Source organism: Coregonus clupeaformis, unplaced genomic scaffold (genome assembly GCF_020615455.1).
Source record: "Coregonus clupeaformis isolate EN_2021a unplaced genomic scaffold, ASM2061545v1 scaf2197, whole genome shotgun sequence".
Classification (NCBI taxonomy): Eukaryota; Metazoa; Chordata; class Actinopteri; order Salmoniformes; family Salmonidae; genus Coregonus; species Coregonus clupeaformis.
In genome coordinates, this window is record NW_025535651.1 from 20,555 (window position 1) to 87,231 (window position 66,677).

The window sequence follows — 66,677 nt, forward strand, 5'->3', positions numbered from 1 at the left end:
CAGTTTGTCGTTGAAGTGGATGCGTCTGATGTGGCGCCATCCTGTCCCAGCGATGCTCCACTGACGGTAAACTCCATCCCTGCGCCTACTACTCTTGTCGTCTACGGAGAGGAACTACGATGTGGGTAACCGGGAGCTTCTCGCGGTGAAACTTGCCTTGGAGGAGTGGCGCCACTGGTTGGAGGGGGCGGAGCAACCATTTGTTGTCTGGACTGACCACAAGAATCTTGCTTACGTGCAATCGGCTAAACGTCTCAACTCCCGTCAGGCCAGGTGGTCGTTGTTTTTTGGACGCTTTAATTTTTTCCTTGACGTTCCGACCGGGGTCTAAGAACGGCAGAAGGCGGACGCCTGTCCCAGATGTTCTCCAAGACGGAGGAGAGTGGGGCCAAGACTGAGACGATTCTTCCCCAGAACCTTGTCGTGGAGCCGTTATGTGGAGGATTGAGGAGGAGGTTATGGCGGCCCTTCGGACGCAGCCCGGCCCCGGTAACGGTCCACCCGGTCGGTTGTTTGTGCCTGAGTCGGTTCGTTCGGCTGTCCTCCAATGGTCCCACGCCAGCAAGATGGCTTGTCACCCTGGCGTGGCTCGGACGATGGCGCTTCTACGCAGACGATTTTGGTGGCCTGCCATGGGAGAAGATACTCGGAGGTTTGTTGCTGCCTGTCCAGTTTGTGCGCAGAACAAGAGTGCCAATCGGCCCAGCTCTGGACTTCTTCACCCCCCTACCGATCCCCGCGACCATGGTCGCATCTGGCTCTGGACTTTGTCACTGGGTTGCCCTCTTCTGAGGGGAACACGGTCATTCTGACTATTGTGGACCGATTCAGCAAGTTCGCCCACTTTGTGCCCATCTCCAAGCTTCCCTCTGCCTCTGAGACGTCCAAGATCCTGGTTAGGGAGGTTTTCAGGGTCCACGGATTTCCCAGTGACATAGTTTCCGACCGTGGCCCTCAGTTCACCTCTGCTGTCTGGAAATCCTTCTGTTTGGCCATTGGAGCTACAGTCAGTCTTACATCTGGATTTCACCCCCAATCTAATGGACAGGCGGAGAGAGCCAACCAGAAGATGGAATCCACGCTGCGCTGCCTTGTTTCCTCCAACCCCACCTCTTGGGCCTCTCAGTTGCCTTGGGTTGAGTATGCTCACAATACTCTCCCTACTTCTGCCACTGGGATGTCTCCCTTCCAGTGCCTATACGGCTACCAACCCCCCTTGTTTCCTTCTCAGGAGAAAGATCTCTCGGTTCCCTCTGTCCAGGCCCACATTCGTCGTTGCCACCGGACCTGGCATCGGGCCAGAAAGGCCCTCCTTAGAGTTTCTGACCGGTATCAGCTCCAGGCGAATCGTCGCCGTATTCCAGCCCCCGCTTATGCAATCGGAGATGGGGTCTGGTTGGCTACACGGGACCTTCCTCTGCGGACTGAGTCAAGGAAACTGTCGCCGAGGTTCATTGGTCCGTTTGTGGTGGAGAGAGTGATTAATCCTGTTGTGGTTCGACTCAAGTTGCCTAGTACGCTCAGAGTCCATCCCACCTTCCATGTCTCCTGCCTCAAGCCTGTTCTCCTCAGCCCTCTGTTGCCCCCTCCTCCTCCTCGGATGATCGGAGGAGGTCCTGTCTACACGGTGCGCCGCATCATGGATTCCAGACGGCGGGGCCGGGGTTTCCAGTATCTCGTGGACTGGGAGGGGTATGGTCCTGAGGAGAGGAGTTGGATTCCTCGGCGTCAGATCCTTGATGCTGACCTCCTTCGTGACTTCTACCGCCTCCATCCTGGCGCTCCGGGTAGTCCGCCCGGTGGCGTTCGTCAGAGGGGGGGTACTGTCATGAACCCTGCGTCCTGAGTCTGTTCCTGCCTGTGTTGCCGTTTTTTCTGCTCTGTATCTCCTGTTTCCCGAAGGTGCCTGAACGCACCCTGTCCGGTTGCCGGGCGACGTTGCTAGGCGGATGACTCTCGATTACCCGCACCTGCTTCTCATCAGCTTCGGCACACCTGGTCCTGATCATCACCCCTTCATAAGCTCTGACCTGACATCCATTCCCTGCCGGATCGTTAGCCATAAACAGTATGTTTTGCCAGCGTATCAGCCTCTGAGTACTAGCGTTAGTTTTGTTGTTTTTTGCACCTTGTTGACCTGCCTTGTACTTACCTCTGTTTTTTTCTGTCTACAGTCATTCTCCCGGAACCTTCACCCAACCCCTGCCGTGCCATCAGTTCATCTGCCACTTCACCACCACCTACTCATCTCCGCCACCCGCTCCGTCTCCTGGACTATTCTGCATCTTTTATCTGTAAATAAACACTCACATTCGTTCAACTCACCTTGTCCTGGTCTGCTTCTGGGTTCGGTCTTAGAGAACCGTGACACTCTCTTAAGAAAACGTTTACTGAATCTGATCTGAGGGGCTCCACCTCTTATATATTTATGAACCCAAAGAATGTCAGCCATGCCAGTCACACACTTGGTGCCAATGGAGGGCTGTGGTCTCTTTGGTGCCTGCTGTTTTGGTAAGGAACTCATTATGGGGATAGTGTAATAGTGTAAAGAAGAATAGTGGGAAAGGGACATATGACTCACCCTGGATCAGGAGATGCCCTGTTTTAGTTGCACCGTGCCACCGCTGCTGTCTGCTTTAGTGATGATCGGTCTCCCATCCTTTCGACGCCAGGTAACTGTAGGCGACGGGGAAACCACGGGCGACACAGGGCAGCGTGACATTCTCCCCCACATCCACTGTCATGTCATCTGGGGGTTCTGAGAATAGAGGGGCCGCTGTGGGAGAAAGAGTGGGAGATCAGCATGAAGTTCTCTATAATCAAATACAGTGTTTAAAAAGGACATAGATCTACTCTGTTCAAAATATATAAATAGTCTATTACACCTACATGGTTTAGATAAAGGATGCAATGCCTTACCATTATTACTGGTTATCTGAAAGTGGCATTAATTCAGTAAGGCTAAAATGGCTGCCCTCACCTCCGACCTCCAGAATAACAGTAGCAGACGAGGTTCCAGCAGGGTTACTGGCCACACAGCTGTACTCCCCAGCATCCATCTCCTGCACCCCTCGGATCTGCAGCGTCCCACGATGCACGTCCTGCTCAGCAAAAGGAACTGAGCCCACCTGTAGATCACCTGAGAAATTACAAGAAAATGACACACAGACACAGTGATTCTTTGTTTAATGCAAATATCAACCTAATGAATGTCATTTATCATAACAGATTACACAAGTGATTAGACATAATCCTATCTAGTGTACTATTGACAACGTATCACACAAGTGATCAGTGTTTTACCTTTGGACCATTTGACCAGAGGTAGAGGAATGCCTGTGGCTCGGCACTCCAGAGTTGCATCACCTCCAACTGCCACCATCACAACCGGTTTCACCACCCAGATACTGGGTTCCTCTGTATGGAGGAAGGGTGAACCAAGATAAAACTTAAATAATAAACATGATCAAAACATTTGTATTATCTACCAAATCAGCAGACATGCTCACAATGCTATATGTGATCAGAATAGCAAATTAATGTGAATTTAATTCAGTCAATTGACTGGGCAGTGGCCCAGACAGGAGATAAAAATAGAAGTATCGCTGCCTGTCATTTCACACGCCTTGTACGTCTGCAGAGACGTGACAGAGACAGGCGCTACAGGAGCCGAGAGAAAGAGACAGTTGAAAGGATGAGATGATGCATCCTGCCAGAGCCAGGTTGATGGTGTCTTGACAGATCAGTGTTGTTAAAAATGACACTCCCAGACAGTGAGTATAATACAAGCACACCCCCGGGAGAAGCTGCCATGGTCCATCAGTGCTGTACCCTCTGTCAAGCACTCAATGACAGCAAGGCTAAAAATACATCCTGAGGACTGTCAACCCTGCCAACACAGGGAAGCTATAACCCAGATATATGCCACTGTCAATCTAAACTCTCCTCACAGCTAGACAACATAGCCCAAACACGATGGATCAGGGAGACATTCATTCATAACAGCACTCAACAAAGTTTTCTCACAGAAACCATAAAAAAGTGACCCTACTCTGAACTCTGAAAATGTATGCCTGGGGTAAAAGTGGTAAAGAACTAGTCTTTAAATGGAAAGCCCACATCATAGCCTTTATAGCGCTGTCTCACTCAACCTAGAATAGGACTGGGACTGATAGACATCTCTACCCACCTGCATAATTGAGAGACACAGTCTGAGTGGCGGTTCCAGCCTCGTTGGTCGCCAGGCACGAGTAGTTCCCAGCATCCTCGGGGAGGGCATCTCTGATTGTTAGGCCTCCATGGTTGGATATAGTCATCCTGTATTATGTAAGACAGACATCAGTCATGGGAATTCATGTTTGTTGATTTAGATGATTACAAATAAAGATGTCTTCGTGAAATTCATCACTAGATGTCCAAGGAACATTTTGGATCGCTTGAGGCATATCTCTTTTGAAAATGTATTTATTGGCAGCCATATAATGTAAATGTACCAAAAATCTGGAATAATATAGTTTTGTGGTTAGCTGTAACTGTAAAATGAAGCAAACGAGATGTGACATTTATATATTCATAGTAGGCTGTTAAAATAGAATCAAACAACTCTCTGTTGCTGCTGCCGTGTAGGTGTTGAGTGGGCTGAGAGTTCCTTTACCTTGGCCGATTAGTGAGGAACATGTTTCCATGACTCCAGAAGAGCTGGGGAGGGGGGGAGCCGGACGCTGTGCAGACGAGGCGGACCTCAGACCCCCTGGAGAAGGCTTGGCTCTGGGGGCTGACTACCACAGAAGGGGCCTCTGCAGAGAGACAGAGAGGGTCCATAGGAAAGATCTGATGACTCATGTCCAAGTCATGGCTGTATGAGTAATAATTTATTACATGCAGAGCTGATCATGGCTAAGCAGTGGTAACCTCTGCTAGTCTGGGGGCAGAGCATGATTAACCGGGAGGGCCTGACGTCATGATCACAGTGGATCACAGTCAGAGACATGTTTCAAATTTGTTCATCGTTTTCAAACACATTATAAGCCTCTGAGCCCATGTCCATCATAGAAGCCACAATTTTCAACTTGCATCAATTGGGCTGATTTGAAACATGTTGTGACTGGGAGCGTTTCTGGAGAAGTGGATAAGTCATGCTACTAAGGCAGTAATGGAAAGCAGATGCCAGAGGCCTGGAAAAGCTATGGAGGAGGCCCTTGTGTGTTAAGTGTTTAAACAGATGATCGGTACGGTGTGGTTGGGGTGCGGTGAGCTACAGTACCTGGGACGAGCAGCCACACTGTGACTCGGCTGTCTCCGTTGGCATTGGTGGCCACACACTGGTACTGGCCAGCGTCCTGGGGCTGCACCCCACTGATCTCCAGGAAGGAGTTGGGCAGGACCCTGACCCTCCCGGAGGCGGCCAGGATAGTGAGGCCTGCCCGCTGCCAGGTCAGGTTGTGGCGCATGGAGCCCTCCAACTGGCAGGCCAGCACAGCCACAGCACCCACAGTAGAGCTCACGTTCACTGGGGCCTTCAGCACCGGAGGAGGCTCTGTCTCATGGGAAACACAGAGTCAACACAGTGTGACAAACAACACATTATCAGCAGGCACTAAACAGTTCAGTTTACAGTCAATGTAAACATTTGGAATTACATGTTTTGTATCAAAGTGGTATTTATATCAGCAATATATAAATAAGATAAGTATTTTGGAAAGCTTTGACAACATTAGCTAAGTGATCTGTGTGTGTGCGGGTGTGTGTGTGTTCTGACATACCTCTCACGGTCAGCTGTGTGAATGCTCTTCCCAGTCCTGCGCTGCTCTGAGCGATGCACTCATACGGACCCTCATCCTTACCTGAGGCATGTGGAATTTCCCATGATGCTTTGCCAGAGAACCTGAGACACATGAACAGATAGCTGACAGGTGAGTGATGATGGGAACAGGATACTGTCTTACACCACTGACAAATTAGCCTCTCTGGCACAGAGACACAGTGAATACCTCTCGTCAGAGGTCGGCATTATTTCATGTATGTAATTCAAAACAGAGTGTCAGAACAGTATAGTCCCGTGTAGCTCAGTTGGTAGAGCATGGCGTTTGCAACGCCAGGGTTGTGGGTTTGTTTCATGTATGTAATTCAAAACAGAGTGTCAGAACAGTATAGTCCCGTGTAGCTCAGTTGGTAGAGCATGGCGTTTGCAACGCCAGGGTTGTGGGTTTGTTTCCCACGGGGGACCAGTATATATAATGTATGCACTCACTAACTGTAAGTCGCTCTGGATAAGAGTGTCTGCTAAATGACAAAAAAAAAAAACAGTGAGAGATTTTTTTTTGCTTTGTTCATTTTCCAAGATGGCACAATCGAATGCGTAATGTACACAAAATCTACTGTGTATACCCGTCTCCTGATTGATGCACCAATAAAAGGCAACAGAGTCTAACGGCACTAATGTCTTGCAGAGCTGGTAACTGCAAACAGTGCACTTTGTCATACCCCATGACCTAATTAGCTGTTTTACAGCGGGTATTGAGTGCATATGGCTATTTCATCCAAAAGGAGGGCAAGTCAAGTGTTATAGTGTGTTCAACAAACAGAACAGACGAAGACTCACTGGAACAACTTCTCCTCCCCAATAGCCACTCCACTCCTGGTGAACCTCAGCCTATAGGGAACGTCGCTCTCTACCGAACAGCCAATCATAGCGGGTTGCATATAAAAGCCGTTCACCACCTTGGGCATGCTCACCGCTGGGGGATCTTTGTCATGACAAAAAAGAGAGGAGGGAAGAGGTCACACAAAGGACTAGGTATGTCTGTGAGACATTATGGTGGAGACTGAGGAGAGGGATCTCTTACCTGGGATGATGTTTGTGTAGGAGACACTGGACAACCTCTGGAAGCGGTATCCTTCCTTATCCTTCCCTGTCACCTTGAGGAAGAAGCTTTGGGAAGGAGTGCGAAATTCTGGGACATTCCAGAGTCCTAAGCTGCCCCTGTCAGAGGGCAGAGGCACGGGGAGGGTGCGTAAGGAGCGTCCTGAACCTGAAACTAACTCCATGTGACTCAGCTGACCTGGGGGCTTCAGTCCTGTACACTTCAGCAGCACATGGGCTGGAACTCCTTTGGAAGGGGAGGGGAGCCCAACGTTATTCAATGCAATCACGTATACATACAAAGATATAAAATTGCATGTACACTTTACCTTTGATGGGTCTCTCCCTGGTATGGTTGAACTCAGACACTGGTATACTGGAGAACCCAGCCCGAAAGTCCAGATTGCTGACCCCTGTAACTCTCAGAGTGTGACGACCACCGCAGCCCACCTGGACATAGACAGGACATTCAGTTGTTGTATTGTGCATCAGAGGTGACTAAAGCAGTTATCTCATTCTCAATGCAGGATGATCACGTCAGGAGGATCTACTGTAGAGTACCTTCAGAGTCCAGGCTCCAGGTCGGGGGAACTTCAGGTTGACAACACGGGCAGAATTTGGAATATTCAACAGCTCTGTGAGGCCCTGCTCCACTCTAACAATGTGACCTAAGCAATTGACACATAACAATATAATTTCAAAATGTTAAATAACATCAATGTTCAGCCAAATGGATATCACAGGAGGTTGGTGGCACCTTAATCGGGGAAAACACTCTTGGTAATGGCTGGAGCGGAATGAGTGGAATTTTATCAAATACATCAAACACATGGTTTCCATGTGTTTGATGCCATTCCATTCAATCCATTCCAGCCATTATTATGAACCATCCTCCCTTCAGCAGCCTCCACTGATGAATATATAGTATTATTCTCAAGTAGTGACAAAGTTATTTGATATCTATACAACGAGAATACATAATGAAAGCATGGTGTACCAAGGGGATCCCTGAGCTCGATCTGAGGGGCTGGCCCACTAAGTGACACAGTGACCTCCTTCAGGCTGGGGTCAAAGGGCACCTCCCACTGGTTCTCCTGAGCACTGTCATGATTGGAGGAGAGCAGGTGAACCTTCAGGGCCTGCACTGTCTCCTCCACCCACTTCAAGACCTGGCAGGAGAGAAGACTTCATCTCAGCAAGACAGCAGCACACCCCACACAGCTAGAGGACAGATTAGACAGGGGTGGTCTGGGACTTGTCACAATAGACTAGACTATATAGATAGACTTTCTAGCAAAGACCTCTACTAGAAACCCAATGAGAGGGAAAAGGAAAGGAAGGATGTGCATGTGACCTCATGACCTCTCTCTGATTCTGAAACTGTCTGCTTTAACACTGCAAGCTGGTCTTTGTCTTTGAACCATCTTCCATCGCCAAAGTATGTCTCAAAGGGATCTTCCATAAACAAAAGGAAAGTGAAACAGCTCAACTGTCAAAAAGATAACATACAGTTTTCTGCACTCTTAAGCATGAATTCCCCAAAGGAGTTTCTCTCACAGTGGAAGGTAGCACACTTTCTGACAGAAAGGGCCATGCTTCTGCACACCGCCTTTAATGAATCATGGCATTGGTTCCCCTGTCCTGGCTTTACAAAAATATGGGAGAGATCTATTCCAGATTATTAACAGGTCCAATGTACAGGATCAATTTAGGCTAGAAATGGCTTACTCTGTGTTATCTGTCAAATTGGCAGGGTTGGGTACATTTACATTTTAGTCATTTAGCAGATGCTCTTATCCAGAGCGACTTACAGTTAGTGAGTGCATACATTATTTTTTTATTTTTCATACTGGCCCCCCGTGGGAATCGAACCTACAACCGCCATGCTCTACCAACTGAGCTACATCCTTTCTGAATGTAATCCATTACAGTTACTAGTTACCTGTCCAAAAAATTTTTAGCAGTAACGTAATTTTTGGATTACCAAACTCAGTCATACAATCTGATTACTTTCAGTTACTTTTAGATTACTTTCCCCTTAAGAGGCGCAGGTTAGTAGCTGACACAGCCACAAAGTCATAAAATCTGATTTTAACCCTAACCACACTGCTAACCCTAATGCCTAACCCTAACCGTAAATAACCCTAACCTCAACCACACTGCTAACCCTAATGCCTAAGCCTAACCTTAAATTATGGCCAAAAAACACAATTTTGTTTTCATACATTTTTACAATATTGCAAATTTGTACTTTGCAGCTGGCCCTGAAATCACTCAGTTCTGCCTCAAGGACAAGACTCATCCCAATAAACGTCAACCTGCTTAAGAGGCATTAGAAGAAGACAAAAATGTATATTACCAATTCTACATCTATTGCAGTATAAATCAATGTTAGAGTTTACATAGCTGGCCATAAATGGATGTTGTATTTTACTTAATGGGTTGGTTATGTAGGCTTCACTGCCTTCTACTACAGATAATAATATGATTAGGCTATATCTTACCATAAAAAAAAAAAGTATGTCATATTTTCAGTCATTCCAATTAATTTAATACCCCTTGTCTTCAAAAATAGGACTTGGAAATATGGAAATATAGATTAGCCAAATTGTTTTACCTGAGTATAACCCAAAAACGAAGGACTAATTAGCCTACTCCGTTGTTTATGATGGACTGATAGGGCTCGTTGCTTCAAGTTGAAATATAAATGCTGCTCTCGGAATGGCATGCTTTGGGCACTACCGAAAGTGGTATTTGCATGTGAAAAATGTATTCCATAGGCGTATTGTTTACGTTTATGATGGTGACACTTTGATATATCGACTTCGACATTGCTCTTCCTAATATTTATATTTTTCTTAATTCCATTCTTTTACTTTTAGATTTGTGTGTATTGTTAGACATTACTGCACTGTCGGAGCTAGGAGCAAAAGCATTTAGCTACACCCGCAATAACATCTGCTAAATATGTGTATGTGACCAATACAATTTGATTTGATAATTTGCAGCCGATTCTTTTGCAAAACGTTTCTTAAATGGAAGCAAACGGGGAGGGACCTACCTGAATTTGTCCAATTTAAACTCTCGTTTTGCTCTGTTTGCAGTCGCACAATTGGAAGACATAGCTTGTACTGTAGTTTACAAAATCCTATTCCTGCTCTTTTCCTGCGATCCATCAAATGCATTATGTGTCATCATAGTGGTCTCTGATTTGTGGTCACACTCGCTCAGGCAGAACAATCTTAAACCTGGCATTTTATCAATGCTGATTTGAACGTCATTGAGAAAACATAAAGGTGCTAGAGGTAAGCATCTACTTTTTCAAAAGTATCTGTAATCTGATTACAATATATTTGCTGGTAATGTAACAGATTACAGTTACAGTTTTTTTTTGTAATCCATTAGGCTACATGTAGTCTGTTACTCCCCAACCCTGCAAATTGGTTGGGCTTTAAATAGCGGATGTTACCTGAGAGGACTGGTCTGGTCTGGGGTTGATGGAATTGTGGAGGCTTCACTCTGAAATGATGGTCATTATCTGGTTCTCAGAGAACAGATTAACCAATGCCTGGCTTCCGCTGAGTCTGAAATAAGCCTGGGTGGCTTTATTACATTCAATTCCAGGAGTAATCATCACTGAGTATACTTTTTTCCCTCGACTATTACTGTAGAATATTGGACAGGTCGAATTTCAATGTTTGATTATATACTCAACCCTCTAGGTGAAATCATGCTGGTGGTTAGGATTCAGAAGAAAAAACAATGTGTCCTTTCCCCTTTACAGGAAAAGAAGAGAAGAACCCGTTGTATAACTGAGTCTCATTTCACTGACCGGACCATCCTTTTTCCATCTTTCAAGTGCTTAACAAGCAACTGTGGTCTTGTATTTGTTTTGACCCCATAATCCTGAGTGCAGACATTATGGTTGCATTGTGTCCATAATAAAACAAACTGAAAACATTGCTTCAGTGGCCCCTCTGAGAAATGGGGCTTATTCAACAAATCTTAATATATTTAGTAATAATGGAGAAGATTGAAGTGAGCAAAGCCAGCCCACTGGGTGCTGACAGCAGCTGGTTCCTCTCTGAGTTTACAGCTGGAAACAGCTGTAATTTCTGCCACATGTGCAGCCATCCCCAGCAGAGCAGGACACTGATATAGAGTGACCTACATCTGCCTCAAACCGCTGTCTATTTCATCTCAACCACCTAGTGAGACTCAGAGACATCCATCTCCCCACAGCCTTACACACTTAAACATTAGGGTTACTCAAGGGTTCTTTGGGAAGGGTGATGGTTCTATGTGGAACCCTAATGACTCAAATAATCATTTGAGCACATCAATTGTTCTTTACAGCTCTTTTAGCGATAATTAAAATGTATGGGAGGTGGCTCAGTATAATATTCTGGGGTGTGGTTTGCGCACAGCTCTTTTTGTGCAACCATGAGTGAGAGTGTCATTACAGTTCATCTAATGTGTTGTGTTATGCCATTACATATTATATATGACTATGTCCAGTGATTGTGTCTTGTGAAAAACCCATGCATAGCCTTCAGTCAATTGAGAACAGTTGACTAAATCAGTCAGTGGTTCTCAATTCTCTTCTCAGGGGACCCCCAGATGTTCCAGAGGTAGCTCACTTGTCTCAACTTGTCAATTAACACAATAATAACACCTATGGAATTCTATCAATATAATTTGGCTGACCAGAATAAAAAACCCTGTATGGTTTTTCAAAAGGATCTACAAAGAACCTTTCAGATTGAGAAATGTTATATAAAACCTTTTTTAATGGTTGTTTATAGAACCTTAGGAAAGGGTTCTTTGCAGCACCATACATGTTCCATTTAGAACCTTATGAGCATGGTTCTTTATTGAACCTTCAAAAAAGCATTCTATATAGCACCAAAAAGGGTTCCGCTGTAGTTACAAGCCAAAGAACCCCTATTTGGTACTATTTAGAACCATTATTTTAGTGTGTAGACAAAGGGACAGGGGGGACAGGGGAGACACAGAGATAGAGCTGATGCTGTCTGGTCTGGCCAAGGTGTGTCTCGAGGAACATGCTGTGTTCTGCTGCTGGTGCTACAGCCACTCCCTGCTAGAGCCATGGGGAATCCAGAGGATCTACGGGTCTTTGAAACCTCATCTGCTGTGTCTCGGCTGAACAGGCACATGGCGTTGTGTCAGGAAGAAGCACCTCCGCTATTCTAGGAATAGAGAAAGGAGGGTGGGCAGAGGAAGGTCAGCTAAGCCTAAGGAGATACACTGTTCTTTTCATCCTCCAGCTAGGTTGTTTTCTACAGGGGTTCCTCCTCCTCATGGCCATTTGAAACCCCCCAGCAGACCGCCTGAATGTTTCTCCCATTGCTGTTGGGGAACCTATAGACCACAGCCCTCCTTGCAGAAAGGGGTCTCCCAACTCCGGCTCTGGGGTTAAGACGCTACCACCATCACTGTGAGAGAGGAGACAGGGTGCCAGGAACCAGGCTATTAGGCCAAATCAGTCCCAAATGGACCCCCGTTCTCCTATTGGATGGGATCCTCAAAACACCTACCTTTCCCCCAGACAACAGGCAAGAGTCTAGCACATCTGTCTTCCTGTCTCTGAGAACAGGTCTATACTACAGAGACTGGCTTTATTCACTAACCTCAGGAACACAACAGAGGATACGGGTTAACTGGATTTAATTTATATTTTTAAAAACACTCCTGTCCCTTTAACTCACTACTGGGCCCACATGATGAGGAAACCATTGGGCCAATGTTACGAGTGGTTATTTTATGGAAGGAAGTCCAGCCACTTCAGTGAGGAGTGCGTGTGGAGTTGAAACACAGAGACACGAACATGCATTAGCCAAGCTGCTGACAAGGTGATCATAGTCTAGAGTAGTTTATAGATGGACAGCAATAACCCATGAGCTCATGGCCGGCTCACGTAATAGAAGAGACATCATCCATGTACACGGATTAGTGCATGGATGAAACCTCACAGAGCCCAGAAAGATTTCTCTTGGCCAGGTTCTCAGCCCTCTCACATCCCTCACACACTGAGAATTGAGGATGGCCTCCATGACCATTAGGACCAGAATCCAAGTTTAAACAGCGCATTAGTGTTATTTTTCTGCCCGAGGGCTTGTTGGCAGATTGCTCCAGTGATTAGAACAAGTTAAGTATTAAGAGTTTAAGGAGTGTCACACACAAGGTTTCACAATGAGCTGTTGTGTGTGGATTTGGAGCCAGCCAAGAGGGCAGCTGTGTTGGAGAGGAAGAGGGAAGCCTTGACAGATCATATCCTGGGATTAGAGAGTAAAATAAGCAGTCTGTTTTCCCTCCACATCTCCGCCTAAGACCACAAAAGATTGTGTATATTTGATTTGGCCGCAGTTTATTAAACTGATATTAAGAGGGAAGATTTTAGTTCAATTTGAGGTATGTGGTTTCTAAGGATTAAAGGATTTACATTAATTCAGTAATACCATGCCACCCAGGAGTTACAATCCTACTGGGTGTAAATACAGTACATCTGAAATACAATTGTAGTTCTGTTGATCCATGCTAAATGAGTGGAGAGCTTGCAATTAGCATAACATTTGAAAGGTGAGAGGGGTCACTTTAAAACATGTAAAGGCAATCCAACCTGGTCTAGCACTATCCACACTCTGGCCAGCTGGGGCTCACAATGAGTGGACTGGTTTCTGTTGGTGGTGTGAATGTGGTCCCTCAGCACTTCACTATTTACCATTACACTCAAAAAACTGTGGAGGTTATGAAGTGTTAATAGAACCCGATCCAACACACATACACACACGCACCATATATACAGTACATACACATGAATACATAAAGACTGACATGATTTGAAAGAAAGCAGAAACATATAAAAACACACATAGAGAGCTTGGTTCAAGGGTTCAGTGAGCCACATCCCAGTGAACAGTCATACTTGGCTCCAGTGTAGAGCTGCCCCTTTCCTCAGCCCAGCCATCTCCTGTGATGACATGCAGGATACCAGTGTCTCTCCCAAAGGAAACTCTGGCTTCTTTTAAGTTTGACTGGGAGTTATTGAGCCCCGTTGATTTAGGTTTCCAAGATTTGGGGTTCAGTTACATGCTGAGATAAAGGAATCACTCACCCCTAGTTCCTGGTACATTTAATATGCACTTCAAAAATATTTTATGTGTGTCAATAAAATATACTATGACTACATGTATGGGTGATATCAGGTTCATATCGCTATTCTTTCGACTGCTTTTACATATAAAATATTCTCCATTCACCATGTGTTCCTTTGAACCCGCCTGCATTTTTTTTACCCATGTCCTGAAGAGTCTATAAACCTATCATTTTTACAGAAAAATCACACTATGGTTGACCATTGACTCAGCACAACCTCATGAGTGTGCTTGAAAAAATATATATACATTAGTTTGATGACTCTCCTCTTCTGATTCTCACCTCATTGACCTGCTGCTTGTCCAGGTGGAAGATCTGTCCAGAACTGGTGGCAGCGATCTCCTCATAGGCTCTGTACCCAGGCTGAGAGCGGTCTCCACAGTCCCCAGTTAGCACAAACACAACCTGGGTGCACACAGAGGACAGCAGTGGATGGTTATTACTACTGAACTTTCATGAGATTACTGTAATCATACATTACAATCACACTCTAATTTGGGTTTTTTGGTAACCCAGTGCTGGGTAAATATTGGAAGGAACACATGCTGGGTTATTTTGACCGAGCCAGTTGGACTGCGTGATTACCCAAACATGGGTTAATTTAACCATCATTTGGGTATTTATTACTTTCATGCTGGATTGACCTAGCAGCTTGTAATCCTTAGGTAATTTTCAGGAGGCTTAGCTTACTGTGGGTGTGGCTTTCTGATATATCTTATTGGCCACCCATGATAGTAAATGCAATTCCTGTTCATCATGTTAATGTTATATACTGCAAATGTATTTTAAAAAATTGGGCGTTTTTCACATTCTACTACAATATTATCATAAGGTATGCCACCTTATTGCACCCCAACAATGGGATTTACATAGGCTTTTATGGAACTCATACACTTCTGTAAGAGACTGTATGTTATTTATTCTATTTTATTCCATGATATTGTTGTTACAAAATAGATTTGTTTGACTGTGATTAAGGCATGGGAAAATAAGAACATCTGCTAGGCTAAATTAACAAACTAGGCATGCATAGCTCACCGCATGATCCTCAAACCAAAGCCTGGCCAAACTCATGTATCTAAAAGTGAATTCAAAGGCACTGTACTTCTAAGTAATTCGTTTTATTTTATACAGCCGTAATGCAACATTTATAGGCATGTTGTTGAAGTGCTGTTGTTGATGTGTTGTTGAAATGCTGAGTGTTCCTGCCAGCCTGTAGCGTGTCACAAATGTTTCACCATTTATTTCTTAAATGGCAGGCTATAGCCTTGAAATAATAATAATAATATAGCCTAAATAATTAATTTTAGTTCCTTCTTAAGCTACCTGGCTTGTTCCTGACTGATTTAGAGTTAGTATGTTGTTTAATAGCCTGTTGAAATGTTGAATGTCAATTGATAGTGACAAAGTCACACATTACTTCCCAAGTAAAGTACATTTTTTGTCTCCTTGGCTATATAATCATAGAGGCTAACCAAATATATCCCATATGCATTGGAGTCTTGTCTTTCCCTGGCATTTTACAGCTTGTTTCTAGCATAAAGCATTAAGGACTAAAACTTTATTATAGATCACTTTATATAATCAGGTCCATTACATTTTGTTTTTCAACATCTTAAGCTAACAAGGTTTAGGCCTATGCTTTTAGCCATTTTCTTTAACAAAGGCCACAATACCCTCACATTCTCCCTCAATTTGAGCCCTGGTTTTAACTTAACACACCAATCTCTTCACTGACACTGAGCTATTTAAGGAGTGCATGGTGACTGAAGGAATTGGCTGACAAAATCTATGGATAGTAGACTATAATTTCATCTGTCAAACAGGTAGGCATACCTCTTATTTATTGAATAGGAAGAAATAGCCTCCAGCCCTCTTGTTGTTAGTAGCCTAAAGTCAAATTAAAATGAAGACTGTTTAAATGAATTAGGCCTTCTCAAATTAGCCTACTTTCAGCACCCATTCGCTGTCTATCTCCACAGTTGCCGCTTCATAGTAATGCAAGTTATATAAATTACTTGAATATGGCTTATTGTGAGGTCAATAACTGATAAATAGCTTCATTATGGGAAACGAAACATCAATAAAATCAATTATAGCAGTAGCAAGCTTACATCCAGTCCTCCTTCTCATCTTCGCGCTCTCCTTTTTAAACTGAACAGGAAATCAGTAGGCCTAGTGCTCACGCACAGAATAGATATAGCATTTTTTGGAAAAGAAAAAAATATTTTCTGAAGAAGCCTTTGACTCACCTCCTGAAGTGCCACCTTACACAGCACAGTCATTGGTTGGGCAGCACAAAATAGTTTACATCAGCAAGAGCAGGGCAGGCCAGGGCTCAGGAATGGGAACACCTATCCATTGCAGTGTGTAATGCAGTGTAGCCTAGCTTTATATACACCATCCCAGCAGCGCAAAAACTCGGGAAGGAAGTACATTTTCTTAGAAATATAACTTTGCCCTGTGCTTCTCTGAGCATGCTCTTCGTACAGGCCTATAGCCTATAGTATAAGCTATGGATCATTTTATTGTGACCACACTATGCACACTTGATATTGCACGCCGAGCAGAGAATGAGGGATAAGGGGTATCATCGGGCACACATGAGATACTATAATAAGCAACTAATTCTCAAACCCTGACCAATATGACATTTGATCGATTACAAATGACATGACCCTCCCCTGGACTAAACAAAAAAATACTAAATCCTTCCCCTGACTGAAATGTAAAAAGCATGACCCTCCCCCATTTTCATAACTGTGTACATTTCGACAGCTCCCTAAGCCTCATAGAAGCTATACATGTGTCAACGTTCAACCTTAACATATGATAATTATACAACAGAACACATGAACAGGAATTACATTTACTCTCACAGGTGACTGAAAATAACTATCTGAAAGCCACACCCCTACTAAACTACACCTCCAGTCTTCTGATCTGACCTGCTGGGTCATATCTCAATAACCCAGCACCAATAACCCAGCACCAATAACCCAGCACCAATAACCCAGCATCAACAACCAAACCTTGCTCTTATTAATCCTTAAGAGTCTATTAATGCACCAGTGCATCAATCTAAGTAACATAATAAAAAAATCCCCATCAAAATACGTCAGTTTAAGCTAGCATCTGCAGTGGAAGGTGGAAGGTGGCCGAGCTACAGCGGTGTTTGTCAGACTACGAGACATCCCCAAAAACTCTATGGAAAGACGAACACGAACACGATGGTGTCCCGGGACTCGTCTGATGGTAACTCATAAAAATGAATGGAATTATGGAGGTAGTTTTGTGGCAACAAAAATAAGGGGTTAAATATGTGTACAAAAAACAAAAATATTTCCTGAGCTTTCTTGTATCTCCCAGATATACAGTACCAGTCAAAGGGTTGGACACACCTACTCATTCCAGGGTTTTTCTTTATTTGTTCTATTTTCTACATTGTAGAATAATAGTGAAGACATCAAAACTATGAAATAACACATATGGAATCATGTAGTAACCAAAAAAGTTATAAACAAATCAAAATATATTTTATATTTGAGATATAGCCACCCTTTGCCTTGATGACAGCTTTGCACACTCTTGGCATTCTCTCAATCAGCTTCACCTGGAATGCTTTTCCAACAGTCCTCTGTAGCTCAGCTGGTAGAGCACGGCGCTTGTAACGCCAAGGTAGTGGGTTCGATCCCCGGGACCACCCATACACAAAAATGTATGCACGCACGACTGTAAGTTCCCACATATGCTGAGCACTTGTTGGCTGCTTTTCCTTCACTCTGCGGTCCAACTCATCCCAAACCATCTCAATTGGGTTGAGGTCGGATGATTGTGGAGGCCAGGTCATCTGATGCAGTACTCCATCACTCTCCTTCTTGGTCAAATAGCCCTTACACAGCCTGGAGGTGTGTTGGGTCATTGTCCTGTTGGAAAACAAATGATAGTCCCACTAAGCGCAAACCAGATGGGATGGCGTATCGCTGTAGAATAATGTGGTAGCCATGCTGGTTAAGTGTGCCTTGAATTCTAAATAAATCACAGACAGTGTCACAAGCAAAGCACCCCCACACCTCCTCCTCCATGCTTAACGGTGGGAACCACACATGCGGAGATCATCCGTTCACCTACTCTGTGTCTCACAAAGACACGGCGGTTGGAACCAAAAATCTCAAATCTGGACTCATCAGACCAAAGGACAGATTTCCACCGGTCTAATGTCCATTGCTCGTGTTTCTTGGCCCAAGCAAGTCTCTTCTTCTTATTGGTGTCCTTTAGTAGTGGTTTCTTTGCAGCAATTTGACCATGAAGGCCTGATTCATGCAGTCTCCTCTGAACAGTTGATGTTGAGATGTGTCTGTTACTTGAACTCTGTGAAACATTTATTTGGGCTGCAATTTCTGAGGCTGGAAACTCTAATGAACTTATCCTCTGCAACAGAGGTAACTCTGGGTCTTCCTTTCCTGTGGCGGTCCTCATGAGAGCCAGTTTCATCATAGCGCTTGATGGTTTTTGCGACAGCACTTAAAGAAATGTTAAAAGTTCTTGAAATTTTCCGGATTGATTGACCTTCATGTCTTAAAGTAATGATGGACTGTTGTTTCTCTTTGCTTATTTGAGCTGTTCTTGCCATAATATGGACTTGGTCTTTTACCAAATAGGGCTATCTTCTGTATACCAATCCTACCTTGTCACAACACAACTGATTGGCTCAAACGCATTAAGAAGGAAAGAAATTCCACAAATTAACTTTTAAAAAGGCACACCTGTTAATTGAAATACATTCCAGGTGACTACCTCATGAAGCTGGTTGAGAGAATGCCAAGAGTGTGCGAAGCTGTCATCAAGGCAAAGGGTGACTACTTTGAAGAATATCAAATATGAAATATATTTTGATTTGTTTAACACTTTTTTGGTTACTACATGATTCCATGTGTGTTATATCATAGTTCTGATTTCTTCACTATTATTCTACAATGTAGAAAATAGTAAAAAATTAAGAAAAAACATGGAATTAGTGGGTGTGTCCAAACTTTTGACTGGTACTGTAGGACAGACACTTCAAAACCTTATTCCTTATGATAAAATGTTTTACTGTCTTTTCAGCCATTTCTTAATGTGTTATTGAATGCGTTTCTATGGACTAGACTTTTAAAGGTTAAAGAAAACAACCCAACTAAGTGACCCAACGCCTACAACCCAGCAGTTGGGTCAACCAAACAACCCAGCATTTTCTTGACTGCAATCATTACCTGTGACTGTCGGAGCTGCACCAGCTGCAGCACGTCCCGTTTGAGGCGGTAGTCTTTGGCCCTGGCGTCAGTGAACACGTAGATGAAGGAGCCTGGTAGGGACACCTCCAGGGCCTTCTTTATGGCTCCTATACTCATCTCTGGACAGTCTCCACCTCCCTGAGAGAAGACAACACACAGACATTGATCCAACGCCATCAGTGAGGGCCTCTATAAGAACAGGAAATGCATCACTATGCATAGTCTAAAGACCTGTGCTGTATAGCCTAACCATAATCCTATTTAGTGTAGAAACCTATACTATACTGTATTGACTGTACGTAGAGACTATGAGTGTCATTTTTAAGTAGTCTGCATATCTACACTACCAGCCAAAGGTTTGGACACACCTACTCATTCAAGGGTTTTTCTTTATTTTTTACAATTTTCTACATTATAGAATAATAGTGAAGACATCAAAACTATGAAATAACACATATGGAATCATGTAGTAACCAAAAAAGTGTTAAACAAATCAAAATATATTTTATATTTAAGATTCTTCGAAGTAGCCACCCTTTGCCTTGATGACAGCTGTGCACACTTGGCATTCTCTCAACCAGCTTCATGAGGTAGTCACCTAGAAATATTTTCCAACAGTTTTGAAGGAGTTCCCACATATGCTGAGCACTTGTTGGCTGCTTTTCCTTCACTCTGCGGACCAACTCATCCCAAACCATCTCAATTGGGTTGAGGTCATATGATTGTGGAGGCCAGGTCATCTGATGCAGCACTCCATCACTCTCCTTCTTGGACAAATAGCCCTTACACAGCCCACTAAGCGCAAACCAGATGGCATGGCATATCGCTGCAGAATGCTGTGTTAGCCATGCTGGTTAAGTGTGCCTTGAATTCTAAATAAATCACTGACAGTGTCACCAGCAAAGCAACCCCATACCATCACACCTCCTCCTCCATGCTTCATGGTGGGAACCACACATGCGGAGATCATCCGTTCACCTACTCTGCGTCTCACAAAGACACGGGGGTTGGAACCAAAAATCTCAAATTTGGACTCATCAGACCAAAGGACAGATTTCCACCGGTCTAATGTCCATTGCTTGTATTTCTTGGCCCAAGCAAGTCTCTTCTTATCATTGGTGTCCTTTAGGAGTGGTTTCTTTGCAGCAATTTGACCATGATGGCCTGATTCACGCAGTCTCCTCTGAACAGTTGATGTTGAGATGTGTCTGTTACTTGAACTCTGTGAAGCATTTATTTGGGCTGCAATCTGAGGTGCAGTTAATTGCCGATTTCTGAGGCTGGTAACTCGAATGAACTTATCCTCTGCAGCAGAGGTAACTCTGGGTCTTCTTTTCCTGTGGTGGTCCTTATGAGAGCCAGTTTCATCATAGCGCTTGATGGTTTTTGCGACTGCACTTGAAGAAACTTTCAAAGTTCTTGAAATGTTCCGTATTAACTGACCTCGTTTCTCTTTGCTTATTTGAGCTGTTCTTGCCAGAATATGAACTTAGTATTTTACCAAATAGGGCTATCTTCTGTATACCAACCCTACCTTGTCACAACACAACTGATTGGCTCAAACGCATTAAGAAGGAAAGAAGGCAAAAGGTGGCAACTTTGAAGAATCTCAAATATACAATATATTTTGATTTGTTCAACACTTTTCTGGTTACTACATGATTCCATATGTGTTATTCCATAGTAAAAATAAAGAAAAACCCTTGAATGAGGAGGTGTGTCCAAACTTTTGACTGGTACTGTACATATCCTGTATAGCCTATATCCATCCTGGTCTACAGATTGATATAAAGTACAGTATGTACAGCCTATCATATGGAGTCTGGCGGATGTTCTGGCAGAGATGGTACACACTTGGACAAACAGCTCCTGCAGATCCTGCTGGAACTTCTTTGGGTCAGTGGTGATGGACACAGGGCCAATGTCTAGAAGAAAACATACTGTGGATGTTATTAACATTATACATGACGAATGGCTGGATAATCAAAGTACAATCAATCAATACTGAATATGAAAGGAAAAAAGGTAAGTCAGTTGCACTGAAAAATGATAGGGTGCTTGATTATCTACTATGAAAACTGCAGGTCTTTCCTATTTAGTTTTTTAGCTCTTGGGACATAATCAAAATGAACATATTGGGAAAAGGACGTTGTAGTTGCCACATACAGTAATTCAAGTCCTCAGTCATCCATGATTTCTGGAGTTAATAGCAAAATGGAGGCACTACACTCCAAATTTTAACAGCAGTTCATGCTGCTCAAATAAAATAAAATAAAAACTGTATTTGTCACATGCGCCGAATACAACTGGTGTAGACGTTACCGTGAAAGGCTTGCTTACAAGCCCTTCCCAACAATGCAGAGTTTATAAATAAAAATTAAATACTAACACAAGAGGAATAAAATAAAACACACAAGAATGGAGCTATATACAGGGAGTACCATTTATGGGCGCCGAGTGGCGCAGTGGTCTAAGGCACTGCATCGCAGTGCTAGCTGTGCCACTAGAGATCCTGGTTCAAATCCAGGCTCTGTCGTAGCCGGCCGCGACCGGGAGACCCATGGGGCGGCGCACAATTGGCCCAGGGTAGGAGAGGGAATGGCCAGCAGGGATGTAGCTCAATTGGTAGAGCATGGCGTTTGCAACGCCAGGGTTGTGGGTTTGATTCCCACGGGGGGCCAGTATGAAAAAAATAATGTATGCATTCACTAACTGTAAGTCGCTCTGGATAAGAGCGTCTGCTAAATGACTAAAATGTAAATGTACCAGTACCATGTCAATGTGCAGAGATTTGAGGTAGGAATTGTACATGAAGGCAGGGTAAAGTAACTAGGCATCAGGATAGATAATAATAAGAGTCAAATAAAGAACAGAGTAGCAGCAGCAAATGATGATTGTGATTGTGAGTGTATACAGTGTAGGGTCAGTGCAAGATAGAATCATTGCAGATAGTTCGGGTACCATTAATTGATTATTTAGCAGTTTTATGGCTTGGGGGTAGAAGCTGTCTTGGTCTGAGAGCCGATGCTCCGGTACCATTTGCCGGTTGTGTCGTGCTTAAGAACAGCCCGTAGCCATGGAATATTGGCCATATACCACACCCCCTCGTACCTTATTGCTTAAATATAGCATGTCTGTGGAGGTATTGTGCCATCTCTTCAAAATGCCCATGATGACTGAGTAATCATTAGTTGTGTTTAGTGCTGAAGTCAGCACTCTCTGTTGGGTGACCTGAACCCTTCTCATACTGCAGTAGACCTCAATGTGACAAATAACAGCCTGCTAAGATCTGACACTTATTTGGAATCCTTCAGGGGCTGATCGATGGAGCAGTAAACATTAACCAACACACAGAGAATATATTGTGTGTCATATAGAATAGCTTGCCATATAGAACAGTATTTCACTCTAGTGTGAGGGAGAGGCAAGTAGGTTGGGGTGGGGGCAGTGTGTGTGTGTTTGTGTGTGTGCTTCAAGCTTTGCCATCACATTGCTTACCAAATATAACTATTAAACCTTGATAATACGTGGACATGTCAGAATGTCAGACTGTCTGGTGAGTATTTCTTTATCCCTCTCTCTCCCTCTGTCTTTTTCTTGTCAGGCATTTTAAGGCTTTGTCCCCACTTCAGTCATAAGAGTCCATACAACATGGACATTGTCACGCCTCTTTGTCACCCAGTTTCTTTGCAATCTCAGGAGGCTTACAATGTCCCCAAGGGCACACTACATTAAACACAGATAGAATGTGTGACGTTAGTGTAGCTAGCTGAGCACGCCATCCCCTTCCCAAACTCCAGCCCTTCCCCCCAGGGTTGGTTACTGGGGCTGGTAGGCTTTCCGGAGGGGTGGATGGGGGTGATTGGGGTAATTACACACAAGCAGACAGCCTCCCCCATTAGGGCACTCTCATTTATCAAGCTCCAGCTTTCCCATTGAGGTTGAGTGGAAGAGGGATGCTTGGGGACTCATTCTATACTTGTATTTGTGGCCAAAGCATAAATTGAAGAAAAATAAAACAGTAAAAAAAAAAACACCTTAAATTTGTACCTCAAACAGAAGTTTTAAAAATGCTTGCTATTTCCTCATAGAGGATGATGTCATCCTCCTGAGGAGGTTGAGCTGGCCCATCACTCATATTGTAATTAATTATGTCATATTTCATAGAAATCTGGAAACACAGGACAGTTACTTTTATGTTTGATCTGATTGAGGCCTTATTGTTTAATGTCAATTGTTTAATGTAAATAATGTAGGCCTATTGTCATTTGTCTTTTTCAAAAATGCTAAATGTCTTACTCTTGTAATAAATAATTAGGGGTTCTGCAACTTTTCTTCATTTTTTTTTACCTGGGTCATGAAATGGGGACGAGGACAAAGTTTTTGATGGGTCTGGTCCTCCCGGTTGAGGGTCTTTTCCAGGATCCGAGAGGCGCCCTCTATCACCTGTTTGAGGTCGTCGCACATTGAGCCAGTAACATCGAACACAAATGCCAGGGGTTGAAGCGCTGTCACTGTCCATGGAATCAAAGTGTTCCTGGCCACCCTCAACTCCCAGGTCGGTCAGGACTTTGTGCCCGCAAATAAAGAGCGCCAAGACAAGGCACTTCAACATAATACCGGTCATTCTCAATTTACTGCATCTGTGTTTGATTTCAGAAATGTAACAGACCAGTTAAAACACTAACACATAAAAAATAAAGTTTTGGCTGTATCCCCCAAAAACGTATCTATAGAAATCGAATTATTGCCAAAAAACAACAAAACAAAAATATTTGGAAAATGTTGTGCCTCAACTGAAATAGTCTCCATGCAGATCTAGACCAGATGGTGTGGCACGTTATTTCGTCCCGAGTAACATCCATGCACAAAAGTTTGGATGGACTGAAGAAAGCAGCTCCCCTCGAGAAATGGTAGTGTATGCTGAGCGCTCCGAACGGGGGCAGGGATGGGTGTTAAAAGGTCCTGAGTAGGAACAAGCCCTTTTTTTTGTGTAACTTGACCCGGCTATGACTTCCAGCCCCAACCCCATCCACATTCTCCTGGCCGGGTACTCATGACTGGATCCGGTTAACCTTAGAGATGCAATTGTGCTCAACTTTTAAGCAGTTTTACAGTGGAGAATAATTGTTTTCACGACTCATCATTGTCGAAATGGCTTGGGATTTATTATAACAGCAGTGTATATATTCAGCTGGCATACCACGCACCCTGCATTCTCCCAAAAATACATTAAAAAATATCTAATAATATAAACAGGGAGTTGGTCAACCACGGTTTGTAACGATCCCGGCAGTCTGAGTCGGGTCCTGTCTGGTGACTAGTTTTCCTGTTCGTAGTCTCCAGTTTCCCGAGGGTTCGGGAACGCTCCGGGGAGCTCTCTTGTTTTCCGCACCTGCATCCCGTCAGCAATCTGCACACCTGGCCCTCATCATCACCCTTTTTAGGTTCTGGCCAAACATCCAGTTCCTGCCGGATGCGTTAGCCATGAACAGTAGGTGTTCTGTGTATCAGTTTAGAGTGTTCTAGCGTGAGTTTTGTTATTTTGTACTTTGTTGAGTTTTTTGTGTTCTTACCTCCGTTTTTGTTCCACCTGCAGTCACACGTCCGAACCTTCACCCCACCTCTGCCTGATGGTCGGCGGCTGCCCGAGCCATCACTGGACCCAGTACTGCACCCCCCAACTACTCAACCACGCCGCCCGCTCTGTCCCTGGATTATTCTGCACCTTTTGTCGTATCTAATAAACCCTCACCTTCGTTCAACTCTCCTTGTCCTGGTCTGCTTTTGGGTTCTGGCTGAGGGAACTGTGACAGAACGATCCGGCCAAATATGAACCCAGCGGACCTGGACTCTGTTCGCCATGCCATTACCCAGCAGGAGAAGATGTTGGGCCATCATAGCATGGTACTACAGGAGATCGCGTTGTCAGTTCGGAACCTTTCTACCGGCCTGACGGAGGTCAGAACCAACGCCAGTGTCCGGTGGAGGACTCACTACCGGTTTCACCCATCTCGCCTGCCGCTTCTGAAGTTGTGTCCCTCCGTGAGCCCAAGGTTCCGGCGCTGGATAAATATGAGGGGAGCTGGGAAGATGCCGTTCCTTCCTATGCAGTGTGGATTAGTGTTCGATCTACAGCCCTACTCTTATGCCACTGACAAGGCTAGGATAGCCTTTTTGATTGAGTTGCTGCGTGGTCGGGCGCTGGAGTGGGCTTCAGCCGTTTGGGAACGACAGGATCCCTGCATGGCTTCATACCAGGGGTTCACCGGCCGAGATGAGGAAGCTCTTCGACCATTCCGTCCGAGGGAGGCGCAGCTAGGCGTCTGTTTTCTCTTCACCAAGGAACTCGCAGCGTGGCCGACTCGTGATCGAGTTCAAGACGTTGGCTGTGGAGAGTGGGTGGAACGAGAGTCTTTGCAGCGGCCTTTTACCAGGGCCTGTCGGAGCAGCTCAAGGATGAGTTGATCTCCTATCCGAGCCTAGTGACCTGGACAGCTTGGTAGCCTTGTCTATTCGGGTGGATAATCGAGTCCGAGAGCGAAGGAGGGAGAAGCAATGGGGTCCGTCCAATCGATCAGCTTCTCAGTTCCCAGTCGGGTCGGGTGGTGGACCAGAACACGTCGATCATTCTCCACCACTAAGGATTAGTGGAGGGACCCTCTCTCGATTCTGAACCCATGCAAGTGGGGCGGCACGGGTTAACCAAGGAGGCGTCAACATAGACGTAAGACCAACTGCTGCCTCTACTGTGGTCGCTCGGGACATTACCTCTCCACTTGTTCCCGGCGGTCGTCAAACTGCCCGGCTCGCTAAAGTTGGGAGGACTTTTTAGCGAGCCAGTTTCAACCTCTCAGTACCTCTGTCAGACCCGCTTCCCGGCTACCCTTGTGAACAGGAATCAGAGCTTAGCGCTTAACGCTTTATCGATTCAGGTGCCGATGGAAGCTTTCTTGATGCCGAGTTGGTGGAACAGCTGGGGGCTTTCCAAGGAGCAATTGCCGGAAGCCATTGAAGGCGACCACTCTGAACGGCAGTAGTCTGCGCGTATCACGATGAGGACTGAACCGTTAAGATGCGGTTGTCGGGGAATCATTCTGAGATGATTTCATTTTCATTCTGCCGTCTTCCCATGTTCCTCTGGTCCTTGGATACCCCTGGCTGAAGGAACACAATCCCACGTTCGATTGGGTGACGGGCAAGGTAACGAGTTGGAGCCTTGATTGTCATGCTAACTGTCTCAAGACTGCCTGCCCCCATTCGGTTCCCAGTCAGGTGATTGAGGCTAAACCCCCCAGATTTGTCCCTGGTTCCCGAGACATATCACGATTTGGGGGGAAGTTTTCAGTAAGCAGAAGGCTCTGTCACTTCCTCCCCCACCCACCATATGATTGTGCCATCAACCTGGTTCCTGGAGCTGTCTACCCCAAAGGGAAGGTTATACAGTATCTCCCGACCTGAACGTGAGGCGTTGAGAGACCTACATCAAGGAGTCCCTAGCTGCTGGTCTCGTTCGTCCCTCGTCATCACCCCTGGGGGCAGGATTCTTCTTTGTGGGAAAGAAGGATGGCTCTCTTCGACCGTGTATTGATTATCGGGGGTTGAATGACATCACGGTCAAGAACAAGTATCCCCTGCCTTTGATGAGTTCTGCCTTCGACTCCTTACAGGGTGCTACGGTGTTCACCAAGCTAGACCTACGCAATGCGTATCACCTGGTCCGGATCAGAGAGGGGGGACGAGTGGTTGACGGGTTTCAATACACCGATGGGTCCCCGAGTATCAGGTGATGCCGTTTGGACTGACCAATGCTCCAGCGGTATTCCAGAGTATGGTGAACGCAGCGTCCTGAGAGATATGATCGGTCTCTTCGTGTTTGTTTACCTGGATGACATTCTGATCTTCTCGAAGGAACCTTCCGACCCACGTCCAGCATGTCCGGCAGGTTCTGCAGCGATTGTTGGAGAATCGCCTGTTCGTGAAGGCCGAGAAGTGCGAGTTTCACGCCCACACTACATCCTTTCTCGGGTACATCATCTCCAGGGGTGAGATTAGGATGGATCAGGGAGAAGGTTAGAGCGGTTCTGGAATGGGTCCAGCCCGGTACGAGATTGCAACTCCAGAGATTTTTGGGTTTGCGAATTTCTACCCGCAGATTCATCCGGGATTACAGCCGTGTGGCCGCTCCATTAACTGCCTTGACTTCCAGTATCAGGACCTTCAAGTGGAATCCGGAGGCGGATCGAGCGTTTCTGGATTTGAAGAGGCGATTCACCAACGCACCGATTCTCTCTCAACCGGACACGGCCCGTCAGTTCGTCGTTGAAGTGGGACGCGTCTGATGTGGGAGTTGGCGCCATCCTGTCGCAGCGATGCTCCACGGACAGTAAACTCCATCCCTGCGCCTACTACTCTCGTCGCCTTTCGCCTGCAGAGAGGAATTACGATGTGGGTAACCGGGAGCTTCTCGCGGTGAAACTTGCCTTGGAGGAGTGGCGCCACTGGTTGGAGGGGGCGGAACAACCGTTTATTGTCTGGACTGACCACGAGAATCTTGCTTACGTGCAATCGGCTAAACGTCTCAACTCCCGTCAGGCCAGGTGGGCGTTGTTTTTCGGACGATTCAAGTTTGCCCTGGCGTTCCGACCTGGATCTAAGAACGGCAAGGCGGACGCCTTGTCCCGGATGTTCTCCAAGACGGAGGAGAGTGGGTCCAAGACCGAGACTATTCTCCCCGGAACTGCGTCGTGGGAGCAGTGATGTGGAAGATTGAGGAGGAGGTGCTGGCGGCCCCTTCGGACTCAGCCCGGTCCCGGTAACGGTCCACCCGGTCGGGTTGTTTGTGCCTGAGTCGGTTCGTCCTGCTGTCTCAAATGGTCCCACGCCAGCAAGATGGCTTGTCACCCCGGCGTGGCTCGGACTATGGCGTTTCTTCGCAGACGTTTTGGTGGCCTGCCATGGCCGAGGATACTCGGGGTTTTGTTGCTGCCTGTCCAGTGTGTGCGCAGAATAAGAGTACCAATCGGCCCAGCTCTGGACTACTTCACCCCCCTTCCTATTCCCCGCGTCCACGGTCGCATCTGGCCCTTGACTTCGTCACGGGGTTGCCCGCTTCTGAGGGGAACACGGTCGTTCTGACTATCGTGGACAGATTCAGCAAGTTCGCCCACTTTGTGCCTATTGCCAAGCTTCCCTCTGCCTCGGAGACGTCCCGAGATCCTGGTTAGGGGAGGTTTTCAGGGTCCACGGGTTGCCCAGTGATATCGTTTCCGACCGTGGCCCTCAGTTTACCTCTGCTGTCTGGAAGTCCTTCTGTTTGGCCATTGGAGCTACAGTCAGTCTCACATCTGGTTTTCACCCCCAATCCAATGGTCAGGCGGAGAGAGCCAACCAGAAGATGGAATCCACGCTACGCTGTCTGGTCTCTTCCAACCCCACCTCCTGGGCCTCTCAGTTGCCTTGGGTTGAGTATGCCCACAATACTCTCCCTACATCTGCCACTGGGATGTCTCCCTTCCAGTGCCTGTATGGCTACCAACCTCCCCTGTTCCCTTCTCAGGAGAAGGAGCTATCAGTGCCTTCTGTTCAGGCTCATATTCGTCGTTGCCACCGGACCTGGCATCGGGCCAGAAAGGCACTCCTTAGAGGGTTCGGATCGGTATCAGCTCCAGGCGAATCGTCACCGGATCCCCGCTCCCACCTATACCATCGGAGATAGGGTTTGGTTGGCCACACGGGATCTTCCGTTACGGACTGAGTCTAGGAAGTTGTTACCGGAAGTTCATTGGTCCGTTTGTGGTGGAGAAGGTGATCAATCCGGTGGCAGTTCGACTCAAACTACCGAGGGACGCTCAGAGTCCATCCCACCTTTCATGTCTCCTGCCTCAAGCCTGTCTTCCTCAGTCCTCTGTTGCCTCCTCCGCCTCCTCCTCCTCCTCCTCGGATGATCGGAGGTGGTCCTGCCTACACGGTGCGTCGCATCATGGATTCCAGACGGCGGGGCCGGGGTTTCCAGTATCTCGTGGACTGGGAGGGGTATGGTCCTGAAGAGAGGAGTTGGATTCCGCGGCGACAGGTCCTAGATGCTGACCTCATCAGGGATTTCTACCGCCTCCATCCTGGCGCTCCCGGGAGGTCCGCCCGGTGGCGTTCGTCGGAGGGGGTACTGTAACGATCCCGGCAGTCTGAGTCGGGTCCTGTCTGGTGACTAGTTTTCCTGTTCGTAGTCTCCAGTTTCCCGAGGGTTCGGGAACGCTCGGGGAGCTCTCTTGTTTTTCGCACCTGCATCCCCGTCAGCAATCTGCACACCTGGCCCTCATCATCACCCCTTTTTAGGTTCTGGCCAAACATCCAGTTCCTGCCGGATCGTTAGCCATGAACAGTAGGTGTTCTGTGTATCAGTTTAGAGTGTTCTAGCGTGAGTTTTGTTATTTTGTACTTTGTTGAGTTTTTGTGTTCTTACCTCCGTTTTTGTTCCACCTGCAGTCACACGTCCCGAACCTTCACCCCACCTCTGCCTGATGGTCGGCTGCCGCGAGCCATCACTGGACCCAGTACTGCACCCCCAACTACTCAACCACGTCGCCGCTCTGTCCCTGGATTATTCTGCACCTTTTGTCGTATCTAATAAACCCTCACCTTCGTTCAACTCTCCTTGTCCTGGTCTGCTTTTGGGTTCTGGCTGAGGGAACTGTGACACGGTTTGTCAGTCCTGTGATAAGATATTGTGTAAAATGTTGAATTTGAAGAATTTATCTGCACAAACGTTTGTTAGCTTGCTAGCCATCCAGAGGAATGATTCCATTAATTTTACAAATTAATATGCCAACATTCCATTCAAACAATGCAGTCAATCCACAGACATACACTGGCTGAAATCAGTAGATTATAGGATTTAGACAAGTTGTAAATGCAACAAGCACTGATATTGTATCATATGATAGCACTCTCAGCTTTCCAAGAAAACAAAACATTTAGACATCTATGGTCTGTTTACATATATTTTAGAGGCTATATATACAGAAAATGTGTATAAAACCTGTATAAACTGTATTCAGGATTATTTGACAATATTGTAGGTTAACAATAATTCAATGACACAATTTCTGATACATCACATGCCTTTGTTTTATTTTCCTGCATAAGTAAAATCAAGAGTATGCCTCTTTTGCCATTGATTCCAATTAGACTGGTTTGGATTTCTCCCTGACCAATATGGCTGCCATTGTACATTTACATTTACATTATTTAGCAGACACTCTTATCCAGAGCGACTTACAGGAGCAATTAGGGTTAAGTGCCTTGCTCAAGGGCACATCGACAGATTTTTCACCTAGTCGGCTCGGGGATTAGAACCAGCGACCTTTCGGTTACTGGCACAACGCTCTTAACCACTAAGGTACCTGCCGCCCATTGTCACCACATTCTGGAAATCTGAAGGTTTATGACATAGCCCCTCTAGTAATAGGATCTCTATGGTCACTCCCCCCTCCCCAGGTCAGATATGAACACATCATAAGCCACGTAAATGTTTTTTTTAGAATTACAGGAAATTAGCTGTAAAACTGCAATCTTTTCTCTCAGCAGCATGGCAAAATGTGTAGAATAGCAGGAAATTGGCCTTAAAAATTATAAATTCTTTCAGCCTCATTCCAAAATGTGTAGAATAGTATGAGATTAGCTACTGTGTAAAACTGCATATTTTCCTCTCTGCCCCATGGCAATATGTGTAGAATTGCAGGAAATTAGCTTTAAAGTGCCTAATTCTCGCAGCCTCATTGCAAAATGTGTAGAATAGCATGAGATTAGTTATAAAACTGAAAATGTTTATCTTTGCCACATGGCAAAATGTGTAGAATTGTAGGAAGTTACCGAAGTAACCGAAATATATATACAGTACCAGTCAAAAGTTTGGACACACCTAGTCATTCAAGGGTTTTTCTTTATTTGTACTATTTTCTACTTTGCAGAATAGTAGTAAAGACATCAAAACTATGAAATACAACATATGGAATCATGTAATAACCAAAAAAGTGTTAAACAAATCTCCATCACTCTCCTCGGTCAAATAGCCCTTCCACAGCCTGGAGGTGTGTTTTGGGTCATTGTCCTGTTGAAAAACAAATTATAGTCCCACTAAGCGCAAACCAGATGGGATGGCGTATCGCTGCAGAATGCTGTGGTAGCCAAGCTAGTTAAGTATGCCTTGAATTCTAAATAAATCACAGACAGTGTCACCAGCAAAGCACCCCCACACCATCACACCTCCACCTCCATGCTTCACGGTGGGAACCACACATGCGGAGATCATCCGTTCACCTACTCTGCGTCTCAAAGACACGGCGGCTGGAACCAAAAATCTTAAATCTGGACTCATCAGACCAAAGGACAGATTTCCACGGGTCTAATGTCCATTGTTTGTGTTTCTTGGCCCAAGCAAGTCTCTTCTTATTATTGGTGTCCTTTAGGAGTGGTTTCTTTGCAGCAATTCGACCATGAAGGCCTGATTCAGGTAGTCTCCTCTGAACAGTTGATGCTGAGATGTGTCTGTTACTTGAATTCTGTGAGGTGCAATCTGAGGTGCAGTTAATTGCCCATTTCTGAGGCTGGTAACTCTAATGAACTTATCCTCTGCAGCAGAGGTAACCCTGGGTCTTCCTCCTGTGGCGGACCTCATGAAAGCGAGTTTCATCATAGCGCTTGATGGTTTTTTGCGACTGCACTTGAAGAAAGCGTTCAAAGTTCTTGAAATGTTCCTTATTAACTGACCTTCATGTCTTAAAGTAATGATGGACTGTCGTTTCTCTTCGCTTATTTGAGCTGTTCTTGCCAGAATATGGACTTGGTCTTTTACCAAATAGGACTATCTTCTGTATATCACCCCTACCTTGTCGCAACACAACTGATTGGCTCAAACACATTAATAAGGAAATTCCACAAATTAACTTTTAACAAGTCACACATGTTAATTGAAATGCATTCCAGGTGACTACCTCATGAAGCTGGTTGAGAGAATGCAAAGCTGTCATAAAGGGCAAAGGGTGGCTACTTTGAAGAATCTGAAATCATAATTTTAATTTATTTGTTTAACACTATTTTGGTTACTACATGATTCCATATGTGTTATTTTGTAGTTTTGATGTCTTTACTTACTATTATTCTACAATGTACAAAATATTGAAAGCAAAGAAAAACCCTGGAATTAGTAGATGTGTCCAAACCTTTGATTGATAGTGTATATATCACTACCAGTCAAAGGTTTGGACAAACCTATTAATTCAAGGGTTTTTCTTTATTTTTACAATTTTTTAGTAAAAGACACCATTTAGGAAACAAATTGAGTTTAGAGAGTTTTGAAGTTGAAGTTACAAAAACAGAATTTCAATCACACAAAATGTAAAGGCAGCCACTTAAAAGGTCCACTATGCAGAAATCGCCCCGCCATTTCCTTGTTGCAAAAATTCTCATAGTTCGCCTAATTTCAGTTTATGTGACAAAACAAGCAAGTACGAACGGGAAGCATAGAAATAGCGCACATAGAACAGATCTACCGCTTCTTAGACAGATCTATAACTCAAATATCTATGTGAATTTGTCGGGTGCTCAAAAAGTTACATATTGCAGCTTTAAAATGCATTTTACTCGGTGCTCTGTGTTGTTAAATGTAAATGACGGCACAGGGGTAAATTATCTTTATCACTTGAATAAGGCTAAATCAGTGAAGCTGACAAATACCTAATGTTCAGACTGAAATGACCGAGACTGAAGACGAAAGGCATCATCACATGCTGGGATTTATGGCTTCTGTTGAACACACAGGACAGACACAAAGAGGACAGACTCAAACAGAAAGCCTGCAAAAAGCTTTTACAACAAGAATAGCTGAAGCCTTATGTATACACAGGGTGGAGTAAGACGCCCTCAAAGGAAATAATGAGCCTCAATTGAGATATGTCAACTGTGAGGAATTACACTGTGTTGGTTGCTTGATCATTTCATTCAGGATGTAGTGCTGATGGGAAACGGAACATACATCCAACACAATAGGAGGCACATAATACAAACATAATAAATTAAGCCTTACAAATGAAAGCCCCTCCCCGACCACATTCTCCCCAAATAAAATGATAAAAGAAAACGAAGGAAGCGGTTTGTGCAGGAAGCAGGATGTAAAAAAGCATTCCATTGATTAAAACTGATTTTAAAAAAGCTTAAGCTTAATTTCATGTGATTGAACAGCACTCCAACAAATGCAGCAAAGCAACACATAATAACAAGGCTATTTATAATATATCCTATATACATGGGTTTATAAATAAGTTGATCTCCCTCAACACTCTCAAAAACAATCAGTGCCTGCTGATGTCTCCCCGCTGTAGTCTTTCAGGTAGCCATGTGACAGCACACCACTATGAATCTGTTGAGTGCCGTTCACAGTTCACACACACCTCAAGGGGTATCCTCCAGTATAGTCCACAGGGAAAAACAACTTCCTTGCTTGTATGTATATGTTCAGTGTATATTCCCCTCTTGTCCTTTTTTATTTAAACATTTTTTATATCAGAAGGCTCAGAGTTGTTTTCAATGCTTAGAGTGCAGATGAATATGTGCAATTGACGACAGTATTACACAAGTCCTTGCCCTTCTCCCTCACTCCATGTCTCCTTCTGGATGGTGCATGGAGGGATGTTGATGCTTGTAGATGCTTTTTTCTCATAGCAGGTGTGATGGGAATCTGGGAATCTGTAATAATAATCGCCATTGAGTTCAATGTGGCAATGAAATCAGACATGGACACAAACAGTGCAAGATCCTATTGACATAAGGGACACTGAACTAACAAGTACATGCAGTGCTACTTTAAACCCAAGCTGTCCCATGTATGTGTCTATATTGAGCTCAAACACACTCTATCACATGTTGAGCAGGACGTCAGCTGCAATTGGCAATAATGGGCTGTGGAATACATTTGACAGAGGGGAGGAGAGACCAGCTAACTGCCCTCTCTCCTCTCTGAGCACTGCATGGCTTTTGATTGCCAGCAATCAGCAGAGGGCACTTGAATAATGCATAAGGACAAACTGTGGTCTGACAATGGCTGCTCTGCATTGTTTTCAGACCATGGTGAGTCTCTCTGACGTCTATACTATACTGTCCTTCGTAAACGGTAGTATTCTCAATAACAGACGTTGTCATCCTCAAACAGATCAATTGACCACACAATTCTTAGTTTATCTTATTATAAAACATGATTTTGATTATATGATACAGTATGTACAACCTTATGACATTTCCACCACTGTGGTATTTCATTCAATGCTGCATGATCACTGCTCCACTCACCTTTAAACACTTTAAGCCCTATACAAGCCCATCGTATAGTGACAGTGCCTGCACAATGGAGGGGTCTGCCTTGGAACCCTCCTGAAACTCCTGCAGGGTCAACTTGCCATCAGCATTCTGGAATAAGAACACAGGAGAAGATACAGTACAACGGAACAGCATCTCTATCGCAGATCAGGCCGCTTTTACTCTATTTTACCAGCAGGGGGCAAAAGTGTTTCTCAAACAAATCATGATTAATATACCAGGGCCTTTTCTTCACGGCTTGGCTGATCTAGTTCAGTGCACTTGAATGGTCAGCTGACTTCCCTCCACCCATACAAATGACTGAGCACTGCGGCTGTGCTCTGCAGCCAGTCCTATCGGCTGATCCTGGCACTGGGTATGGAACTGAAAACACGCCCAAGCAAGCTCCATCTCATCTTTCACTGAGCCAAGGACGAGGAGGGCCTGAGTGGGCATTAGCACTGGGCTGTGGTGGTGGAGGGGGGTATATGTGGTGTTTATAGACTGCGGGAATTGTTAGTGATGCTGGGATGGCTACGGCTACGAGGTCTAAACTCTACACAGCCCGTCTCACTGCACTACAGCACAGGGACACAGTAGGAACACAATACACATGGTATTTTTCTGTGGAGTTGCTAGTCAGCCCATTACAATAGTACTGCCACTGACATAATTATATCTTAACCCATGGTGGTGGTTTTGGGTTACTACAGTGTTTTATTTGTGGAATAGAGATATACCTTGTCCATCATGGAAAAAATACGGTCCACTCTCTTCTCAGGTGTATTCTCTTCTTCTGGTAACTCTACAGTGTTCCCCTGGAACACAAAGGCAAATACATTATCTTGCAATATTTCAGGTCAATGTAAAATACTGTATGTGAATTCTACCATTAGCCTTTTTGACACTGGAACATTTTGATATTGTATAACTTACCACCATCAGATATATGGCATCTACGATGTTTAACATCTCATCTCGTGTGACGAGCCATCGTTATCAAGATCATACAATTTGAAAGCCCCTAAAGACATCAAAAAAAACAGATTGTGAAGGCCCAGTACTGACTGTAAATAAAGTTGTTTTGGGATTGTGTACAGGTAGATGGGGATGGATGAATGTATGTAGTCTTGACTTTTTACTAATGTATTAAAAATGAGTGGCTATATTGGGGGAGTGGGATGAGGGTTTTGAGTGGCAGAACCATTTCTCCCAAATATTTCTAAAGGTGATCCAAACCCAGGGCCCACACCGTAAGCAACACCATTGAATTTAGTGCACTACAATACTTAACAATCTCTTATTTGTATTCTTCTGTGAGCATGTCAATCTTTTTGTTCTGTTCATAACAACACAATCACAAATAGTCAGGTCCTGTCACTGAAATGTCAAAGTGCACTGCCTGATGTGAAGGGGTCATCTCTCCTTACATCTGAGCTTCTCATCCAGTGTCCCCCGCGAAGTCACCGACAGGGCCTGTATGAACTCGGGAGAACTCTATTTGTCCGTCCTATTTAATGAGAGAGAGAGAGAGAGAGAGGGAGAGAGAGAGAGAGAGAGAGAGAGAGAGAGAGAGAGAGAGAGAGAGTGAGAGAGAGGGGGGGGGGCTTGGACACAAGACAAATATCTTCTTTCACACTAACTCCCCAAAACACTTTGGTCTATTGCTGAAAAGTGGGGCAGACATGTGCACCATGTCTGCTGCTATTCTGCTCTGCACCTGGCTCACCCCGAGGCTAAAACATGTCACCGCTGGTCATTAGCAAGATGGATGCATGCTGCCAGATACACTATATATACAAAAGTATGTGGACACCCCCTTCAAATGAGTGGATTCGGCTATTTCAGCCACACCCGTTAAGCTTACAGGTGTATAAAATAGAACACACAGCCACACAATCTCCATAGACAAACATTGGCAGTAGAATGGCCTTACTGAAGAGCTCAGTGACTTTCAACGTGGCACCGTCATATGATGCCACCTTTCCAACAAGTCCGTTTCTGCCCTGCTAGAGCTCCCTCGGTCAACTGTAAGTGCTGTTATTGTGAAGTGGAAACGTCTAGGAGCAACAACGGCTCAGCTGCGAAGTTGTAGGCCACACAAGCTCACAGAACGGGACCGCCGAGTGCTGAAGCACGTAGCGTGTAAAAATCGTCTGTCCTCAGTTGCAACATTCACTACCGAGTTCCAAACTGCCTCTGGAAGCAACGTCAGCACAATAACTGTTCGTCGGGAGCTTCATGAAATGGGTTTCCATGGCCGAGCAGCTGCGCACAAGCCTAAGATCACCATGCGCAATGCCAAGCGTCAGCTGGAGTGGTGTAAAGCTCGCCGCCATTAGACTCTGGAGCAGTGGAAACACGTTCCAGTGAAGGGAAATCTTAAAGCTACAGCATACAATTACATTCTAGATGATTCTGTGCTTCCAACTTTGTGGCAACAGTTTGGGGAAGGCCCTTTCCTGTTTCAGCATGACAATGCCCCATGCACAAAGCGAGGTCCATACAGAAATGGTTTGTCGAGATCGGTGTGGAAGAACTTGACTGGCCTGCACAGAGCCCTGACCTCAACCCCATCGAACACCTTTGGGATGAATTGGAATGCCGACTGGGAGCCAGGCCTAAACCCCCAACATCAGTGCCCGACCTCACTAATGCTCTTGTGGCTAAATGGAAGCAAGTCCCTGCAGCAATGTTCCAACATATACCGGAAAGCTTTCCCAGAAGAGTGGAGGCTGTTATAGCAACAAAGGGGGGACCAACTCCATATTAATGCCCATGATTTTGGAATGAGATTTTTGTTGAGCAGGTGTCCACATACATGTAGTGTATTTTGAAAGTTATTACACATTCATAGAACCATTGTATATTAGAGCCAAATAAGTTTCACAGGTTTCACATCGATTATACATCTTAGATGGACTTCACAGTTGTTTCCCATGGATCTATCATCGCATTTGCAATACGTGCAATTCTACGTATTAAAAAAAACGTTCCAGTGGCACCGACTCACCCAATGATGAAGATATTGAATAGCGGTGAGACATGACTGATGCACTCGTGCCAATAGCCGTATCTCAAGATACTTTGTGGTCCTCTGTAGCTCAGCTGGTAGAGCACGGCGCTTGAAACGCCAAGGTAGTGGGTTCGATCCCCGGGACCACCCATACACAAAAAAAAATGTATGCACGCATGACTGTAAGTCGCTTTGGATAAAAGCGTCTGCTAAATGGCATATTATATTATTATTATTATTATAAAACAGTGCTGTTCGCTCAATATAGTTCATAAGATCTTTTGGGAGCCTAACTACAGACGGATGAAAGTATACTCTTTGCAACAGAAACCATTTGCTTTTCCAAACGTTGTTTTTCCCCTAATTTTATTTTGAAATATTACGAAACAATCAGCTTTTTGATATTTGACAAATATTTGACAAATTGCGGCAAGCATCCCGACTGTATGCGCTTGTGATTACACACAATCCACAGCTATGCCTGCTACTACATGATAGTGAGAAGAGGGGAACAAAATGTTTGTTTTCAAGGATGCTTCATGAGAACTGTGTTTGGAAGGTTAAAATACCAGTAGACCTTTTCTGATTTGATTTTCATTAGATTACATCCTAGGTTAGACGCCCCAGACCTGACCCAGGCCTGCTAAAGGAGACCAGGGAGCTGAGACCCAACAACAGCATTTTACAGCCTCTCAGACTGATTCTATCTCCAAAAACAGACATTGAACTGAGAAATTACACTGATTACAAAAACTATTAGAACCAATGCCTTCTCTCTAACTACAGGGTGCTTAACACAAATGAAACTATTAAGACCAATGCACTCTCTCTAACTACAGGGTGCTTAACACAAATTAAGCCCATAAATAAACATCAGAACTGGTGTGTGGCTATGGACACATGGGGTCATCGACCAGCCTGTGAGGGCTGCTCTTAACAACACAACAGATTGCCTTGATAACTATAATAGGATGCTGCGTTATGAATTATTAATACTGATAACATAATGCCAGGCTGTGCTAGAATGTTTCATTAATGTTTGGGGATCCTCTCAAAGCCTACAAACCATGGGGATGAAACAAGAATTGCAATGCTTTGTTGTGAATCACAAAAACCTTTGTTCAAAGTCCATTTCCCTTTTATTTCCAGGCACCTCTGACATGTGCTTTGTCAACCCGTCTCACCTCTGATTGACCCCACAGAAGGCACCCTTTCCGCGCTCAGATTCCACCTCTGATTAGAGACCGTTACACAGTGCCATGACCCTCCAGGCACCACAGAGACTGGAAACTGTTAGATCATCACAGAGTTATCTCACCCATATACCAGAAACAGCATCCTAAACCTTTTTACTATACAGTATGGAAGCATTTTCTCCCCAAACATGGCAGTAACTGAAAATGTAATTAAAATCACAGAAAAAGCACATGTATTGTATGGAGGTACAAAGAATAAAAAATAAAAACCTTGTTTTCATCAAAGACGTTGAAGACAAAAGAAGCAAACTTGGTGGGGTCACCAAAAGGGAAGAACTGCTTGTAGATCTTCTGAAAGCCCACAGCATCCAGCTGACCACTTGGACAGTCCTTTATAAAGCCTTTGTACCTGCAGGAGATGATGGTGAGGATGATGAGAGAGAGGAAGGCAAAGAGAACACAAGAGAAAGTTAACATGATAAGGATATAATTAGCCTATTGAATATAATATGAAACTGTTCAATACCACAAAGCTTCAGACGCAGCTCTTCACAGGCAAGCAGCATTGATCTAGTTTAAAACAGCATGTTGTATAAAAAGGTTAAACCCAAAGCTATTTATCTTGCTAGCAGATAAGATAATGTATCTAATCCATTAAAAGAGGCAGAGGGAGTTTAATTCAAATCAAATTACTTTCTTGTCTTGTCTTTTGATAATGTGCATAAATGATAAATCAATCTGTGAGCTTCTAGCCTTTGGAGATGATACGTCCAGAATGACATAACATCACAGTTATTTATAGAACCATGTTTCATATGCAATTTCAAGCCCCGTCACTTAAAGGTAGACAGTCTCGTTGTACAACTCAATAAAGAAACAGTGTTATCAGAGTTGAATAACAAACATTTAATGGGACTGTACAGAGAGGGAGACGGAGAGGGAGATTCGAAGAAGGAATCAGAGATGAGTAGGCTAGTTTAAGGAGATAAGTGTATATTTCTCTCTCCATCACTCTCTGGTAAAAACATGAGGGAACTAATCAGTCTGGAGGACTAAAATGTGCATCCACATGATGTCTGAACCAGTGTTAGACAGTGATGTTCAGAGGTAGACAGGTATTTTGTGAGTTCCCATAACTTCCCATGTCTCTATGTGATTTACCACAAACACAGACTGGTCCTGATGAGGATCTGCTGTAATGAAGGCCAGACTGAGAGGAATGAAGAATGAAGCCCAGGACAGATCCTCCCTACACTCACTCCTTCCTTTGGCTCCTCACTCTGAAACTCATACTTTTAATCTGCCTCACAGATAAAACACACTCCTGCATGGCCTAGAATAGGACAGATAGACACAGTGAATCTCTGAAGATGGGCTGAGAAAATTTTGAAGAGAAGGCTATAATCCTCCTATTTGCATATCTGGATGTGGAGATATGCAGAGGAAATGAAAGCCCATTGAAGAACAATGAGGAATCAAGTCTAATTGCCGTTCAGCAGGCAGGTAATACAAAGCACATCATAATCCCAATATGACTCATTTCAAGTGAGATAGATTTAGTCTGACTCATTTCTGAAATTCCCATTGTCTTTGTGAGAGGGAAATCTTTTCAGTAGATTCATTGCGGGACTTATGCAAAAACAGGCTAGTGCAAAAACACACAGGCCTTTAGATTCAATCATTTGCTTAGTAACCATTGACTACTAATTGGGCAGGATGATCCCTATCTAACTAAATGTGAAGCAGCTCTCTCTAGTTTGATGTGGCTCTGGCTAATTCAGTAGCATATGTGCAGTTGTGCATGGACATGTACAGTAGCCTAGCTCCCAGGCCTTTCAGGATAATTGTGCTTACTCACATGAAAATAGCCTAAACCAGTAGACCAGTGACTTTATGGCATAGTTAGTGAGGCAACCTGGGGATATACTGTACATGACTGGCAGCTTTCTACCAACAGGCTGTAATCTGTCATCATGGTGGATGGCTATAAACAGTGTTGTGGACAAGGCATTTTAGCTATTTTCCCTTGTTGTTGTCCAGTTAGCAGGGATACCTGGCTATGTCCCTGTGTTATTGATTAATATGCCATTTAGCAGACGCTTTTATCCAAAGCGACTTACAGTCATGCGTGCATACATTTTTTTGTGTATGGGTGGTCCCTGGGATCGAACCCACTACCTTGGCGTTACAAGCGCCGTGCTCTACCAGCTGAGCTACAGAGGACCACGATTGCAGGTGAGCACTAAGCATGCTAATGACATTTCCCCCTGAATACATTAGCATTGATCAATATGGAGGAGACATTTAACAGCACCAGGCAACCTGACCCTAGGCAACACAGTGACTAGGATCTGGTTTCAATGATGGACTCTTTTGGCATAGAGTAACTACGTCACTGCCTACATCACTTCTTTATTCGCTTGAATAAAATACAAAATAGTAGCTAGCAAGATGGAGATCACTGAGGTTATTTTGAATGAGTGCATTTCGCAAGTGGCTAGTTTGCATCAACTACCTTAACTAAAACCACTGCAAAGGTTTTGCCTGCAAACTTTTTTTTTTTAATCGTGGCATTCTGGCATGGCTGCCTCGGGATTTGTTGGGGGAGCCCCCAGATTTTTTTGTTCTTCTTATCAACGTAGGCAGTGATGTAGTTCCTCTATGCCAAAAGAGTCCATAATTCAAACCTTTGTCAATGCGTTGCCTAGAGTCGGGTTTAATAGTATATTTATCTAACTCTGCTATTTATTCTATGTCTGTCAGTGGCTCCTCCACTACTTACACACCATCTGGCATTTCCCCTGTTTAAACTGCCTCTCATCCTTCACACTCAAGCATGGTGATTGCAGCTGATCTTTAAGTGAGGAGCCATGCAAAGTTTTATGTAAAAGAAGGGATGGAAGGCTGACTGACTTGGCTGCAGTCCACAGCCAGGGGGTTATTCTAAGGAGACTGAAAATATTTGGCATTGGTCCTCAGATCCTCAAAAGGTTCTACAGCTGCACCATCGAGAGCATCCTGACTGGTTGCATCACTGCCTGGTATGGCAACTGCTCAGCCTCCGACCGCAAGGCACTACAGAGGGTAGTGCATACAGCCCAGTACATCACTGGGGCCAAGCTTCCTGCCATCCAGGACCTGTATACCAGGCGGTATCAGAGGAAGGCCCTAAAAATTGTCAAAGAGTCCAGCCACACTAGTCATAGACTGTTCTCACTGCTACCGCATGGCAAGCGGTACCGGAGCGCCAAGTCTAGGTCCAAGAGGCTTCTAAACATAAAAGCGTCTGCTAAATGGCATTATTATTATTATTATTATTATTATTAAACAGCTTCTAACCCCAAGCCATAAGACTCCTGAACATCTAATAAAATGGCTACCCAGACTATTTGCATTGTATTGTAGTGTCAAAATTGACTACAAAGTGTAAAGAGGATAATTTTGGTAATAAAGTCAGTCTCGTCTAAAACGGAGTTTGGAACCTCAGTTCGTCACAACAAGTAAATGAAGGTTGGGTTTGGATTACAATTATTTAAACAAATCATGCCCTCTTTTGCCAAGCTCCACGTGCAAATCGCCCATCCGCTCACTTCGCTTCCCTTCATTGAATGGGGCTCCGTTGTTTCATTGCCCCAACGTGTTCAAAGGATCACAGACGTTTTAGACTGAAAAGCCCTATACGGATTGACTATGCAATGCATGCTTCCAGCAGGATGCACAGCCAAATGGTTTGCATGCCCTGCCGAAGGAGCCTATCAAGCGGAATAGGTGGTTGGAGTTCGTTGGTCCCAAGTGGTGGTGAGTATACCGGTAGCTAGGCCATAGACTGCTGATTATGTATCTGGTTATGTATATTTTGATAATCATTATCACTATCATCACTAGCTAGTTAGCCTACCTCAATACAACTCGGATTTGGCTTGGAAACGCGATAACATTTCAAAAGAAGGCAAATAATTAGTAGGAAAACATTTTGTCATGATTGTGATATCGCCAGATTGACTTTAGATGCAGTATAACTTTAGCCAGCTAACTAAGATTGAATGGACCACAATTTTTAAGCTAGCTAACATTAGCACTGTTAGCTATTTTTGACGAACTTTGCTAGTAACAGTAATGGCAACATTGCCATCACTCTAAAGTAAATTTGACGACGTCATAATATGGCAAAGTTGTTTCCTACTAATTATTTGCCTACTTTAGCAATGTCATCGTATTTCTATGTCACTCTAAGTTAGTGTAATTTAGATGAAACAGTCACATTAGCCTCCAAGGTGCAACCCATGACTATGGCACAAATACATATTGGATGGAGCTATGGTAGTACTAGCTAACTCATGTCTGACTACAACAGTGTACTAACTAGCAGCAACTAACTCAAACCAACCCAGGGCCATAGCAAAACATGTCACAGTTGGTTGCGAAGTGTATGGTGTCACCGGCCTGAATCTAATACTTTCTGGAGCCAGTCAGTCTACATCTGTAAAGCGCAGAAATAGCTTCCAAATAAGATTATGTTATTTATCAAGCTATGTTTATAATTGAGGGATGATGACAATTGTTGACGCTGTTTTTCTGTTAGACAAAGTGCACAGTTGGGTGCCAGACTGATCACCTGGTCATGAACGGATGCCGGGACCTATAAGAGGGAGCAAAGGTGGGTATCATAACATGTCCAGCAATGTGATTGCAAGGGTTTAGCGACCTCCACAAATATTTTAATTCACTGTTTACTTGCTATTTTCACAGCTTATCAGGCAAGACCTCAGAATAAAATTGTCATGCAACACAAGTACCCTTGTGACACCTCCTCCATTGTTTCATTTTTACATTTTACAGTTTAGTAATTTAGCATACTCTCTTATCCAGATCAACTTACAGTTAGTGCATTCATCCTAAGACAGCTAGGTGGAACAACCACATATACCAAATAAATAAATTGGTCATTTAGCAGACGCTCTTATCCAGAGCGACTTACAGGAGCAATTAGGGTTAAGTGCCTTGCTCAAGGGCACATGGACAGAATTTCACCTAATCGGCTCGGGATTAGAACCAGCGACCTTTCGGTTACTGGCACAACGCTCTTAACCACTAAGCTACCTGCCACCCCCATACCAGGCATAGTAAGTACACTTTTCCTCCATAAAGTAGTTATCAGCAAAGTCAGAGCTAGAAAGGGGGCAGTCAGATGCAAGTGTTGCTTCAGGAATTATATTGTATTTATTTATTTTGTTCGAGCTGAGGAGGGATATTATTTAAGATACACTTAGAAGAGGTACGGTTTCAGGTGCTTTCGGAAGATGGGCAGTGACTCTGCTGTCCTAGCTTCAGGGGGAAGCTGGTTCCACCATTGGGGTGCCAGGACAGAGAAGAGCTTGGATTGGGCTGAGCGGGAGCTGCCCTCCCATAGGGGTGGGAGGGCCAAGAGACCAGAGGTGGCAGAGCGAAGTGCTTGGGTTTGAGCATAGCCTGAAGGTAGGGAGGGGCAGTTCCTCTTGCTGCTCCGTAGGCAAGCGCCATGGTCTTGTAGTGGATGTGAGCTTCAACTGGAAGCCAGTGGGGTGTGCGGAGGAGCGGGGTGACATGGGAGAACTTGGGAAGGTTGAAAACCAGGCGGACTGCAGCGTTCTGGATAAGTTGCAGGGGTTTGATGGCACCAGAGGGGAGCCCAGTCAACAGCGAGTTGCAGTAGTCCAGATGGGAGATGACAAGCGCCTGGATTAGGACCTGCGCCGCTTCCTGTGTGATGTAGGGTCGTACTCTACTCTCAACTGTGGGACCTTATAAAGACAGATGTGTGCCTATCCAAATCATGTCTAATCAATTGAATTTACCACAGGTGGACTCCAATCAAGTTGTGGAAACATCTCAAGGATGATCAATGGAAACAGGACGCACCTGAGCTCAATTCCGAGTCTCATAGCAAAGGGTCTGAATACTTATGTAAATAAGGTATTTCTGTATTTTTATTTATTATTATTTTTAACCTGTTTTCACTTTGTCATTATTGGGTATTGTGTGTAGATTGATGAGGAAATGTTTTTATCTAATCAATTTTAGAATAAGGCTGGAACGTAACAAAATGTGGAAAAGATCTAGGGGTCTGAATAATTTCCAAATGCACTGTAGACAAACGCACAATCCATGTTACACTTCTACACTCCATTCCCCCTGGGGTGCAGCAGCAACCTTGTCCGGGTGCTGAGCCTCGTGGGTAAGTACATCATGTGCCATCAATTAGAGTGATCGTCATTCAGTGTGCCAGATTGCAAGCCGTGAGATTGCTGGTTCTGTTTGATGGCCACGAGGCAATTTGTTTGTTTTTGAGTCTTTAGTTTGGGCATGCCTTTGATATTTTTCCTTTTGATACATATTTATGTTTTGTCACCATCTGAACAAATAGTAATCTGCTTGGACTTGCCGACCAAGAGGTCAAGACAGAGCTGGTCCTGGACCTAAAGTAAAGTTGCTGTCTAACTGGACACATATGCATCCAATACGGACCGCAAATGCTGATTTCTCACATAAATGCACATATTCATTCAGGTTACAGACCATGTAACTAGTTCTAGAACCCCTAGACAACGTGAGTGCAACAATATCCGTAGGCTAGTGATTGGTTTCCTAACAGATGGGGGCTCGTCCAGGATAAATATTAGCAGCGTTGGCATTGTGGTGTTAGTCCGGCTGGTTAGAACTGGCATGGTATGGCTGTATTAAGACATAGACAAACACTATCCAGGTTACACTTCCACACTCCATTCCCCCAGGGGGCAGCAGCAACCTTGTCCAGGTGCTGAACCTTGTTGGTAAGCATATCAGATCCTTTGTAGCTCAGTTGGTAGAGCATGGTGCTTGTAATGCCAGGGTAGGTGGTTTGATTCCCGGGACCACCCATACGTAAAATGTATGCATGCATGACTGTAATTCGCTTTGGATAAAAGAGTCTGCTAAATCGCATATACACTGAGTGTACAAAACATTAATAACACCTTGCTAATATTGACTTGCACCCCCCTTTTTGGCCTCAGAACAGCCTCAATTCATCGGGGCATGGACTCTACAAAGTGTTGAAAGCATTCCATAGAATGCTGGCCCATGTTGACTCCAATGCTTCCCACAGTTGTGTCAAGTTGGCTGGATGTCCTTTGGGTGGTGGACCATTCTTGATACTGTGACATCACGAGAGGCTACACAGCTTTCAGCGGGATTGCTCAAGTAGTGCAAGGAGACAAGGTTCAAACAAAACAAGGATTTTATTATAGGTCTTGGGAAATTAACGAAAATATAACAAAATTCTGTTCTCTTGTGGCTCTTTAAGGGTTAACAGTTCAGGGATGTCTCTTCCACATCCAAAATCATAATTCTCACTCGCTCAGATAACTTTTCCCCAGCCTTACTGTAGTCCACGTTGCAGCTAGTGGCCAACCCAGCAAAAAGTCCTTCCAAATGTCTCTCACGTATTTCCACAGGTGCATATATCCAAAGGTGAGTATTTCCCAAAGGTAAGTATCTCCAAATCCTTATATTCCTCATGGAAGTGGACGTGCAGCACTCTTGTCCTCCAGAGAGCCCAGGTTGGAGACTGTGTTTCTTCACCCCCCACACACTCCCTCAGTGTGTCTCTTCCCTTCCAAAAACCTTCAGCTCATCAGCTCCTGATTTGTTTCAGCTGCGTGGGAAGATTGGCCATAGAGGGGTGGAGTTCCCGACCATACCAGCAGATGGAGCCATAGCTGTCTGGGTTTGCAGCCACCTCAGGGGGATGTAACGTCCCTCCAGGACACAGCCTCTCGTGACATCACACATCCCCCTCCTCGGGACCGACGTCCTCGTCGGGGTAAAGGCAGCGAAGAAGGCATCACGCCGGGAGAGGGCGTCCCGCATTGCCGTGGTGCTTGCCAGCCCTGTGGACAACAGAAAAGTTAAACGGTTGCAAGCTCAAAAACCATCTGGTTACTCTACTGTTTGATTCCTTGTTCTTGGCCATCCACTGCAGAGGGGCGTGATCAGATACCACCATGAAACGTCGGCCCAGGAGATAGAACCGGGACTCCAGGGCCCAGACTACAGCCAGACATTCTTTCTCCACCGTTGAATAGTTCTTCTCTCTTGGAAGTAACTTTCTGCTTAGGTAGAGAATGGGATGTTCTTCACCGTCATGTGCCTGGGTGAGGACAGCACCCAGACCCACCTCCGAAGCATCCGCTTGGACAATGAATTCCTTCTTGAAGTCTGGTGCCACCAGGATCGGACTGGAGCAGAGTGCTCGCTTCAGGTTGAGGAAAGCCGCCTCCGCCGCAGGGTTCCACTTCACCATTCGTGAGTGGCGTTTGGTCGTCAGCTCCGTCAACGGTGCAGCTATGGTAGCAAAATCTGCAATAAAGCGTCTATAGTAGCCAGCGAGGCCCAAAAATGACCTTACTTGCTTCTTGGTGATGGGCTGCGTGCCAGTCCTGTATGGCCCGCAGTTTGGCTTCCTGTGGTTTGACCAACCCCCGCCCAATGGTGTACCCCCAGGTAGTTTGTCTCACTGAAGGCCAGCTTGCACTTCTTCGGGTTTGCCGTGAGCCCTGCTTCCCTGAGCGAATCCAGCACCGCTTGTACCCGGGGTATGTGGCTGGCCCAATCCGGACTTTGTATAACAACATCATCCAAATAAGCCGCTGCGTACCTCTTGTGGGGCGCAAGGACTCGATCCATCAGGCGTTGGAACGTGGCAGGTGCCCCGTGGAGACCAAACGGAAGTCGGGTATACTGGTAGAGCCCCTCCCGGGGTGGCAAAGGCTGTCTTCTCCTTGGACGCCGGGGTCAGGGGCACCTGCCAGTAGCCTTTTGTGAGATCAAGAGTGGTTAGGAAACGAGCATGCCCCAAGGAGTCTATTAAATCATCGACACGAGGCATTGGGTATGCATCAAATTCAGACACTTCATTCAACTTTCGATAGTCATTACAAAATCGTACTGAACCGTCTGGCTTGGGAACTAGTACGATGGGACTTGCCCAGGCACTGTGGGACTCTTCGATTACTCCCAACTCCCGCATCTTCCTTACCTCCTTCTGTATAACCACTTTACGAGCCTCTGGCACGCGGTACGGGCGCTGGTTTACCGTTCGGCCAGGCATGGTGCGGATCTCATGTTGGACCACCTCTGTGTGACCGAGAAGGGAGGAGAAGACATCCTGGTTCTGCTCCACGAGTTCCAGGGCCATCTGTCGTTGATGTGGGGACAGATTTGGACCCAGCTGAACCTCTTCTCGCGCCGGTTCCTTGGTCTCTGTGGGGGTAGACAGCTGAACATCGCCTCTCTGGCGTGCCACTTCTTTAAAGGTTAACATGATAAATCTGCTCGGTTTTTCTTTTATCTGGTTGCCTCACCTTGTAGTTTACTTCTCCCATGCGTTCAATGACCTCATATGGTCCTTGCCATGTTGCCAGGAATTTACACTCAACGGTTGGCACCAGGACCAGCACTCTGTCCCCCGGCTTAAACTCCCTGGGTTGAGCAGATCTGTTGTAGGAGGCTTGCTGTTGCCGCTGACTGGCCTCCAGGTGTTCCCGCATCATGGGATAGATGGCCTTCATTCTCTCCCCTCATAGCCCCGACATGGTCGATCAGTGTCCGCTGTTGGCATGGCTGCTCCTCCCAGGCCTCCTTGGCGATGTCGAGCAGTCCTCTGGGTCTGTAGGAAAGCAAGAGCTCAAAGGGTGAAAAACCAGTAGAAGACTGAGGTACCTCTCTCACCGCAAATAATATGTATGGTAACAGCTGATCCCAGTTGCGCCCATCTTCCCTTACCGCTTTCCGCAGCATGGATTTTAGTGTTTTGTTAAAACGTTCGACTAGGCCATCTGTCTGGGGGTGGTAGACCGAGGTTCTCAGCTGTTTGATTTTCAGTAAAGCACAGAGTTCTTTCATCACCCTGGACATGAATGGAGTCCCTTGGTCCGTCAATATCTCTTTTGGGATTCCCAGACTAGTTGAGAGACGGAACAGCTCCTTGGCGATTTGTCTGGATGTAGCCTTCCTCAGCGGAATGGCCTCCGGGTACCGGGATGCATAGTCCAGAATGACCAGAATGTATTGATGTCCCCTGGAACTTTTCGGTAAGGGCCCGACTATGTCTAATCCAATCCTCTCAAAAGGAGTTTCGATAATGGGCAAGGGAATGAGCGGGTTTCTATATGTGGGCTTTGGCGCAACCTGCTGACACTCAGGGCAACTACGGCAGTAGTTCTCTATCTCTTTGTGTACTCCTGGCCAAAAGAAACGTTGCATGATTCTTTCCTTAGTCTTCTCTACCCCCAAGTGGGCCCCTAGCGGGTGTGTGTGTGCTAGGTTGAGTACTGTGGCCCGATAGGGCTGTGGCACGAGGAGCTGTTCATGCACTTCATCATTTTTCTTGACTATCTGATATACTAACCCCCGGTTTACTGCGAAATGGGGGTAAGTAGGGTTTGTCTTATCACCTAACACTACACCTTCTAATACCTGCACATTTCTTAAGGCATTTGCAAGAGTAGGATCTTGTAATTGAGCCGTACCATACTGGCCTGTGAGAGGGGGAAGCTCTTGGGTGCCTGGGACGTCTTCTTCACTGGAGAACGGAGCACTTTCCTGGGCTGCGTTCTCTTCTCCCGTATCCGGACCAGTCTCGGTGTCGGTCTGGGCACCTGCCATCCCTATCAGAGCCCGGGCGGGAGTGAGTAACTCGGAGGATTGCACCGGAGCCTTCCCAGGATGAGTCTTGCCTCTCCGTTTCCGAGGTACTCGGGTTATCCTCTCCTGAGACTCTCTCCAGAGTGGGTAAAAGGCTGGGCAGTCTCGTCCAATTAGGACAGGGACGGGGAGGGAATCAACCACCCCCGCCGTCGTGTGTATGGTTCCCGTGTGCTGGTCATTGTAAGTTCAGTAATGGGGTATTCTCTGGTGTCCCCATGGACACAGGAAACTGGGAGGACTTTCCCCGGGGTCAGACACGTTGGGCCCACCAAATCCTTACGCACCAGGGTGGCCCGGCTACCAGAATCCAGTAAGGCCTCCACATCATGGTGATTCACAGTTACCGGGCAGGTGGGGGGGGTCGATCTGGGCCGCCATCTACGACTCCCAAGAGCGAGGCAAAACGGTGTGTGGGTGCTGAGCTGGAGGACTCCGCAGTGGGCATAGGTTCATCGGCTGGTTTCCCACACTGCCAGGAGATATGTCCCATCTCCCCACACCGGTAACACTGTCGAGTTTCCCCCTCCTGGTGTACTCTTCTTGGACCCGCCTGGTTTCTGGCTCCCCCTGGAGCCGGGATAAGTCCTGACGTGGCTGGGTTCGAGACCTTGGGGTCCTTTGGACGGGTTCTTCCCATTTGTGGTGGGGCCGCACTCCTGGGGTCTTTTTCGGGAAGCATTCAGCATCTCCGCTGTGGCCTGGTACTTTTCCACAGCTTCCACGGTCAGATCAGCCGTGGTCAAGGCCTGTTGACTGATGAACCGTTTTGCCTCATAAGGCAGGGCGCGTAGGTAACGATCCACCACAACGGCCTCCACCACCGCCGCTGCTGTATTCCTCTGCGGATCCAGCCATTTCCTTGCGATTCGGACAAGTTCATGCATCTGCGCCCGAGGAGGTTGGTCTGGTTGGAAGGTCCAGCTGTGAAAGCGCTGGGCCATACCAAACTTTGTGAGTCCATATCTGCTGAGGATCTCAGACTTCAGGGCATCATAGTCAGTAACCTGGTCAGGGCCCAGGTCCCGGACAGCATTCAGCGATTCCCTGGTTAGAAAGGGGGCTAACAGACCAACCCACTGTTGCTTGGGCCAGGCTTCCCTAGTGGCCGTGGCCTCAAATGCATGCAGGTATGCCTCAATGTCATCAGTAGCTCCCATCTTAGATATAAAGTCACTTGCCTTTATTGGGCGGGTATTTTGGACAACCCTCTGTCTCTGCAACTGCAATTCCTCTGCCTTCAGAAGGTTGGCTTTCTTTTGCTCCTCCAAGAGAGCCACGTTTGCTTGCATCTGGGTTTGCTGGCCAGCAACAAGGGCTTTCAATATGTCCTCCATTTCAGTCGGCGGGGAGCCTACGGCCAACTTGGAAAACTGGGTGATCAAACCTTCGGTATGCTCCTCTGACATGCACTATTAACGCTTGAGCTTGCCCGTATTCTCCACCATCTGTGACGTCACGAGAGGCTACACAGCTTTCAGCGGGATTGCTCAAGTAGTGCAAGGAGACAAGGTTCAAACAAAACAAGGATTTTATTATAGGTCTTGGGAAATTAACGAAAATATAACAAAATTCTGTTCTCTTGTGGCTCTTTAAGGGTTAACAGTTCAGGGATGTCTCTTCCACATCCAAAATCATAATTCTCACTCGCTCAGATAACTTTTCCCCAGCCTTACTGTAGTCCACGTTGCAGCTAGTGGCCAACCCAGCAAAAAGTCCTTCCAAATGTCTCTCACGTATTTCCACAGGTGCATATATCCAAAGGTGAGTATTTCCCAAAGGTAAGTATCTCCAAATCCTTATATTCCTCATGGAAGTGGACGTGCAGCACTCTTGTCCTCCAGAGAGCCCAGGTTGGAGACTGTTTCTTCACCCCCCACACACTCCCTCAGTGTGTCTCTTCCCTTCCAAAAACCTTCAGCTCATCAGCTCCTGATTTGTTTCAGCTGCGTGGGAAGATTGGCCATAGAGGGGTGGAGTTCCCGACCATACCAGCAGATGGAGCCATAGCTGTCTGGGTTTGCAGCCACCTCAGGGGGATGTAACGTCCCTCCAGGACACAGCCTCTCGTGACATCACAATACACATGGGAAACTGTTGAGCGTGAAAAACCCAGCAGTGTTGCAGTTCTTGACACAAACCTGTATGCCTGCTACCATACCCCATTCACAGGCTCTTCAATATTTTGTCTTGCCCATTAACCCTCTGAATGGCACACATACACAATCCATTTCTCAATTGTCTCAAGGCTTAAAAATCCTTCTTTAACCTGTTTCCTCCCCTTCATCTACACTGATTGAAGTGGATTTAACAAGTGATATCAATAAGGGATCATAGCTTTCACCTGGATTCACCTGGTCAGTCTTTGTCATGGAAAGAGCAGGTGTTCATAATGTTTTGTACACTCAGTATATATTATATTTAATTGGGGTGATTGTTCGTTTTTATTTAATTTGTATTTATTTGTGTACCTGTTTGACATTTTACTGCATTGTTAGGAGCTAGTAACATAAGCATTTCGCTGCTCCCACTATAACATCTGTGTCACGCCTACTCTCGCTCCCCCTCTCCAGCGCTCGAAGTCGCCGGTCTACTAACCCTCGGTCCTGGCAACCATCATTACGCACACCTTCTCCCCATTATTACGCACACCTGGACTTCATGCCTCTCAATATGGAAGCAGCAGAAGATAAAACCATCTTCCAGACGGTCAATGAACAGGGTAATCTACTCCACCAACAGGTCCTCCGCGTACTCCACCGCCTCGACACCACCAGCGAGGCTCTCCATACCCCTATCAGAGGGCCTCCTACCATGGGTCGTCACAGTGAGCCAGCCTCCCCAGCCGTCCACCCAGGTCAGCGATGCCTGACTTTCCCTTCCGGAGAAGTATGACGGCACTCCATCGAAATGCCGTGGCTTCCTACTCCAGTGTTCCCTCTATTTCGCCCATCAGACGGGAGCCCCCACCACAAGAGGTCCAAGGTTGCCACGGTCATTTCCCTGCTGACCGGGCGGGAGTTGGAGTGGGCTACGGCCGTCTGGGAGAGAGGAGAGGAGAGGAGGAGCTGGGTTCCTATGAGAGGTTCATGGCTCTGTTCAGGGTGGTCTTTGACCACTCTCCAGAGAGCAGAGAGGGAGGTGAGCGACTTCTCCAACTCCAGCAGGGTGCCCAGAAAGCTGCGGGGTACACCTTCACCTTTCATACTGTGGCAGCCTCCAGCGGATGGAATGAGCCGGCTCTCCGCACTCTCTTCCGAAGAGGACTGCACAAAGAGGTCCAGACGGAGTTGGCGTGTCGGGATGACAACCTATCCTTGGACGCACTCATCACGATGGCCATCCATCTGGATAACCTTCTTCGGGAGCGCCGATGCCCACCTTGCCACTCGCCTCCCTCCTTTGGCTGTCCTGAGGCAGAACCTGAACCCATGGAGATAGGGGCCACACACCTCTCCACGGTAGAGCGGCGTTGCCGGAGACAGCTGGGGCTCTGTCCATATTGCGACCAGGAGGGGCACCAGCTTCAGTGGTGTCCGGTGCGTTCCAACCCGAGGGTCCACTAGGACAGACGGGCGGCCCCGTGATCTTCCCTCTCCCAGGGTAGGCGTGAGTATTCCATTATCATCATTTTCCGCCAAACCCTTTCTGGTTTCCATTTCACTGGCTGGCTGTCCCTCAGGTGTTGTCTCTACGGCTCTAGTGGACTCTGGTGCCGTGGGGAATTTAATCGACCAGGCCCTCGTTTCCTCCCTGAACATAACCTCACACCCGCTCTCCTCTCCTTTTCCGGTCCAAGCCCTGGATAAGTAACCATTGGGATCCGGCACAATCACACACATCAAAGCACCTCTCACCCTCACTGTGGGACCCATGCACCAGGAAAGCCTTCACCAATAAACTTTTATTTGATTTCATCCTCAACAATATCACCAATCCCTGACTCTGTAGGAAATCTGTGACATGGCTGGTCTGAGAGGTGTCTGTGTTCATGTAGGCCTATTTAGTCACAAAGCCAGTAGGTTAAGTGCAGTCTGAGAGTAGAGGGAGGCCAGAGCAATACATGGTAATACGGCTACCCTCTCTGAAACACATTTGAGGTGCAATCTGGTGATACACCCACAATCTCATGGAGAGATTGCTATGAGCTACAGTAACACAAAAGAGTGTAGAATGCTCTTTGCACCTTGCGATTTGTTTTGTTATCAGAAGTCCCTCTTGAAAATAGCCCCAGAAGGCTTGGGAGGCGCAGGGATTAGATCACAGAGGTGTTTGTATCAGTGTTATCAGACAGGCTCCAAAGTCACTCTGTCTCACTATTATCTGGCTTCAAAGACATTCTATTTTCAGAACTCATCTGTCTTCAAGGTAATGTGTGAGACATTAACTTTGCAGTAGAACTATACTATCTAGCCTACTTAAATACTTTTCCAATGGATTTCACCTCAGAAGCAATATCTGTGTATCGCGGATCTATCAAATTGAGGATTTAATCAGAGGGCTATATAAAGTGAAATGCTCCCTCTGTAGAAAGTCCTTAATAACCAGCTGCAGAGTTGGAGCATCAGTCAGACATGAGTCAACAACTCAGGAAGCTCCTGGCCACCAGCCCAGCCAGCTCCCAGCCAGCTCTCAGCCAGCTCTCAGCCAGCTCACACCCCAGTCCCTGGGCTCAGCCCCCAGAGCAGCAGACCTGCTCTCCAGGTTCAGATCAGTCACAGTGACCCTGCAGGCTGCAGCCAGCCTTCAGCTGGCCCCTGGAATTACATTTTTTTACATTTTAGTCATTTAGCAGACACTCTTATCCAGAGTGACTTACAGTTAGTGAGTGCATACATTTTCATACTGGCCCCCCGTGGGAATTGAACCCACAACCCTGGCGTTGCAAACGTCATGCTCTACCAACAGAGCTACACGGGGGCATTAACACAAGAACACCTGCCAAATGGAGTAAACAGCACATGTTGCAGGTGACTCTGTCAATCTCACCCACATTGGCAGCTACAGTTCTGAGAGTCTATTTGAGGACTAGGGGCAATGCATAGATTAGAAGAATCTGAGTTTTGGGAGAAGAGAGTGTCATGAGCCCTCTCACTCCACCGGGTTACCACCTTAATTTGTTTCCACTATCTTCCACTCTGCTCACCTCCCTCTCTCTACTCAGCCTAACTAGCTCCACCTGTCCCTGCTCTGCTCGGCTCTAATTACTCTGCCAGCTGCGCTGCATTACCCACTAACCTCTCCCAGTATTTAAGGCCCTGTCTTTCAGCTCTCCGGTGTCAGATCGTCTGCAAAGCTCACACCCGGAACCTGTTTGCTCGCGCTTCTGGCTCACCCTGGTTTTGTGACCCCGGACCTGCCTGTTTTTTGGATACTCTTCTGCCTCAGGAGATCCAGACCTGCTTCTGCCATTACGACTCCTGACTACTCTTCAATCCCGGTAACTCTGACCAGCCTTCTGCCTTGCTACTACGTATTTTGGATTTCCCTTGAACTGTACTGCTGCCTGGTTTCATTCCGCCCTGTTGTGTCTGTGTCTCCCCCCAGGACTTCTGGACCACCCACCACCGGCTTCATAGGACGCATCGCTGCCACTGGGGGGCACAGACCCAGCGCATTGGACGGGATCCCTGTTACCCCTGGAGCCTTCATTCACTCCCTACTTCCCTTTTCCCTTAAGTTTAATAAACTTTCTGGTGTGACGCAATTGTGGTCCTCTGGTCGTCTGTCTGAATCGTGACAGACGATCTGACCATTATGGACTCAGCGCACACTTTCCCCGACATGGAAACCGATGAGCATGAGCAGCAGTTCCAGCAGCAGCAACAACAACTCGCCATGATCATTCAACTCCTCACCAACCTTACCCCAGCCAGTCTGCCCACCAGCCCAGCCCCCGAGTTACCTGCCCCGGTCATTGCAGCCGCTGCTCCGGAACCCAAGATTGAAACCCCGAGCGGTTCAACGGCGATTCAACCCAGGTCCGGCCATTCCTGACTAGCTGCCGACTTCAGTTCTCCTTGCAGCCAAGGACCTTCGCCACGGAGGGGCTAAAGTTGGGTATGCCATCACTCACCTGACGGGCCGAGCTCGACTCTGGGGAACAGCAGAGTTCGAACGTCAAACCCCCGCATGTGCAACCTTCGACCTGTTTGCTGAGGAGATGCTGAAGGTGTTTGACCTGGATTCACCCACCGCAGAGGCGTCTCGTGAACTGTTCAGTATTCGACAAGGCAGACGTACAGTCGCAGACCATTCCATCGACTTCCGAACCCTGGCTAGACGAAGTTCTTGGAACACACCATCGTTGGTGGACGCGTTCTTCCATAGTTTGGCTGACTATATCAAGGGACGAGTTGGTCTCCCATGAACTGCCTTCCACTCTTGATGAAGCCATCGCACTGACTGTCAGGATCGACAGAAGGATACAGACCCGTCGTCGTGAGAGGGGGCGCCAAGGTCCACCTACTACCGGCATTCGGAGAGATCCGACTGGGCTCCTGTCATCTACTGCCACTCACCCAGGTCAGCTTGATCAGTCTGAGCCTATGGAGATTGGGCGAGCCTCCCTCACTCCTGCAGAGCGCCAGCGCCGCTTCACCTCAAACCTCTGCCTCTATTGTGGAGGTGATGGACATCGTGTGGTAACCTGCCCTTTAAAGGGCCGAAGCTCACCGGGCGTAGGGGGAGTCCGGTTGAGTTCAATGACCATCCAGTCCTCCGACCGCAAACCCCTGCTGCAAGTTCACCTCCGCCTCTCTGACTCAACTCACACCCTGGCTGCTCTGGTGGATTCTGGCGCGAAGCCAACATAATGGACATCAAGCTGGCACGCCAACTGGGACTGGAGAACCTCCGTTTGACACCTCCTATTCCTGCCCGGGCACTGGACGGACACTTACTCGGATCGGTCACTCATGTCACGGCCCCGGTCTCGATGGGTCTGTCCGGAAACCATCAAGAAACTATCCAGTTTCACCTGCTCCCCTCTCCAGGCCAACCCCTCATCCTGGGTTACCCATGGCTCCGCCGGCACAACCCTCAGCTCGACTGGGTGACCGGGGTGATCAGGAGTGGGGAGAGGACTGCCACCGAACCTGCCTGCTTGCTGCCGCACTACCCCCTCGGCCAGTACCTACTAACTCCGCTCCTGACCTCTCCAATGTCCCAGAATGCTACCATGGTCTCAGAGAGGTGTTTAACAAAGCAAGAGCCACATCTCTGCCCCCTCACCGACCCAGTGACGACTGTGCCATCGACCTCCTCCCTGGAACAGCTCCTCCAAGGGGTCGTCTTTATTCGTTGTCTGCTCCTGAAAGAAAGTCCATGGAGGACTACATCAATGGCTCTCTGTCCGCAGGATTAATCCGTTCATCTTCATCTCCTGCTGGTGCTGGCTTCTTCTTTGTGGGGAAGAAGGACGGATCTCTTCGCCCCTGCATCGACTACAGGGGACTCAACGACATCACAGTGAAGAACCGTTACCCTCTGCCTCTGCTCACCTCTGCTTTTGAGTTGCTCCAGGGAGCCACTGTTTTTACCAAGTTGGATCTCAGAAACGCTTACCACCTAGTGCGGATCCGGGAGGGAGATGAATGGAAAACCGCATTCAATACACCAACAGGCCACTACGAGTATCTGGTTATGCCTTTTGGCCTCACCAATGCTCCTGCTGTGTTCCAGGCTCTAGTGAATGATGTACTGCGGGACATGTTAAACAAGTTTGTCTTCGTTTACCTGGATGACATCTTAATTTACTCCAGAAACCTGTCTGAACACACCCGCCATGTCCAGCAAGTCCTTCATCGTCTTCTGGAGAATTCCCTCTACGCCAAGGCAGAGAAATGTGAGTTTCACGTCAAGACAGTGGCCTTCCTGGGGTACATAGTGGCAGAAGGAAGTATCCAAATGGATCCTGCCAAAGTATCAGCAGTCACTTCATGGCCAGTTCCGGAGAACAGAAAGAAGCTGCAACAGTTTCTGGGGTTTGCTAACTTCTATAGGAAGTTTATCCGGAACTACAGTACCGTTGCTGCCCCTCTCACTGCTCTAACCAGCACCAAGCAACCCTTCACCTGGACCCCGCAGCCGACAAAGCCTTCAGTACCCTCAAGGTGAGGTTCACCTCCGCTCCCATCCTCCAGATGCCTGATGTGGACCGGCAATTCATTGTGGAGGTGGACGCCTCGGATGTGGGAGTTGGGGCTGTGATTTCTCAGTGGGCTGCGGAGGATAGGAAGCTCCATCCCTGTGCCTTTTTCTCACGTCGGTTGTCCCCCTCTGAGTGCAATTACGACATAGGGAACCGTGAGCTGCTGGCTGTGAAGCTTGCCTTGGAGGAGTGGCGTCACTGGCTGGAGGGGTCCACCATTCCATTTCTCGTTTGGACCGATCATAAGAACTTGGAGTACATCCGGACGGCCAAACGGTTGAACTCCAGGCAGTCCCGCTGGGCCCTGTTCTTCACCAGGTTTAATTTCACTCTGTCATACCGGCCTGGATCACGCAACACCAAGCCAGACGCCCTCTCCCGTCAATTCCAGAAGGATGACACCCCCTCCAAGGACCCTGTGTCGATTCTGCCAAGTCCCTGCATCGTTGCAGCTCTGACCTGGGCTGTTGAGGAACAGGTGCTGGAGGCTCTCCGTAACCAGCCAGGTCCCAGCACTTGCCCAGCTGACCACCTTTTTGTCCCCGAAGACCTGAGGTCCCAGGTCATTCAGTGGGGACATGACTCCCCGCCTAGCTTGTCACCCTGGCTCCACCCGCACTTACAACCTGCTCGCCCAGAGGTTCTGGTGGCCCTCTCTGAGGAAGGATGTACGGGAATTCGTCCAAGCCTGCCCCATCTGCAACCAACACAAGTCGTCCTGCCAGCCCCCAGCCGGATTGCTGCAGCCCCTGCCTGTGCCCAGACGTCCCTGGTCTCACATCGCCCTTGACTTTGTCACGGGGCTGCCCCCCTTCAAGTGGCATGACCGTCATTCTCACCATCGTTGACCGTTTCAGCAAGATGGCACACTTCATTCCCTCCCCCAAGCTCCCAACCGCCAAGGAGACCGCCCAGGTGGTCCTGGAACACGTCTTCGGATCCACGGACTGCCAAGGGATGTTGTTTCTGACCGTGGTCCACAATTCTCCTCCGCTTTTTGGAAGGAGTTCTGTCACCTGCTGGGAGCCACAGTCAGTCTGACTTCCGGATTCCATCCCCAATCCAATGGGCAGTCAGAGCGGGCTAATCAGGAGCTCGAGAAGGCGCTGCGATGCATGACTTCACGCAACCCCCACTCCTGGTCGCAGCAATTGACATGGGTGGAGTACGCACACAATTCTCTGACCTGCTCTGCCATCGGTATGTCCCCTTTCCAATGTGTTTATGGATACCAGCCTCCTCTATTTGCCAGCCAGGAGGAGGAGGTTACTTGCCCATCTGCACTTGCTTTTGCCCGTCGATGTCGCCGCACCTGGTCACAAGCCCGAGCCACACTCCTCAGGTCCGTTGCCAGCTACACTACCGGGGCCAACCGTCGGAGAATTCCTGCTCCCACCTACCATGTTGGTCAAAGGGGTGTGGTTGTCATCGAAGAACCTGCCACTCAGGGTGGAGTCGCAGAAGCTGGCACCTCGGTTCATTGGCCCATTCCCTATCATAAGAGTGATTAGCCCAACTGCTGTCCGGCCCAACTGCCTAATTCCCTGAGGGTGCACCCCACTTTCCATGTGTCTAAGATTAAGCCCATCCATGAGAGTCCGCTGGTCCCTGCTGCGCCTGGTCCTCCTCCTCCACGGCTCGTCGATGGTGGTCTGGTTTACACCGTCCGCCGCCTGCTTCGGTCCAGACGGAGGGGTAGGGGTCTCCAGTACCTCATTGACTGGGAGGGCTATGGACCTGAGGAAAGGACCTGGGTGCCAGCTAGTCGGATTGTGGATAGGACTCTCATCACCGCTTTCCACCAACGGGCATCCTGATCAACCTGCAATCCGTAGGGGCCGCCCCAGAGGGGGTCCCCTAACCGTCCGGCCCGCTCGGCTTCCTGTCCTGTGCCTGATCCTGTCTCGGGACCTGTCCCATCTCCCGACCACGGCCCTCCGGCTTCCTCCGAGGATGAGGACGTTCACTCGGACCGTTCGGAGGAGTTCTAGCCCCTCCTCCGGCTCCCCTCCTCCCGCCCGGCGTGGTGTTGCTCTTGGGACTTCTGGGGGCCGTCCCTTGGGGGGGTTCTGTCATGAGCCCTCTCACTCCACCGGGTTACCACCTTAATTTGTTTCCACTATCTTCCACTCTGCTCACCTCCCTCTCTCTACTCAGCCTAACTAGCTCCACCTGTCCCTGCTCTGCTCGGCTCTAATTACTCTGCCAGCTGCGCTGCATTACCCACTAACCTCTCCCAGTATTTAAGGCCCTGTCTTTCAGCTCTCCGGTGTCAGATCGTCTGCAAAGCTCACACCCGGAACCTGTTTGCTCGCGCTTCTGGCTCACCCTGGTTTTGTGACCCCGGACCTGCCTGTTTTTTGGATACTCTTCTGCCTCAGGAGATCCAGACCTGCTTCTGCCATTACGACTCCTGACTACTCTTCAATCCCGGTAACTCTGACCAGCCTTCTGCCTTGCTACTACGTATTTTGGATTTCCCTTGAACTGTACTGCTGCCTGGTTTCATTCCGCCCTGTTGTGTCTGTGTCTCCCCCCAGGACTTCTGGACCACCCACCACCGGCTTCATAGGACGCATCGCTGCCACTGGGGGGCACAGACCCAGCGCATTGGACGGGATCCCTGTTACCCCTGGAGCCTTCATTCACTCCCTACTTCCCTTTTCCCTTAAGTTTAATAAACTTTCTGGTGTGACGTAATTGTGGTCCTCTGGTCGTCTGTCTGAATCGTGACAGAGAGGGGTAAAAAAAAAAAAAGAGTAGAGCAGGACAAGGAGATTTGGAGGGTCATTTAAAATGATGTACTTACCACTGTTGCACCTCTTTCTCTGTAACTGTAAGAAAAAAAGAGACAGTTTTTAGTAAGATACAATAAACGAATGTACTATGTATCGGACCATTAAGATGACTTGGCAAATCCATTGGCAGTTGAAAATCACAGATTCCCATGACTGTACAGGTTGGACTGACAGTGTATCTGGCTCCACAGCATATTATTAATAATGCTGTCTATTTTCTAAATTTTGTTTAAATCATGATTGCCCTGAGCACTGGGGTTTCGCAGCATCTATTTGTAACCACCCTGAGGAATAAAGTGTAATTGAATTCCGTACATATTGTTAACAAACCGACTGATTCATCACACCTGAAGCTATGGAATTCACTATTCTGCTGCATTTTTCCGAAGGACTTCCACATCATTATTATTTCAAAGGTCAACTTAGCACATAGAGAGAGAGAGAGAGAGAGAGAGAGAGAGAGAGGTCAGCAGGAAGGTGAGTGGCTTGGGTAACGAGACATGTTATCATGCCCACACAAGCAGCGTTTTTGTCACGATCGTCGAACAGAGAGGACCAAGGCGCAGCGTGGAATGCGAACATACTTTTATTTTTAATGATCACACGAACAAAACAACAAAACGATACGTGACGTCCTTGGCAAAAGACACTAACCAAACACGGAACAAGATCCCACAAACACTGTGGAAAAACAGGCTACCTAAGTATGGTTCCCAATCAGAGACAACAAGCAACAGCTGATTCACGTTGCCTCTGATTGAGAACCATACCGGCCAACATAGAAACAAATGAACTAGGTAAACAACCTAGCACACAAAACACATAGAAACAACCCACCCTGGCTCAACATAACAGAGTCCCAGAGCCAGGGCGTGACAGTACCCCCCCCAAAGGCGCGGACTGCGACCGCGCCAAACATAAACCGAACAGGGGAGGGCCGGGTGGGCATTCCTCCTCGGAGGCGGTTCCGGCTCCGGGCTTGACCACCACCCTCCAACAAACCCCCCATAGCGCTCCTGGTCCGGTCTGGCCCTGCTGGCTGGATCTGGACTGGACATCGGTGGAGCGGATCGCTCAGGCTCCGATGTGGAGCAGCTAACCGGTACCTGACCAGGCACCGGTGACCCAGGCACGGGCTGTGCCGGACTGAACGACGCGCACCACAGGCTTGGTGCGGGGAGCAGGGACGGCCGAACCGGGCTGGACGAGCGCACCACAGGCTTGGTGCGCGGAGCAGGAATGGGCCGGACCGGGCTGACGACGCGCACCATTGGCTTGGTGCGGGGAGCAGGAACAGGCCGAGCCGGGCTGGCGACGCGCACCATTGGCTTGGTGCGGGGAGCAGGAACAGGCCGGGTCGGGCTGGCGACGCGCACCATAGGCTTGGTGCGGGGAGCAGGAAAAGGCCGGGCCGGGCTGGCGACGCGCACCATAGGCTTGGTGCGGGGAGCAGGAACAGGCCGGGCCGGGCTGGCGACGCGCACCATAGGCTTGGTGCGGGGAGCAGGAACAGGCCGGGCCGGGCTGGCGACGCGCACCATTGGCTTGGTGCGGGGAGCAGGAACAGGCCGGACCGGGCTGGCGACGCGCATCACAGGCTCGGTGCGAGGGACAGGAACAAGCCGGACCGTACTGGGAGGTGTTGGGTTTGCACCAGACGTAGCGTTTTCCTTGATGGCCAAAAAGCTCAATTTTAGTCTCATCTGACCAGAGTACCATATGTTTGGGGAGTCTCCCACATGCCTTTTGGCGAACACCAAACATTTGTTTCCTTATTTTTTTCTTTAAGCAATGTCTTTTTTTCTGGCCACTCTTCCGTAAAGCCCAGCTCTGTGGAGTGTACGGCTTAAGTGGTCCTGTGGACAGATACTCCAATCTCTGCTGTGGACCTTTGCAGCTCCTTCAGGGTTATCTTTGGTCTCTTTGTTGCCTCTCTGATTAATGCCCTCCTTGCCTGGTCCGTGAGTTTTGGTGGGCAGCCCTCTCTTGGCAGGTTTGTTGTGGTGCCATATTCTTTCCATTTTTTAATAATGGATTTAATGGTGCTCCGTGGGATGTTAAAAGTTTCTGATCTTTTTTTATAACCCAACCCCGATCTCCACAACTTTGTCCCTGACCTGTTTGGAGAGCTCTTTGGTCATTGTGGTGCCCCTTGCTTAGTGGTGTTGCAGACTCTGGGGCCGTTCAGAACAGGTGTATATACTGAGATCTCATGACACTTAGATTGCACAGGTGGACTTTATTTAACTAATTATGTGACTTCTGAAGGTAATTGGTTGCACCAGATCTTATTTAGGGACTTCATAGCAAATGGGGTGAATACATATGCACGCACCACTTTTCTGTTATTTATTTTGTAGAATTTTTTGAAACAAGTTATTTTTTTCATTTTGTGTATGTCCATTACATGAAATCCAAATTAAAATCCATTTAAATTACAGGTTGTAATGCAACAAAATAGGAAAAACGCCAAGGGGGATGAATACTTTTGCAAGGCACTGTAAGTGTAACGTAAACGAACAAGAAATTAGTCTGAACAGAGTGCAGAGATTAAGCATTTTTGGGGGAGGAATTTGGAGAACCATCAACCAGCATGAGAAAAAAATCATCATTCATTCTAACATCCAGACGCTGTCTATGAGTCAGTGCTGCGTCACTGTGTCCATTACAGAAATAATGGCCACATCCCGATAATAGTGAAGCTGTTCTATATACAAGATATACCATGGATTGAAGAGTCTAGATTTAGTACAAGACCAGTCTAGACCTTGTTCAATGCTCTATAAATAATGTAGTGACAGCCAACCTGTCTACCAGCTTACAAGAATATTGCAAGCAAGGTAAAACAGTGATATTAATTTTGCAGCCACCAGCCGGGTGATTCTCATGAAACCAGAAACCAAGCGCCATGCTCTACCAACTGAGCTACAGGGGATCCGGATTAAATTCTTGGGTCATTTTATACAATTTCATTGTAGAAAAACCTAACATGTTTGAATAAAACACAAAATATGTTGCTTTAGTTTTTCCATAAATCATAAAAATGGTATACTAGTTGACGTTTACATTCAACTATAATATTTATTACGTAAAAACATAGTGTCTGTGGACGTGTCTCAGTACCGTAACACTTTTTCAAGTTCCTGTAAAAACTCCAAACAGTTTTGAAATAAAATGTTATTCACCCATGATGCATCATCTAGAGGAGTAGTCCTTAGGTGAGCACAAGTTAATTTATTCACTTATATGCCTTCAGAATGAGGTTCTTATTCTCAAATACCCCCTTTACCCCACTTGGCCTTCTCATTACCGTAATGGCTAAAAAGGTCAAATTTAAGAAAAGTCAGAGAACCATTAACGTACCAACATGGTGTCATTTACATTTAACAGTCTCAACAGCGCCGGAAGAAGATGGCTGCCGTTTTACAGCCCTCTAACCAATTGTACTATTATGTGTGTTTTTCCGCGTTATTTGTAATTTATTTTGTACATAATGTTTCTGCCATCGTCTCTTATAACCAAAGAGAGCTTCTGGATATCAGGACAGCGATTACTCACCTCGCGTTGGACGAACACTTTTTCTTCAACGAGGTGTTCGCGAAGGATATTCTACAGACTCCCGACAAGGCCCAGATCCCCGTCATTCGCGTGAGGAAGAGACGGAGATATCGTGGACGTAGGTCGGGTGCCTTGTAAGGATCCGCACGGCGAACGAGTAAACTGCCTCTCCCATCAATCCTATTAGCCAACGTTCAAGCTTTGGAGAATAAAATGGACGATTTAAGATTACGGTTATCCTACCAACGGGACATTAAAAACTGTAATATCTTATGTTTCACGGAGTCGTGGCTGAACAACGACAATGATAACATTCAGCTAGCAGGCTATACGCTACATCGGCAGGACAGAACGGCAGACTCGGGTAAGACGAGGGGTGGCGGTCTCTGTATATTTGTAAACAACAGCTGGTGCACCAAATCAAATACTAAGGAAGTCTCAAGGTTTTGCTCGCCTGAGGTAGAGTATCTTATGATAAGCTGCAGACCACACTATTTACCAAGAGAGTTTTCATCTATATTTTTCATAGCTGTCTATTTACCACCACAAACCAATGCTGGCATTAAGATTGCACTGAATGAGTTGTACAAGGCCATTAATCAACAGGAAAACGCTCATCCAGATGCAGCGCTCCTAGTAGCAGGGGACTTTAATGCAGGGAAACTTAAATCCGTTCTACCTAATTTCTACCAGCATGTTAAATGTGCAACCAGAGGGGAAAAAACTCTAGACCACCTTTACTCCACACACAGAGACGCATACAAAGCTCTCCCTCGCCCTCCATTTGGCAAATCTGACCATAACTCTATCCTCCTGATTCCTGCTTATAAGCAAAAACTGAAGCAGGAAGCACCAGTGATTCGGCTAATAAAAAAGTGGTCAGATGACGCAGATGCTAAGCTACAGGACTGTTTTGCTAGCACAGACTGGAACATGTTCCGGGATTCTTCAGACAGCATTGAGGAGTACACCACATCAGTCACTGGCTTCATCAATAAGTGCATCGATGATGTCGTCCCCACAGTGACCGTCGACATACCCCAACCAGAAGCCATGGATTACAGGAAACATCCGCACTGAGCTAAAGGGTAGAGCTGCCGCTTTCAAGGAACGGACTCTAACCCGACGCTTATAAGAAATCCCGCTATGACCTCCGACGAACCATCAAACAGGCAAAGAGTCAATACAGGTCTAAGATTGAATCATACTACACTGGCTCTGACGCTCGTCGGATGTGGCAGGGCTTGAAAACTATTACAGACTACAAAGGGAAGCACAGCCGCGAGCTGCCCAGTGACACAAGCCTACCAGACGAGCTAAACCACTTCTATGCTCGCTTCGAGGCAAGCAACACTGAAGCATGCATGAGAGCACCAGCTGTTCCGGACGACTATGTGATCACGCTCTCCGTAGCCGATGTGAGTAAGACTTAAGCAGGTCCCAACATTCACAAGGCCGCAGGGGCCAGACGGATTACCAGGACGTGTACTCCGAGCATGTGCTGACCAACTGGCAAGTGTCTTCACTGACATTTTCAACATGTCCCTGACTGAGTCTGTAATACCAACATGTTTCAAGCAGACCACCATAGTCCCCGTGCCCAAGAACTCTAAGATAACCTGCCTAAATGACTACCGACCCGTGGCACTGACGTCTGTAGCCATGAAGTGCTTTGAAAGACTGGTCATGGCTCACATCAACAGCATAATCCCAGAAACCCTAGACCCACTCCAATTTGCATACCGCCCCAACAGATCCACAGATGATGCATTCTCTATCGCACTCCACACTGCCCTTTCCCACCTGGACAAGAGGAACACCTACGTGAGAATGCTATTCATTGACTACAGCTCAGCATTCAACACCATAGTGCCCTCAAAGCTCATCACTAAGCTAAGGATCCTGGGACTAAACACCTCCCTCTGCAACTGGATCCTGGACTTCCTGACGGGCCGCCCCCAGGTGGTAAGGGTAGGTAACAACACATCTGCACACTGATCCTCAACACGGGGGCCCCTCAGGGGTGCGTGCTCAGTCCCCTCCTGTACTCTCTGTTCACCCATGACTGCATGGCCAGGCACGACTCCAACACCATCATTAAGTTTGCCGACGACACAACAGTGGTAGGCCTGATCACCGACAACGATGAGACAGCCTATAGGGGAGGAGGTCAGGAGATCTGGCCGTGTGGTGCCAGGACAACAACCTCTCCCTCAACGTGACCAAGACAAATTAGATGATTGTGGACTACAGGAAAAAAAAGAGGACTGAGCACGCCCCCATTCTCATCGACGGGGCTGTAGTGGAACAGGTTGAGAGCTTCAAGTTCCTTGGTGTCCACATCACCAACGAACTATCATGGTCCAAACACACCAAGACAGTCGTGAAGAGGGCACGACAAAGCCTATTCCCCTCAGGAGACTAAAAAGATTTGGCATGGGTCCTCAGATCCTCAAAAAATTCTACAGCTGCACCATCGAGAGCATCCTGACTGGTTGCATCACCGCCTGGTATGGCAACTGCTTGGCCTCTGACCGCAAGGCACTACAGAGGGTAGTGCGTACGGCCCAGTACAT

At 46.8% G+C, this 66,677-nt stretch overlaps 1 protein-coding gene and 2 long non-coding RNA genes across 3 annotated transcripts; all 3 read right to left on the reverse strand.

Moving 5' to 3' along the window:
* Positions 1-2,636: 2,636 nt before the first annotated feature.
* LOC123488349 (hemicentin-1-like) lies at positions 2,637-21,499 on the reverse strand. Its single transcript, XM_045219255.1, has 16 exons — positions 21,478-21,499; positions 21,166-21,236; positions 19,291-19,449; positions 14,321-14,443; positions 7,860-8,031; positions 7,424-7,530; positions 7,192-7,312; positions 6,846-7,109; positions 6,602-6,746; positions 5,763-5,884; positions 5,264-5,536; positions 4,655-4,796; positions 4,190-4,317; positions 3,304-3,417; positions 2,981-3,139; positions 2,637-2,776 (listed from the first exon to the last, which is right to left on the reverse strand). The coding sequence occupies exons 1-16, from the start codon at positions 21,497-21,499 to the stop codon at positions 2,637-2,639; spliced, it is 2,262 nt and encodes a 753-aa protein (XP_045075190.1).
* A 12,467-nt stretch (positions 21,500-33,966) lies between these two features.
* LOC123488346 lies at positions 33,967-35,647 on the reverse strand. Its single transcript, XR_006660029.1, has 4 exons — positions 35,596-35,647; positions 35,400-35,477; positions 34,654-34,770; positions 33,967-34,053 (listed from the first exon to the last, which is right to left on the reverse strand). It is a non-coding gene; the product is annotated as an uncharacterized LOC123488346 (long non-coding RNA).
* Positions 35,648-36,148: 501 nt separating this feature from the next.
* LOC123488347 lies at positions 36,149-60,579 on the reverse strand. Its single transcript, XR_006660030.1, has 3 exons — positions 60,555-60,579; positions 39,142-39,280; positions 36,149-36,169 (listed from the first exon to the last, which is right to left on the reverse strand). It is a non-coding gene; the product is annotated as an uncharacterized LOC123488347 (long non-coding RNA).
* Between the last annotated feature and the right edge of the window lie 6,098 nt (positions 60,580-66,677).

Excerpts from the sequence above, each read along its gene's own strand:
- LOC123488349 (XM_045219255.1), bottom strand. The coding sequence starts at position 21,499 with ATGACTGAGGACTTGAATTACT. Across the intron at positions 5,885-6,601 it reads GGGGAGGAGAAGTTGTTCCA|GTTCTCTGGCAAAGCATCAT; the intron begins GTGAGTCTTCGT and ends CATGTGTCTCAG. Across the intron at positions 5,537-5,762 it reads CACACAGCTGACCGTGAGAG|AGCCTCCTCCGGTGCTGAAG; the intron begins GTATGTCAGAAC and ends CCCATGAGACAG.